At 36.6% G+C, this 72,089-nt stretch overlaps 2 long non-coding RNA genes across 4 annotated transcripts; one reads left to right on the plus strand and one right to left on the minus strand.

The window, feature by feature from the left end:
* Positions 1-18,005: 18,005 nt before the first annotated feature.
* On the minus strand, positions 18,006-31,608 carry LOC105373665 (uncharacterized). Of its 3 annotated transcripts, none has more exons than XR_923417.3 (5): positions 31,023-31,220; positions 28,738-28,886; positions 26,358-26,484; positions 18,637-18,843; positions 18,006-18,167 (listed from the first exon to the last, which is right to left on the minus strand). It is a non-coding gene; the product is annotated as an uncharacterized LOC105373665 (long non-coding RNA). The 3 variants fall into 3 exon arrangements; XR_923419.3 differs by lacking the exon at positions 18,006-18,167 and adding an exon at positions 18,268-18,474; XR_923418.2 differs by lacking the exons at positions 28,738-28,886; positions 31,023-31,220 and adding an exon at positions 31,357-31,608.
* A 2,393-nt stretch (positions 31,609-34,001) lies between these two features.
* Positions 34,002-43,387, plus strand: LOC105373666 (uncharacterized). The gene is made up of 3 exons (XR_923420.1): positions 34,002-34,036; positions 34,943-35,018; positions 43,331-43,387. It is a non-coding gene; the product is annotated as an uncharacterized LOC105373666 (long non-coding RNA).
* Positions 43,388-72,089: the final 28,702 nt, after the last annotated feature.

Consider the following 72,089-nt stretch of genomic DNA (forward strand, 5'->3'; position numbering starts at 1 on the left):
CCCCTATTATTTTTTATGTGTTAGTGAATGATAAAATTGCAACTTGATTTTTAGAATATATGACCAGATAAGATTGTGACTGAACTAGAAAAGAAATTGATATTGACCTGTGTAAAATATGACAGACAAGGGGACTTCATATCATCCATTTTTGGAAGAGGTGAGAACATTTCCATTTAGACAGTAGATAGTTTTAGCATACTAAGCAGAAGCAGAAACACTGATTATTTTGTGGTATGATAGTTAATTGTGCATAAAAGCATGAAGTGGACACTTCGAAGCATGTACCTTCTTATAGAAGGTATTACTTTAAGAATGCAGAAGCAAAATATCTTTCTATATTTTTGCTCTCATTTAGTGTGGCAGACACTTTAACTATTTGTATAGTTTTTCCTTCACACACACACACACACACACACACACAAATGGTGTCTAGAGTCAAGGGGGCAGTCAAGCAGTTGCTGACTCCAATGAAACAAACCTAAGGCAAATGAAATATAAAGAATGATGGTTCCAAAGAATGGAAAGATCCTGGGTTCTTTGATGAAAAAGTTGAGCAACTAGGCCAGACCTGGGAGAGTTTATTTCTAGACTTCTTAAGGGAGGTAATAAAGCTCAAATTATTTCTGTTATTTTGGGTTGAGAATTTTGTTTCTTGAATCCAAACCTACTCTAAGTTATACAAATAAGTATTCCCTACTCAAACTGGTTTCCACATTGCACTTCTAATTGATAATTACCTTGTTAACGAAACCTTCCCTGACAACCCAATGTATTTAGGAACCTTTATCTGACACTCTCCATAGAAGCTTTATTTATAAGAGCCAAAAACTAGAAAAAAAATCTTTCAAAAAATCGAATGTTTTGAATTACCCAAATTGCCCCTGCCAAAATCATTAACGCTCCTTAATTACAAAGGGAAAAGCAGTACTTTCACAGTGTCTAATGGGAACAGCCCCTTAATCAAGTGATCAAATCCTGGGACCAGTGAGTCTCACATGCTTCCTGGGAAGGGCACACTGTCATTCCTTTGGTGGTCCTGCCACAAATCATGATTAGAATGTAACAATGTGAAACATCAAAGGTATGTAAATTCAATTACAAAATAACCCTTCTGTTCTTCTCAAAAAGATCAAGGTCAAGATACAGACTGAAGGAAAGAGTCGGAAGAGATGGGGCAACAAGCTGCAACAAGTGATCCAGAGTAGACCTTGAGCTGTGGAAAAAACAAATGCAGCACATTTTTAGGATTATTGACACAATTTGAATACAGATTGTGGATTGGATCACAGAGCTATATGTTCCTGTGTGAAGGAATTAATACATTCAATGATATTAATGTAAACAGACACCACATCTCCAAGTTATTGTCAAATGTTTCAGAGCAAACTTTTTTGAAATTGTATGAAAATAAAAGTTAAAACACACACACACAAACACACACACACACAGACATGCCTTAGCTCAAACACCACTTGTCTTTATCTCTCAGTCTGACACAGATGTTTTGTCTCCCACAATGCTCTGTACATGCCACTACCTTAGCATCTTTCATGCTATATGATAATCATTGATTTGTCTCCTTTCCTATGGGAATCAAAACTATTCAAGGACAGAAACTGTCATATTTGATTTTTTTTTTTTTTTTTTTTTTTGAGACGGAGTCTTGCTCTGTCACTCAGGCCGGAGTGCAGTGGCCCAATCTCGGCTCACTGCAAGCTCCGCCTCCCAGGTTCACGCCATTCTCCTGCCTCAGCCTCCCGAGTAGCTGGGACTACAGGTGCCCGCCACCACGCCCAGCTAATTTTTTGTATTTTTAGTAGAGACAGGGTTTCACTGTGTTAGCCAGGATGGTCTTGATCTCCTGACCTTGTGATGTGCCCGCCTTGGCCTCTCAAAGTGCTGGGAATATAGGCGTGAGCCACCCCACCCGGCCCATATTTGATTTTGAATCTTAGGTTACAGCACACAGCTTGTATAGTTGTGAACCTAATAAGTGCTTACAGAGTAAGCACAAATAGATATATACATTTGCAGAAATATACATTCCATGTGGAGAAGGAACACTAATTATTATTAATAAATTAATTTGTAAATCTGCAATATTATGCATTTGTTAAATCATCTGTCTAACTATAATTGAAGGTGAACCTTTGACTAATTTTAGAAGACCCAATGGTCTAAGCTAAAACACTTTTAATATTCAGATTTTTATAAATCTGCACACCAGTGATTCCTTAGATGTATTTGAAAACAGAATAAATGTTATAAACAAAACAAAAAGATGGTGGACAAATCCTAGGACAGCCTACCACTCAAATGTCATTGCTTCAATATCAGTGCATCCCTTAGTAGGAAGAGAAAATAATTCCTTTACCTTTCTGCCTTTTTTAGTTTATATCTCATCGCATCTTTGTCTTGTTTTCTCTTGTCCAGCTTTAGGCACATTACACATAATTTTCTTGTCCCATTAACTAATTTCTGCCAGGTTTGTCTTGTGGGAAAAAATATACTGCGCTCAAATCTTAGTGGTTTTTTTAAATTTTTTACTTTAGGTTTTATAGTTTAGGTCTCTTACTACAAGAAGTAGTATGTTAGAAGAAAATTATGATTCCCCATTCCTGATTTTATCTTCCATGTAGAGGAAGACTTTCTCTCTATCCTTTTCCTCACTTTACCCCAGATGCAGGCACTTCATTTGAGGATTAAAGTCAGCCTACTCTAATAGGTTCCAAGCCTATTCCTCTTGGAAACTTTTTTTCCTTTAAGGAGAAACACAGACTATCTCTACCTCCTGTGGCTGACTTTTCTCTACCAACTTTATTCTGGCTGGGCCCAGGTGAGTAATTCAACCTAAATTCAATGGTGACTAGGTAGGTTCAAATAACTGACTCTAAATAAGGGGCTCTTATCTGATCTTCTAGTAAACAAGGTGTTACTTTGACTTCCTCTGCCATTCCTTTATTTCTCTATTAGCTTTAAGAACTCTGTTGCATGAGAGGGGTGATACTTATTGGATACATCCTTAGACTCCAACACAACAGAATGTGACTGATATTGTACATTTTTAGCTCTAATAAAGTTTGGTGACAGAACCATCCCAACTGATCTTCTATAACTCCTCTAAACAGTATATTGTGGGTTACTTGTTAAGAATGGGCTGCTTTACAGAAAAGGAAGATAAAGAGAAGGATGTCAGTGTCAAGACACATCCAAGTACTAGTGTGAAGCAAATCTACCCAGTTTCTAAATAAAACTAACTTTATTATGGCATTGTCAGATGTTCTTCTTCTTGGTATCTATAGCTGAGAAATTCTCATTATTATCAAGATGCAAATGAGATAAAAGTCCCTGAGGAGAAGCTGTACTTCCAGGCCTTCTTCAGGATTCCTAGAACTATAATATCCCACAAACAGAGTTTTCCATAGTATATTCCCAGAAAGTTTAATATGGATCACATGAAAGTAGTTGGAATACTGGGTTATACAGTATAAATCAGGCTTATCTTTTACAAACTATTATTATATAACTGAATGCTGTAAATCTCTGAGGGATGAAGATGGTATGCACTGTTCCTGTTCACTTTAGAAGTTTCCTCCTAAGAGATTTGTTTCACTTGTAATTACCAGGAATTAAGAGAGTGGCTAACTGACTTGCTGTTTCCAGCAGGAACACATGGCATATATATAACTTTCACTGGAGTGACTTCAGAGCCAGGGTGTCGATCTTGGCTTTACCTAGCTAGGAGTACTATTTTATCAGTTTTCCCAGGAATGGTCAGGCTCTAGAGGACTCATTAATGCTAAATAAGCTTACAGGAAACAGATTTATAAACCAGAATGCCAATTTATTCACTTACACAGAACAACACGCTGCACTATGTAACAGAATACTTGCATCAGCTGGCAAGTACATGCTCCTTGCCAGTTTAAAAAAAAAAAAAGTCTTCTTGGGAAATCAAAATAAGGTCAAATGGTTTTTGTGGTGAGTCAAGAGGTGAAACAAAGGGAGTTGGATGATATTAGGGAATATTGTGTTCATGTAGTGGTAGATGATGCCGCCTTCTGCATTTCAGGTTTATACCTGCCAAAAAGTGAAGAGCAGTATCACCAAACCGGCTGACTACCCTTTGAGTTATTGCTAAATAAGCATGGACAGATTTTAGTATTTACTTAAAAAAAGAAACAATGTTTCTTATCACTTAACATAAGATTCTGTTATTTCAATATAATGGTTATTTCACACAATTAATTACTTTCTAGCTTATCTATCATTACTTACATTCTTGATTACTGTCTCCCTTATAAAATGTTGGAAAGAAAATTTCATGGCTCTCTTGTTGAATTTTAGAAGACATATTCATCTTACGAAGACATGCAAAGTCACTTCTCAGGGAGGGTGCTTCTACAAATGGCTAATCTCATTTGTGTTGTGTTGAATGAGATCAGCTTCAATACTCAATGTAATGAGTATTGAAGGGTTCTTTCTACCTAAGAAGCATGATATCAAATACACACTACATAACTAAAATATTTTCTTTATTCCTGCTGTTGAGATTTTACACCACAAATGTTTTATTTCTTTTTAAAGGGAGCACAGCTGAGGTATACACAATTGCAAACTCAGGCCTGTTTGAAAGATGGTCATATTCAATATAGGACATACTTATAAGGTGTCTTATATGTCTTGGCATTGCGGTTGGCATGGTGACTTAAAGGCGAATACAATTCAGAATGCAATTTCAAGGCTACATTGAATGTATTAAGTATGGATCAGAACTTATTCTAAGGTCGAACAAATGACGATATAGTCTATTACCCACTCATTTCAGAGGGTACGAGAAATAAATTGGTTTACTTTAAAAAATTTTTCCTCGTGACTGGTTGATTCTTCACTTCCTACCATTAATATCTTATCACTTGATAGTACAGTGTACTTTATCTTGAATGCAACTTTTCCTGAAAGAATTTACCCTGCTATGGGCTATGTGAAAGCTGAAACCAAGATAATAGAAAGTGAGATCCTTAACTCCGCAGGACACTGGCTGGAAAAACACTGCACTAAAAGTCATGAAACAGAGTATTTTCTGAACCTAGCTCTCTGTCATGTCACCTTGGATGAGTCATTTATCCTGTGTGGATTTCAATTTCCTTATCTTATTAGGATGATTATAAACTCAAATGACCATTGCTGGAGGGTAGATATCCAAGTGATTGAACTGGGCTGAAGTTAAGAGATTAAAAAGTTATGGGGGGATCTCGCTTATTAAAGAAGCGAAGATAAACCTAGAGGCCTAACAAATTTGTCTGTGGTTGACTTAGTTGTAACACTGATCTGGTATCATATTTAGTAACATTTTCTATACTCCTGGGAGTAGGTTTGTAGATTAAGCATAATGATGGTGTGATGGTTAATTTTATGTACGAACTTGATTGGTCATAGTGTACCCAGATTAAACACTATTTCTGGATGTGTTTGGGAGAGTGTTTCTGGATAAGATTAACATGTGAATTTGTGTAGTGTACCCAGATTAAACATTTTTTCTGGGTATGTCTTGAAGAGTTTTTCTGGATAATATTAATGTTTAAATTTGTGGGCTCATTACAATAGATTGCCCTCCCCAATGTGGGTGGGCATCATCCAATCAATTGAGGGCCTGAATAGAATAAAAAGTGGAAGGAAGAACTTGATTGTTTTTTTCTGCCTCACTGGTTGAGGTGGGGTGTATCATCTCGTCTTCTCCAGCCCTCAGAGTGGAATTCACACCATCAAGTCACCTGGGTCTCAGACCTTCCAATTCCAACTGAATCATACAACTGGCTTTCCTGGTTCTCCATCTTGCAGGAAGCAGATTGTGAGACTTCTAGCCTCTGTAATCACAAAAACTAATTTCTCATAATAAATCTCTCTCTCTCTCTCTCTTTCTCTGTCTCCTGGTTCTGTTTCTCTGAAGAAACCTGACTAATAAAAATGAGTATTCTATATGTTTTAGGACCTTTTCCAATATTACATGGTAAAATTGTGAGAGAACTGAGAAAGGATCGGAGAACACAAAGCCAGAGAAGTTTAGATCTCAGGATGCTTTAGAGGTCAGAAAGTATTTTGCCTTACTTTGTAGAAGGGAGAACTAAGGCCTAGAGTAAATTACTCACTAATTTAGGTTTCTTAATTTTGGTCTGGGTGAAGACCAACAGCCTGGACTCCTACTGGGTCTCTTTTTCCAACACTCTGATGTCTCCTGTAAGACACAGATGTAGAGAATTTTAGGAAATCTAACGATTGTCTAGTTCAACCCCTTAATTTTTTTATGTTACAGCTGCCAATCACCCAGCAACAGAGCTGTAACTACAACCAAAGTCTACTCGGAAGCAGCAGGTATTTATATTTCACATATTTGATACATTTTTTTACTTTATGTAACAAATGATACAAATGAAAGCAATAGTCATGAAATCTAAATATTCTGAACTGTAATTTTAAACATGTTCCACATGTAATATAAACTCCCAATTATGAAATATTGTGTTTAGTATGTCCAAACATTCAAGATGTGGGATGAAGACTTTAATCTTGTTTCTTCTATTCAAATTCTGTTTCTGCCACTGAGAAGTAATCATTAGAAGAGAGCATGCTTGTGTTATTATACAATTTCATTTCTTAATAAACACACATTTATTTCTCTATATGTAAAAGCATATTATGTCAACCGTATACTTCTCTTAATTCTGCTGGTAGAATATACTTCAAAATTCTCATAAGTTTACTGGTTTTGAGAACAACACTAATTCTTGTATGCTGTGTAAGCCATTGCTATTTCAAGCTTTTTCCATTGGTGTCTCTATTTTTTGACAAGTGTGCAATTTTATTATTGTAAAATGTGTAAAATTATTTCATGAAATCTTGTATAACTGCAAGTTGTTCAGAATAGGAGATAATAAGCTTTTCTTCATCATAATGGAAAGGTTCTGAGATCATGGAGATAACTATCAATATTCATATTTATCATGGAATTGTTTACCTTTGAGAGGCTACCCATATTTTTTTCATAAGGATATAACTGCTAAAAATATAATAGAAAAGGACAGTGATTTGCTACTGGTGAGTACTTCTGAAAGGTAATATGAAGTCCAGATGGTCATGCACCTGTGGACATAAAACAACTAAGCAAACAAGCTCCCGAGTAGTCAATATAGTCATTTTACTTAAGTAAATAAACAAGTCCTATAAAGTCTATCTCAAAATGTAACATTTGCCTTTACTTGTGTATTTTCAGCCTAGATACAGGGGTTAAATTGTTAATGCTTTACTTTCACTTCCTTAAATTTTTTTTTTTAATCAAACTTTGCTTTTTCTCTCCCTGGGGAACAACAAATGGACAGCTTTCCTCTCTTGTACTCCTCCTTCCATTACCATCACAGCAGAATGCATCTGAGACTGTAATAATTCAGTGATGAAATACAAAATGTCGCAATGCCATCTCTCTTAAAGTGAACTGAGATTTTGTTATGCCATTTTAGGTGCACTAATAGCAACTCAAGTCCCATGGAGTATCCTAATGTGAATTTAATGAGCTGATAGCATATAAATGACAGTACTGTGAGGGTGAAGGTGACATAACCTTTTTCTTCCTATTTGATGTTTGTCTTTGAAAAACTACAGATCTGTTCAAAATGCACTGCATTATTACTAAGTGGCACATCACTCACCAAAGAAGCTACTATTGTTTTAGCATTTAAGAACATTTTTTTTCTCTTACTGGAACAAGCACCAAGAGCAATTTTTTAATCATTAGGATAATAAAAACATGAATAGTCTTTTCTCTGAACAAACACAAATTATGTAGCGTTCTGGTGTCTATTTCGCCATGGGCTGATGGTCTCCAGTGACAAATATTTACTCATATGCCCCATATCTTTGAACATCACAGTCAGCAATGTAGCACTACTAAATTGGACTTTAAAATAGCAAAACTATCCTTCCTTATATGAGGTATTATTTGAGGATGTTATCAACATAGTACTTAGGGAAACTTTGCCAATTACAATTGATTCCTCCGTTTAGTTCAGTCTTTCAGAATGGTGCATTGTTTGTGAAAATCCAGGTAACCAAGTTAAATTGAAAGTACCATGATTTATCCCAGGAACATACTGCAAATGGAACAAGGGGAAAGAGTTAGCAAATTTTTAAACATAGAAGAAAAGAAAAATAACTGAATATCTCTGATGGTGATCAGTAAGCATGAATATAGAAATACTTTGTAAAAGTTCAGTGGAATTTATATTCTAGAAGTACTTCATATATATCAGAGCATGCTGGAGGGTTTTGAGATAGAATGTGGGTCAAAGATTGACAAAACATGGGTACTAATGAAAGGCCTGTATACCCATGTGCCTCTAGACTGAGCATCTTTGATATTCCTCTCATTTAAAAAGAAAACATAAACCTCAAATTTTTTTACAACTCTTTGAAATTTTTAAGTGCATCTCCTTAATTTACCAATGAAGAAAATGGGATCAAAGGGATTTCATTATTTTCTGAAGTCTCAAGACTATTTTAAACAACAGAGCCAAGCAAGATTAGAACACTCATCCTTTGCTTCTCTGTTCATTTTTCATGGCTCCTTCAAGACATGATAAATACATGAAATATACGTGACTTTTAGTATTTGTCATTCATGCAGGTCTAAATAACTAACATGGAATCTGATATGAATTGAAGTTGACATGATAACTATGAGGTTAAACATCTTTTAGCAAAATCTATCACAACTCAAGAAGTCTTATGCAATTAGCTCTCCAAACAAAAATATACCATGGATTGTGTTTTATGAATATAAAAATTAAGCAGCTTAAGAGTCCCGAAAGTTTGGATTTTGGCAAAGTTCAAAAATCTTTTGGTTGCCAGGTGACAAAGCAAAACATATCACATATGCCTAACAACCAACATGTACATATTTTGTCTTTCCAAGGTTTCTAGGGCTGGTCAGGCATAGTAATGCATTACTGCTGAAGGAGCTTCCAGCACGGACAAATGTTTATCTGCTTCAAAAAGCATTTTCTTAATCCTTAACAAAAACAGCCCAATATTTCTCATCGTTTAATGATTGAGTAAAGGTTGATGCTACCCAATAGAGATTGCGTTCCACTTTATATTTGTACTGTCTCAAGAACAGTGTTTGTTAAATGAGAATCGCTAATGATAACATGGTTGCAAATAATTAAATATATGGAAGTATTTTTTTTTAATTCCCCCACCATGGACTGTAAAAGCATTGTAATGTTGGGTATATCTATTGCCATTAAAATGTCAAATTATTTCTGTTACTTTTAGGAATAATATTAAAGCCTGAGTATTATATTGCACTTTACATATATTTTAAATGTATTTTCTAAACTTAAAAAATCTCTTTGAGGCAAAAGACCAGTCAAAACATCTTTTATTATATTTAATGCTTGGCAAAAATAGAAAGGTAGAATGATGTATTATTCATAGACAAATTCCAAAGAGAATATTAATTACAAAATAAATCTATGCTTACTGAAGAACAATTATAACCTCTGCTCACTTAAAAGTCAACAGCTGATTTATTGGTTACTCACGGCAGTGCAATTTTAGGAAATGTGAAACAAAAGTTGTATTTGACTTTTTAAAAGCACCTATAGGTTTAAATTTCTATTTTTTAATATTTAGAGTAAAATGGAATTAAAATGTAGTAATACAAAGAAAAGAGTAACCATTATGAAAGATTTGAAAAAAGAGCAACACTGGCCTTTTCTTGAGTCTTTTCTTTTTCTTACAATCATTTTAAACTGTTTTCTGTAGACACAACATTTTTCTTATGGGCCCTAGCACATTTCTAGGTTCATTCTACACTCAATATGAAAAATTATCTTTAATAATTTTATAGGAAAATATCTAAACAACACTATGTTGATCTCAAAAAAGAGATTATTAAGTGTTAAACTTTGTAAGAGTAAGCATTCTGTTAATCCCTAATAGTAATGCTGAGTATTTTACAACAGATTAATGCCCTGGAAAGTATGAATCAAACTACTGGTATTCATTAAAATCCATGTAAAGTTGGTTCTCCAGGAGATTTTCCTGATAATTTGGACCAAATGGACTGTCATGGTGCTTTGTTAGATAGATTTTATTTAAATACTTTGAACAAATGCTTATTTTGTTTTCAGAATAAAACAAATAATATGTGCAAAATCCAAATAATAGAGACATATATTCTAAAAGATAAATGTCTACCATAAGTCTACCACATGAAAAGACCCTTTGTCAACAAGTGCATACATATTCTTTCAATTTTTATTTTTTCTGTATACGTTAATAATTTTCTAATTTTTATGTGAAATGAGACTATACTTTTCATATTGTTCTTCAATACACTTTTCTTCACATAGCAATGTATTCACTATATCTGGCTTATTTCTTAAGATAAGCTTAAGAAATTCATATATCTACATATATGCATGTATCATATATATATGATGAATTACTTTAATCAGCCTCATTGATGAACACGAGTATTTAAAAATTGGTAATATTGCACATAAAAATGCAATAAACTTTTATACATACATATATTGTGGAGGCATTTTTATAGAATAAATTCCTGGAAGTAGCAATGCTGGGTCAAAGGATATGTAGAGATTCAATTTTAGGATTTATTGTCAAGTTTCTCACCAAAAGAGTTGTAATCACTTGTTCTCCAAGTGACAATATATGAAAGCGACTACAATTACATCAACTCTGGATATTTTCAAACTTTAAAATATTGTTAATCTGAAGTTTGTTAAAAAAACAGCTTTTAAAAATGTTCAATTACTTGTTTATTACTGAAATGAGTTACTTTTCACCTGTGCCTTGTCTGTTTGTAATATTTTTCAGTGAATTCCTATTAGTATTATGCAAATTAGATTTTTTGTTGGTCTGTAGTAGTTCTTTATATAAAATGGCTGTATGAGTCTGGCAATTACATATAAAGCAAACATTTCATCCCAGTATATCATTTGCCTTGTAACTTATTTTATGAGTTGAAAATTTCCAAAATTTTTGTTTAGTCAAATGTATCAATTTTTTATCAGATTATATTTTTATTCTATTTGACATATCCTAACAATTTCTAAGTAACGGGGGTTTCAGCAAAAATTCAAGTGAGGACTATCATAGATCACGACCAAAATCTCAAGTGGCTGAGATGAGTATGTGTTATAGCTAACATTTCTTATATTTTAATGGGGTGGATCTCTGTTAATGTTGTACTTCTTTAACTTAAATTGTCACAAAAATAAAATAAACCTTTGTTTTCAAGAGTCTGACGGCAACACACTCAGTGAGGCTGGCTGACATTATTGATCACAGAGAAAATTTCTGTGAGGAACAAAGGCAGCCCCTTGTGCTTTTAACTGGATATGTATTCTGGGTACTGCAAGGTGGGGTTTTGTTTGTTTGTTTTAGTGTTAGCTAAGTGGAAATCCTAGTTATGATTTCACCAAATGGCCTGTGGACAGTCGTCTGATACCTGACCTAGTGCCGACGGCTATAGATTTATTTCTTAAAAACACCTGTGCTGTTCTGCAGGAAGATTCTGTTGCCTTTCCAAATCCCATAGAATCCCAGGCAACTTTCAAAGTAGCTCAGGACTCTGAGGAAGATAGGGAATAAAGCTTGGTGGTTCTCAATTCAAAAGAGATAGATTTTTATTTAATTTTAGAACCTGTGGTTGAAGCAGGGTACAAAGCCTAAGAAAAAAATAGTTTCCCTGTTTTAGACTGGAAATAGAATGTCAAGAAGTGCAAGAAAAGCCCTTTCCCACTGCAACGAAGTATAAAAATGTTTTACCTCTTTTCACATCTTCAAAACTATGTATTAAGTATCTACATTATTCAAGGGTTTATGTCAGGCATTGTATAAAATACAAAGAATGCAATAAGTAAGGATTATTACTATTAGTAGTATTTTTTCAAGGAGATTCTTATACAACTAAACAAATGGGCAAAAATAAAATAAAAAACCAAAAGGAGGAGGTCATATAAAAAGAAGAGAGATAAAGTTTGATAGAAGCTTTTAGGAAGAAAGGCTTATTCTTATTTGTAAACATCAAACTCTTGTGTGAAAGAAGTGACCATTTCACCAAGCCTTGATGAATAAGAGATTGTTAAGTGTGAAAATATATGAGAAACAGAATCTCACGGAGAAGAAAGGATTTGAGTTAAAATTAAAAAAAAAACAAAAACAAAAACTGCTCAGAGCCAAACTCCTTTGACCTCAGACAAAACAGCATCAATAGTTAAAAGTTTCTCACCATCAGAGTTGACACAATGTCCTAACATCATTGGATTGTTCTTATCTCTTCATTCATATATATATACACATATATATATTTTATATATATATAAAATTTATAAAAGTTTACATGAATATAGATAAATGTAGGTATATGTTTTTATAAATACATTGAGATAAATATTTATTTATGTAAATGTACATGTACTCATATTTTTTCAACTCTTGGCTACAACCATGTGTACAAAAGTATTTGAGTAAATTTCTGAAATATGAATGAGAGCTAAACCAGTTGACTTTTATCTGTGATGCCCAGAGTTTGAATTTTTCTTGTGTTAAGGGCTGTTCTTATCATGCAAATAAGATGTCTGATAAATGACAGGCTATAAGACTTTACATTTTTTCATATATGCTTTTATCATATATGCTATTAATTTAGAGGCTTTATGATCCCTTCTGATGCAAATGTTTGGATAAGGGTTGGATTAGATTATGAGGGTAAAAAGGATCCACAGCCCTTGATTTTCTGCTTGTAGATCTGGATGAAAGCATGTATAAAAATCAGCACTATTTTTGCTTCTGGGTTCTGATAGGCCTAATATAGCAGAATCCTCACAAGGATAGCCTGAAACACAGAAAAAAAATCAATCAAATATTTCCGCATATGTTCTTTAAAGTACTGTGTAGGAAAGATTGTCATTTTTATCTGATAGCTGCAAGCAGCGGCCCTTCCAAGGACTGTGACCTGGAGCCTAAACAGAGTATATGAAGCTGATTCTTCTGAACAACCAAGTGATGTGCACCATCAGTTTAACATTCACAAGGTGCACAGATTATCTCTGAGAAAAATGTGTGTATCAGAAAATGGGCATGGTTTGTCAGTATAAACCCCATGTGTACAATAGGAGTCAAGGTGACAGACATCAATGGAGAGTATGTTTTCTGTTTGCCTCCAATCAAGGCCTGTCCTTCTCTGTGGTCCAGTATCTGTGACCATGTCTTAGGCGCCGTGAATAAGTAGACAGCATCATCCTACTAAAATGACTCATTCTGATCGATTGTGTCAATGAAATAAATGGGAGACAACCTTATGAAGCTCACTTCTTTGTCCCAGAGGCCAGGTGCGTGTAGTCAGGGATATGGTTTAAATGACTTTTCAATGAGTTTTTAAGCCGGATTATTCTGTCTTTCAAATATGTAGCAATCACTATCCCACAAGAGCTAGATGGAAAGAATCTCATTCCTTAAAATCAGAATATGCCAAATATCATTGGCACTAACATGAATTAACATTCATTTTACCTTAAAAGGAGAAACGCTAAGAGGAATGCAAATGGCTTAGATAAAAAGAACAAATCTCATGTGGTTTTCTCAAGAGGGAGACAGATTGGGAAACCCTCAAGAAAACAAAACTTGAGCCATAGAAGCAAATGGTCACTGCAGCAAAACTCAATAAATTCAAGCATTGTGTATACAAGCGGATTGAGTGGCTTTGGAAACCACACCTCCATCAGTTTATACACATGGATCTGGTCCTGCTGTTACCAGTCAGATTTTAAGCTTTGATTTATGCAGCTTTTGGTATTTGAGGTTTTACTTGACTTTGGATCCATCTTTTTTTTCTTTTTTCTTTTTATTTGTTTGCAGTGACAGTATTGTGTCCAAAAATACACATCAGAATTTTATTTATATGTACATGTAATGTCATTTTATAAATCTTACATATTTAGTATAACCTGGACGTTCTGAACCAGTGTTAGGCAGAGCTTTGTAGCTGAAACAATATGTAAGTCTGTGTAACCTGCAATTATAAAAAATATATAGTTACAGGAAAGAAGTTTTTTTTTTTTTCAGTCTCTTCTGGGAACTCTATATAACTTGTTTATTTACCCCACATTTGATTTATAACACATTAAATGAATTGTCATCATTCCTCAAAATGAAATTATTTCCACAGGTCACAGATCTAAAATATGCCATAAGAAGTTCAAGTTATAAGGGACTAAGTCCTTCAGTATTGTCCAAGTCTTTCAGTTAACAGACGAAAGAATCAACATCAGAGAGGTTGGTTAAGTGGTTTGCAAAAAATAGTATAATTTGTTAATTCTCAAGCTGAATTTACTGACTCTTATCTTCTGGCCTCTAATCCAGGTTTCTTTTCTCTACAGTGTATGTCATGCCAAAGAACCTCAATGTTCTAAATTTAATACTTCCCTTACGTTGAGGATAATAAATTAATCATCAAGGAGCCTGGAGTACCTAATGAGCTGGTTTCTGTGGGACAGGATTGAATCTATTAATTCTACGTTATGTTTTTACCAGCCCCCTCACAATAGTCATTCATCTTAAACACCAAACCAAACAAAACAAGAGGGGGAAGAAGAAGAGGAGGGAGAGATAAAATTTTAGTTTTCCAATGGACCAGGTGCTTGAAAAGATCACAGTGGAAAATATATATCCCCTTGTGACATTATGAAATTAGGGCAATGGTTGATTTGGGATTTGGGACTGAAATAACGGTACTGAAAACATTTTTAAATTTATTATTTTAATTTTGCATTACAGTATACTGTATCACCTTAATAGGAGATGCTTTATATTTAGGTGACAGTTGGATAATAGCTACCTTTGTAATGGATGATATTGCAGGACCAATCAAGGTCACGGTTTGCCCAGGAACCAAGATCATATGCATATGATCAGTTAAGTTCTTGAATGTCAATGAATTTCTTTTTAGATGACATGGAAGATCTTTTAACATTTTTGAATTGTGACACTGGAAATATATTTTGATTTTGAAGTAAGATAATGATGTGTATGCATACATTCTGGTCTTCAAAGCAAATACATACTTAACTACTTAATATGTCTTTACAGGTATAATTTTCATTAAATTCCATTTTCTACATTATGGGATAAAATATTCAAATGCTGAGAGAAACAGGCTAAGTCTGTCACTGGTGGTTTTCAGTACTAGCTGCTTATTAGAATTGTTCTGGGAGCTTTAAAAAGTATTGATGCTTGGGGGCCACCCTCAAAGATTTTGAATTAATTAGTCTGGGGTGTTGCTTGGGTACTAGCAAATAATAATAATAAAAAAATCCCAGGAGATTGTAATTATAGACAAGGTTAAGAACTGCTGTCATAGATGTTATCATGGCCATGTCTTTAGTGTTATCTGTCCCCATCTGCTCCTGCCCAATTGACCTGGAGCTATGGAAGCATCTACAATCAGGTTCTGTGGGGGCGTCCTCTCCACCTTAAGAGAAACTCATGGGCCAGGAGCAGTGTCTCACACCTGTAATTACAACACTTTGGGAGGCTGAGGTGGGAGAATTGCTTGAGCCAAAGAGTTTGAGACCAGCCTGGGCAACATAGCAAGACTTTATCCATACAAAAATAATAAAATAATAAATAATAAATTTAGCTGGGCATGGTGGCCTGCACTTGTATTCCCAGCTACTCATCAGGAGGCTGAGGTGGGAGGATCACTTGAGCCTGGGAAGTCAAGGCTGCAGTGAGTCGTGGTCAAGCCACTGACTCCAGCCTGGGTGACAGAATGAGACCCTGTCTTGAGAAAAAAAAGAGAGAGAAAGAGAGAAACTGAAGGGCAGTTTACTAAAAAGGTAAGTGGGATCTTGTAAAGAGAGGGCTGAAATTCTTTCCTTTTCTGAATATTCCCAGAAGTAACAGAAATGTCAGAGGTGTTTGAACCAGAGTAACTCCATCTTGAATAGGGGGTGGGTAAAATAAGGCTGAGACCTGCTGGGCGGCATTCCCAGTAAGTTAGGCATTCTAAGTCACAGAATGAGATAGGAGGTCAGCAGAAGATACAGGTCATAAAGACCTTGCTGATAAAACAGGTTGCAGTAAAGAAGCTGGCCAAATCCCACCAAAACCAAGATGGCAAGGAGAGTGACCGCTGGTTGTGCTCACTGCTCATTATATGCTAATTATAATGCATTAGCATGCTAAGTGACACTCTTACCAGTGCCATGACAGTTTACAGATGTCATGGCAATGTCAGGAAGTTACCTTATATGGTCTAAAAAGGAGAGAAACCCTCAGTTCCAGGAATTGTCCACCCATTTCCTGGAAAACTCATGAATAATACACCCCTTATTTAGCATATAGTCAAGAAATAACCGTAAAAAAATGGACAATCAGCAGCCCTCCTGCTCTGCCTATGGAATAGCCATTCTTTTATTCTTTTATTCCTTTACTTTCTTTTTTCTTTTTTTTTTTTTGAGACAAAGTCTTGCTCTGTCTCCCAGGCTGGAGTGCAGTGGTGCGATCTTGGCTCACTGCAATCTCCACTTGCCAGTTTCAAGCAATTCTCCTGCCTCAGCCTCCCGAGTAGCTGGGACCACAGCACGTGCCACCACACCCAGCTAATTCTTTGTATTTTTAACATTAACGGGAATTTACCATGTTAGCCAGGATGGTCTTGATCTCCTGACCTCGTGATCTGCCTGCCTCAGCCTCCCAAAATGCTGGGATTACAGGAGTGAGCCACCGCGCCCAGCCTATTCCTTTACCTTTTAAATAAACTTGCTTTCACTTTATGGATTCCCCTCAAATTCTTTATTGTGTGAAACCCAAGAATCCTCTCTTGGGGTCTGGATCAGGACCCCTTTCCAATAACAGAAACACAGCAAAAGTATCCTCTCTCCAGAGGTCTAACAAAATTTAGATAAAAAAATTATTATGCAACCATCCTTGAGGTACAATGGCAAAGGAACAGTCAAGCTTTCCTAGCTTAAGATGCATAGTATATTCACCACCCTTCCAACCCCTTAAGCTTTATTTATTTTCTTGAATGGGCGTGATGGCCTCAGAGCTCCATTTGCTTCTATGTTCAGCATCCCAGCACTCTCAGGAGCTCTACTAAATACATTAAAAGTCAGCCACACCCCAGGCTAATTGATATCTCTTTTCCATGAAAGTTTCAGCTCCATTTCTTTGGTTTGGTGTCATATGGATCCTTTCATTTCCCATCTTTTAGGAGTCACTCACACTGGAATGAAGGTAGAGGAATTCAATGTCTTTCACTACTATTCATCTCCTCACTTGCTTTTCTTTGTCTTTTTCTCTCTTAGTCAAGGAGTTATTTTCATTTGGAAACTTCAATGTCTATTGTGTGTGCTGTGACCTTCTAAGGTACATTTCTTTATAGCCCTGTGTCAACATCACAAGATGCTCTTATTTATATTTTTCCCTTTGCAATTTCATATTCATGCACTGTCTTGGCCCTGAAAAGTTTAAGCCATATTTCTGACAATTCAGCAAAGTAACTTACTAATTGCATGGTGTGCTGGATACATTGTCTTTACCACTGGGCTTTTTGTTTGCTTTCAGCATCCTGATATCAGCTACTGATTCTCTGAGAGGGAGCACAGCCTGTTGCTGTGATTGGAAAAAAAAAAAAAACTGATTGGTTAGAGGAATAATCTGTAAAGCTTCTTAAAAATATAGTCTCACCTCAGACCCACTTGGGACCAGGGACCAGGAGCTCACATTGTACAAAGCCCCATGTTCAGTGGCCTAGTGAACAAGACAGTCTTTAGAGCCATGTAGTTCAAAACTCAGCTGATAACCTTGCTACGCCTCAGTTTCCTTTTCTTTTTTTTAATCTCAAAATAGAGATGAATATGAAGGAATTTGTAAAGATAAAATGAAATTGTCTATATAATGAGCACAGTACAAAGTAAGAAATCAACAATTATTTTCTTTCTCCTTTCCTTACAGCTTGTAATTAATCATGGTATTTATAGAGATGTATAAGCAAGAATAGTCCAGTTTGCAAACAACATTTTTTTTCTGTTACTTTTTATTCTTCCTTCTTCAGAGTATGTCTCCATTTTCCAAAACTGCAAGATAAAAAAAGAATCATTGAGCTTCCTGTACTAAGATTATAGTTCACATTCAATTTGTAGCCATCTAGTCAAAAAAGTGCAAAATCACCTCTTGGTCGTCTCTGCTTTGCCCTATCTTTCTCCAAATGGAAGGGAATGTGCTGTGCCCACCCATTTTGCTGAAATTGACCCAAGGGAGAGAAATTTGCCTTGCATTTGTCATTAGAAACCTGTTGCTTTTTTATTCTCTATAGATGCACTAGTTCCATGACTTCACTTTTACTAGGGTCAATTGGGTTTACATTCAGATTGCATTACAAAGCTGTGAATGGTAACACAGATAAGGGAGAAAACAATAGTCATTAGGCCCTTTTGAACTCAAATTTGCAAGAAGGAAAAAAAATAAGAAACAATATTTCTAGAGAGAAGATATCGTAGAGTGAGATGTAGAGACTATCTATGTCTATTTCACCCAAGAACTCACCTTTGGATTTGCACAACTATATCGATTGACCTCTTAATTGAGTGTTTTTGAAATATTTAACCAGGAGGACTATAACCAGTGTATCTAATAGTTTGGTGATCATATCTTGAGTAACCAGTTGATTCTCTGCCATGCCTGAAGACTTGGAATTCTGCTTTAAAACACAGTTACACTCATCACTGACAAGTTCAGCTGAGTAGAATTAATCTGGAAAAAAAAAATATATATATATAATCTTTTCTCTTTCCTTAACAAAGGATAAGCCAGAAAGCTCAAGAAATCAATGGGAAATGGGAGGCGTTTACAAAATAAAAACTAATTAGAGGCAAAATGTAACTCTGAGAAATAATAGAGCAATTGGAAAGTACTTGTTAAAGTAGGCAGGCTACTGTAGAATGGCAAATAAATATGAACCCCTACAAAACAAATGTTAACCACAGACAGAATAATTTCCATCCTTCTGAAAAAACAAAGGAGTTATTTTGAGATAACAATTCAGAGCGGGAAAGCAGAAGACCATTCCCGGGAAAAGGCAGGTATACAGCTAAAAATCTGACATGGTGACTAGCTTCCCCACTTTTCTATCCTCTGCCAAGTCCTTTTGACTATTTTTTTTTCTTTCTTGACATATTTTTCCTATCAAGTCTGCCTTGGACCTAGTTTTCTTTTTCCTTTCCCAATCAAGTGCTCTAACTGCATTTTGAAGTTTGATTATCTGTCTCAAGTTATGTCATAACTAGTAATAATCCAGTGTCAGGATGCATGTATAGGTTGTATTATTATATATCATTAACCATCTTAGGAAGTATATGTAATGACTCCTGGATTATAAAGATTTTGTATTTACCACCAGCCCAATGTGTCCATAGTTATCTTTTGGTTACAAAGTTCCTGACCGTCTCCAAGTCGCTGCCAACAGTGACTCTACTCTCTCAGTGAAGTCAGAGCTTCTGCCATTCTTCTTTTCAATCTCCATATAAACTTATTTTTAAATAGCTTTGGAATTAAGATATGATACTAGCTTATATCCTGCAATCTCATTTTGAATAAAGTCCCCAAATCTTTGGCATGTCCTTCCTGCCTTGGTTCTTTATAGTCTCCCCACTTACCCTCATTCCTCTTCAGCCACACTAGTCTACTTGCTCTTCCAGAAACACACCAAGTCAACTCCCTCCTCAGGCACTGGCACTTATTTTGCTCTATGCTTTGAAACTCTTCCCTAATACATTGTTCAGATCTCTCCTTAAACATCCTCTCTAAATGGCCTTCTCAGACCACCTTATCTAAAACAGCACCACAGCCACTTTTATCATTTCACTCTGTTCTAGTTTCCTTCTTGATTCCTATCTATCTGACATTAAATTTGTTTTATTCATTGACATTTTACTTTTACTCCCTCCATGATGAGCATGTAAGCTCTGTAAAAGTAGGGATCCTGACAGTTTTCTTCTTGTCTCTTTCTCTATATTTATAACAGTGCTTGGAATATGGTAGGGGTTCAGAAAATAGACTGAATGGATAAATGAATGAATAAATGAATGAAACACCTTCTACTGCACTCTGAAATGTTTGAGAGCGGTGAACAAACAGCACATAAAATAAACTACCTTGGCCATCACAGTGGCTTACGCCTGTAATCCCAGCACTTTGGAAGGTGGAGGCGGGTGGATCACGAGGTCAGGAGTTTGAGACCAGCCTGGCCAACATGGTGAAACCCCATCTCTACTAAAAATACAAAAATTGGCTGGGCGTGGTGGCACGCACCTGTAATCTCAGTTACTCAGGGGATTACTCAGGGGGCTGAGGCAGGAGAATCATTTGAACCCGGGAGGCGGAGGTTGTAGAGCCGAGATCGCACCATTGCACTCCAGCCTGGGCGACAGGGCGAGACTTTGTCTCAAGTAAATAAATAAATAAATAAATAAATAAACAAAAAAACTCCCTTATATATGATAGATATTTAACATAATTTTATAAAAGAGAATGTACGAACAAATGAATGAATACAATAGCTATTTGATTAACTAGAAATTCTTTTTTTTTTTTGGATGGAGTTTCGCTCTTGTTGCCTAGGCTGGAGTGCAATGGCACCATCTCAGCTCACCGCAACCTCCGCCTCCTGGGTTTAAGCAATTCTCCTGCCTCAACCTCCCAAGTAGCTGGGATTACAAGCATGTGCCACCATGCCTGGCTAAGTTTGTATTTTTAGTAGAGACGAGGTTTCTCCATGTTGGTCAGACTGGTCTCGAACTCCCAACTTCAGGTGATCCACCCGTCTCAGCCTCCCCAAGTGCTGGGATTATAGGCGTGAGCCACTGCACCGGCCTAACTAGAAATTCTTATTCTCTAACTGCAATTTAGTGTATTAGAGAGATTTTCTATGAGTGTTAGTAACATAGAGGAACAGTGAGGGAGTACCATTGCTGGGGTTTCTGGATTACAAATAAAATTTTTAATTTCTACATTATAATTTTTTTACAGAAAGGGCCAACGGATATTCATGTAGCAGCCTGAAGAATGACCAATACCGTTGCAAGTAAGGGGCAATGACAGCTGTGTTTCATGGGCCCTAGAATTTCTACTCAATTATGTGCTATTCTAGGGCTTTTCCATTTCTTTGGGGTGAAGTTAGTTGAATCCTGATCCAAGCTTACTTTTGGAAACTTTGTTATGTTTCATAGCCAGGCAAGCCATACATTATCTTATATACTAATAAGATATTCGTATATTCTATTATATTCTAAACATTTTAGAATTATAGGAGCCATTAGGGCATACAACATTTGCCATATTTCTTTATAATCTCAATCCGATTTATTGAAATAAAGTACGATTGCATATGTATTGCTAATGGGAGTTTGTCCTTATTGAAAAATAATGATACATTTAAACTTTTTGCTTGAAATTTTGTACTAAAGAAAAGTTTAAGGATATCTTGTTCGTTATTCTACAGAATAACTAATACCTAAAGACAAAAGAAAAAAATAACTTTGAGGGGAAGACATTTGGTATTACAAAAGCCTTTTGATATTTGATTCTGAAATCATTAGTTGTCCAAGCCAAAAAAAAAAAAAAATAGTGAGGGGGAAATCCAATCTTATATACTGAGATTCAGTTCAAAGCTAATAGCTTACTACTCTAAATTGGCTTTAAATTCACTAATATTCTTGAGACTGATGTTATGAGTGTGTTAGTTTGCAGTAATTCATATGGTGTTTATACTACCAATATGTAACCTACTTGATCTTTGACTGTTCCAGAAACTACCACCAATAGATTATCCATAAGTTACATATTCATGGTTATCAGTGCATCATTTGGGCTTGATGGATTTCTCTTTCTTAGCCATTTAAAATTGTAAGGCAGTGTTTATAGGCTCTGGACACTCTGAATGAGGAAACACATTCCATTAACTGTAATCATAATAATACTTTTTGTCAGGTGTTACTATTTGTCATTGACCTCATCTTTATAGGCCAGTTCATTGCATGGTCTGAATTTCAACTCCAGTGTCATGCTTGCTATTTGCAAAATGCTGTGCAGAACTTCTCTTCTTGCGTGTGGACAGCAAAGTTAAACTGAAATAAGAAACCTGACAAAGATTTCAAGAAGCAAGATAATGTGAGTATGTGTGTGTGCAAGTGTATGTATGTATTTTGAGATCTAAAGATAACCAGAACACTCCAAACATAAATCAAGGAGTGAATGATTTGCATGGCAAACCAACATTTAGGTTACAGAAAAGAAACATGTCAGTATTTTCTTTTGTCCCATTCAAATCTGATCTCTTAGGAGCTGTATTAGAGCACAATTTGTTCAAACAGATATATTTTATGATTTGTTGTATTTGCAAATTCTAGTTAAAATATTTAGTTTGTACCCATGTAGACTGCATGATTTCTATGAATTTGGGTTCCACTGATACGATTTTTCCTTTTTTGTGGGACAGTTAGCTGATTAGATTTCTAACATACCTTTTATTTTCATTTTCTCTTATCTCTTTGATTTATCTGCACCTCTTATATTTTAATGTATCAGGGAGAATAATTATTTAAGTTTAAAGTTCAAATAAATGTAAAGTTTAAATGTTTATCATGTTTTCTTTTATAAAGCTTCCTTTTCAAAATTTTTCAAATATCCCTGAAAGGTTAAAGGATTTGATTTAGGGTCACATGACTGGTTATTGATAAATATAGAACTACAGACCTGGAAGGATGTTTGAGGTTAAGCATAAGCTGCAACACTTGTTATTGAACTACTATATTTGATATATACTATTTTATTTAACACAAAAATATGATATTGATTTTATAGCTTTTTTATATGTATTTCTAAAACATCCACCAAGCAAACACTAAGGTCCAATTCTCAAACCACATATATGTTATTTTCAGCTGTGGTTAGAGATTCAAATATGAAAATGGGGCAGTAAGACCCACAGTAGATGTAGTAAAGAAATCTAATAGAATTAGCCTTAGCTATTCTGTCTTTTGTAATAACTTGGGATGGCAATTATGTTTGCCTTACATCAAGTTGCTACAATTCAAGTATTATTGAATTACAATATATGTTTAAATAAAAATGGTAAATCTTCAAGCTTATTACAAGGGCAATATATTATAGAATTGAACTAGATGCTAATATGTAACAGCTTTTGCTTTATATGCCATATGATTTATATTTACATCTCAGAAATGAATTCCACAATAATCTTATATTAATCAAGATTCAAAAAGTATCCTAAATCTCCCAATAATTTTCCTCTTTTTGAAAATGGATAGGTATATTGGGAAGATTGTATGGTTCACAGTCTTTTCTTGCTTTTTACAAAAATCTTGCTTTTCAATAAGCAAGGAAAGCTTAAAAGAGGGAAATATAACAAAAATTTTAAAAAGCCAGAAAAAGAACAAGGCAAGAAAAAAAGAAAAGCATAGTTGTTTGCCATATTTGGCACCTGATGATAAAGGCAAGTGATCCTAAAATGTTTTGAGGAAACAATTGTGCAATATTAGAATTTTAAAAATCAAAACAATCTTGAATAAGTACATAATCCATCTTGTGTTCTTTATTTTCCCCTGAAGAAATATGGTGAATGGGATTAGCTTTCCTAAATAAACTAATCCTATTTCAGGGAAATGTCATTTTCCATGTGAAAACACCTGTACACTTCTAACTCCTCTGCCTGAAAGTTTTCTCATTGTATGCTGTGTTTACTTGTTTCTCAGCGGGGTTTGCTGATGCTAATGGACTCACAGCAGTGCATCCTACTTCAGTTATTACAGGTCTAATTCAGTCATTAACATTTCATTAATGGACGGGCCTCCTAGCTGCCTGTGAGGCTGTGCAGATATTGATGAGCTCTCTGCTAAAAGAAACAAGTCTTTAAGGTGGACTGCTGCTTTAGACACAGAGTGTCTTAGTGAGGTTTTGCTGGGAGAAGCGTGAATTGTTTTAGCTAAGTCCCAGGTTTAGCTAAGTCCCAGGTTAAGACACAATGGAGAATGATAAGAGTTTTGTCCCTTACCTTCAGGGATTCCACAGCATTTAACAAATTGAGCACACATTTTATTTTAGAATGAGTGGTTAATTAATAATGTCATCCAAAACAAAGCACTGTGCATGTGCCCGAGGTAAGAAATCAGAAACCATTTTCTCACAACAATTTAAACGTTGCTGTTTTTTGTTACTGGAAGTACAAACTTGAAGAAGTAGCTTAATGAAGATGTCATTTAATGTCTAGTTTCCCAGCAGCTACTGTCACCATAGTAAAGCATCCTGAGCTTAATGCCTTCAGTCACTTTTTATACTTTCTCACCTCTATCGACTCCAATCAGGCTTCAAACCTCCATTGCCAGGGAAACTAGTGATTTCTATATTGCTAAACCAGATGGTCATTTAAGCTGGCATTGGTTACTTGATCTTTCAGCAGCATTTGATACGGAACCAGCCCTTATTTCTTTCGATGGGCTCCATCATCCCATACTCTCTTGACATTTTACCAGCTACTTTTGCAGCCTTCTTTGCTGGTTTTCTCTCTTCTGCTCAAAAACTACAGGTTGACATGCACCTCCTGTTCAATTCCTCAGTGACTCAGTCCAACCCAATGGCTTTAATACCATTTCTGTGCATAAGATTTTCAAGTCTAAGCCTTTTGCCCCAACTTCATTTTGCAGTCCTAAGAAAGTTAAAAAGTGGTTTCCATTCTAGCTCCTTCACCAGCTTTCTATGTTACATTAAGTCAAAGAACTTCCCTTAACTTCTACTTTCTTTTCTATAAAATAAAGTTGTTGAACTATATGATCTCTAAGGTCTCTTCAAGCTCTAAAATTCTATGACTAGGAATCTGAGCTTTGTATAAACAGGACAATCAGATCTAAGAGTATGAACTGTATCCCCAGTTCTCCTATTAAACAAATTGTTATCTTCCTGTGCAACTGAGAATTGAAATATATTGTATCATACCAATTTCTAATGCAAGTACTTTGTGAAAATTCCTAATTTGATACCACAATTATGCTTGCAATGTAAGATTATTAAGCACAGCCATATTGCTTATAACCGTACATGGAACTTATATTGTTGCAATAAAGTGTGTTTAAATTCCATTACATAACCTTATTGTATTCTTTGATAGCATCCACAATTTTAATAGGAAAAAAATAAGCAGGCAATCAAAAAAGAATGATTGTGAGTAACCGTAAACTCTATTCTGATGCTTAAAAGGAGTAACTAGTGAGTTTCCTGTAAGCACCTTTAAATTGTGTTTATGGTCAGTATATTCTAAGCATCACAATGAACATAAGTATGATTAGGTTTGGGTCACTTCAAAACACTTTAAATAAGATTATTCATCAAAATATATTCTATGAGAATGTAGATTCTGCTTCATAAATAAGACTTTCATATTTTTGTTTGTTTTGTATGATATTTTAAGACACTTTAAATTTTAGTCTTCTAGGATTATGCTGTTGAGTTATAGGAAAAATATAAAAGCTTGAAGAACTTAATTTATTTGATAAAACTAAACATGAGGAAAGTAAAGACTTTACAAAATTATACAAAGAAGTAATCCAGAGTAAATTGGTTAATGTGTTTCCCACAGAAAACTTTAACAGTGGATAAGTTGAGGATGTAGGTTGTGCTCATTTAACACAGGAGAAAATATGTATATAATTTCTAGGCCACATGGCCAAAGTTTTATTTAAACTTTTTAAAGTTTTTATAAACCTTTTAAAATTTAATAATAACAAAGATATAAATCACATATTGAAAAATGATGAGCAGAGTAAACAGAGCTAAAGAGTATGATGAAATATTATAACTGTCTTCTTTGCAGTTGCCCATCTGACCTCATTTTGATGTTCTCATCATTTAAAAGCTTTTATTCCTTTAAAATAACAGAATTCCAAATCCCCAGTCTCCAAAGATATAAATGTACCCCAATTCAAGAATGGGAATACCTCAGTGCCACTCAACTTTTAGTTTTATGCTGTATATAGAGAAACCCATGTAAAATAAAATTAATTAGAAATTATGTTAAATGCTGTTTATAATTAAAATCAAAGTCATCTCAGCAAAGAGAAAAATTATAGATTATTTCCTCAATAAAAATAACAATAGTAATATGAATCAATGCACAACACAAATCTGTAATATTTGATTTTTTCTGGCAACTTTTAATTTTAATTAATTTTTACTTATTTACTTGAACTATATAATACCTTCCATAGTTTTCTTCCCTCTGACAGGATCTTGTAATGAAACTTCAAATCAATCAAGAACACTCTGTCACGCATGTTTTGACAAGTAACGAAATCCAGTATGTGTCCAAGGCCTAGTTTACTAGTACTGTGAAGAGAGTATGAAAGTGAATCACAAGGAAATTTCAGTTGCCTAAATCAGTTCAATCTGATGCAATATGGTCAAGTCTCTCCTAGGATAATTTATTTACAACTCTCTTAATTTTCAGTACTTATATGAAGAACCATAATCCATCTCTCAGTTTCTTTTGCTCAAGAGCTGGTAGCCGTGTCTCCATCACACATTTAGCTTTTTGTGCAGATGCCCTAGATTTGTCTAGCTGCCTCAGATTCTCCTATTGTCAATGCCATTCTAAAATTCTGGAGAAGGGAACGCTACTGAGCTGTCACTTTGTAAGGCATTTCTTGCTATTTGTAGAAAATATGAGAAAAATTGTTGAATACACTTTCTCTTTTACTAACCTTTCTACTGCTGATCCTCTACTTTAGAAATGTATGATTTTATGTTCCACAGAAGCAATTGGTCTCACATTTGATCTCCAGCTACCTTTTCAGATAAATAACATCAGTTCCCTGTCATTCATGATATGATTCAGCCAGATTGTACTACTGGCCATGTCTGTCAAGAATGTGACATATTCTCTCCCTCTGCCTGGTTATGTAATGGCAGTTAACTCTGCAACTCTTCTTGAATACTTTTGTCTAGTTGACAAGCTCTTACTCATTACTTTTCCCTCTACCATCTTTTCTCTCTGTGATTCCAAAGCATTAGTTACACCCTCTCTTTATATTATGTAAAACATTGCATTAATATCATTTATTTGTATATGTACTATGTACCTCCCTGAACAAACTAAAAACACAATTTAAGATGAAGGATGAAGGAAGGATTTTTTTTTCCCTTTGTGCCTCTACTGCCAAGAATAATACCTGGTTTGTATTTGGAGTTTGGATATACAAATTGGTTGTCATGAGAATCTCCTTATTTATTGATTAGATTGTGGATTTAGTGACTATTTAGTGCTATAGATGGAATTGTGTACCCCCACCCCCGCCAACCTGAAAAACTCATATGTTTAAGACATGGTCACCAATGGGATGGTATTGGAGATGGGGGCTAATTAGGTTTAGATGAGGGTCATGAGGGTGGGAACCTGATGTTGGGATTAGTGACCTTTAAAAAGAGACATCAGAGAGCTGGCTCTTTTCCTCTCTTTTTGCACACTGTGGGAGGACACAAGAAAAAGGTGGCTGTCTGCAAGTCAGGAAGAAGGCCATCACCAGAGCCCGAATATGCTGCCACCCTGATCTCAAACTTCAACAGTTCAGAAATGTGAGAAAATACCTATATGTAGTTTAAGGCACCTAGTCTGTGGCATTTTATTATGGCAGTCTACCCCCAGATTTTCCTCTAAAAATCTTCTAGTATTTCAATAACTAAAGCTGTCTGTCAGGAAATATACCAAATTTTGGGTAGCCAATGAAACACTACTGTTTTTTTCAATTATATAATTGAAAGTATTAATATCTATCATTAATTTCTCTAATTTATTTCCCCAACTTTTATAGATTTTCCTGCTATAAACCTTTACTTGTGTATAAAATATAATAGAGATGCCAAGATAGATTCAACCATTAATGGTTTTGGCATCAATGTTATATGGGGGGGTGTTCACAATTGGAGAAATGATTAGTCTAAATTTCTCTCCTGTTACCTATAAGGAAGTCAGTGGGGGTTTATTGGGTGGTCCAGTGTTATTTCCACTTGGAAAGAAAATTATTCTTATCTTCTATGGACAATTAACTTATGTCTGAAGAATGTGAGTTGATTTACCTTCACCATATTCACTTTGTAGCACTGAAGATGTTATTAGTGGTCATAAAATTACTTAATTCTGTCTGTGCAGATTATTTAATTAAATGATCCTTGGAGCCAGAAATGCTGCAGGTTAACTATATGCTGTGTGAGAAAATATTTCTTTTTATTTGGTCTACATTTATTGCCCTTTAAATTCAATAAGGGTCCCTCTGCTCTCATATTTCACACTTGGGTGAGTAGGAGGGAGTGGTCAAACATCATTTGACTCTGAAGGTCGAACTCAGCTCTTCACATACAACTGGTCTCTTCCCAAAATACAAAGTTCATTCATTTTGTATTTTAAAATACAGACTTTCTCTCCTCCCTTCTCGCAGTTATTTTTAACATTTTCCTTACGTTTCCCTAGCGATATCACAGGTTTAAGTAAATGTCTTCCTAAAAACATTGGGAAATAATCATCCAGGAAGAGCAGCAATCCCTGGAGCTATGAAATAGATTCCACACAGGAAGTAGACATGATACCTTGTTAATCACCTCAGCTGTGCCTGGAGTGAGTTGGGGGAACAGGTGGAGTCATCAGGTGTTAGGATTTCCTGTTTGATTCCCACATGGGTGTTTCTCCAGATTTAGTCTGCGTGGCCTGTGAGTTCTGTCCAGTGAAAAATTCTTGCCTAGCATATAATACAATACTTGCCTTACCTTTGTTCTCAAAACTGATTAAACAAACAACAAAAAAATGAAGAGCAGAGGGAAAGAATGTTGATTAAATAGCCTTCCTGTTTAAGAAATAATTGAACATTTATGTTTGACATATAAGAAGTCATATTCATAGGATAGTAGAGCAGAAGTGTGGACTGTGTTCATTTAAAATTCTGACTAGTCTTTTGAAATTATATTTAAAGTCATATTCATAGCATACTAGAGCAGAAGTGTGGACTGTGTTCATTTGAAATTCTGACTAGTCTTTTGAAATTATATTTATTCATTTGTTAGGCTTTTTGAGATCTGAAGAAATAATCCATGAACGTATCTCAATGGATTATACAAAAACAGTAGACTAGAAAAGTGATCACATGGAAGAAAATTCCAATGAACAAAAGAAGCAACAGCCTGAACCTATCCCTGCAAAAGGCAATGCTTTACCAGAAGAGTGGTAGTCTTATTTAATATGGCTCAGTAGCTGAAAATCCCATATTCTGGAGCTAAATAGTGTGGGTTGAAAAGTCAAGCCCTACCTAATATATATTATTGGACAAATCACTTATCCTTTCTGTGTCTCAGTTTACTAATTTAAAGTGTTGATTTTACTATTACTTACTGTATAGGATTGTGAGGATGATAATGTTAATATTAATAATGTTCTTAATATGGTATCTGGCACAAACCAAAACCTATTCCCCCTTGACATTCCAAATGATGTTACTTTTAAAGATGAAGAGTATAAATCTTTGAGATGTTGTGTTAGTTATCTATTGCTGCTTAACAAACATCTCACATTTTTATACAAATGTTAACTGCTTTATATAACAATGACTTGTTTTTTCTTACATATGTATTAGTAGGTTGGGGATTCTGCTTATCTCTGCTGGGCTTCACTGGGACCTTCTGGACTCCCACATATATCTGTGATTAGCTGTTTTGCAGTATAGAGGCTGGGTGATCTAGGGGGTTGTTGGCATTGGTAAGTTGACACTGTCCTGCCTGGTCTCTCATCCTTCATATGCTACTTCAGGCATGATCTGATAGGGCAGGCTTCAAAGGGAGTAAGTAAAAATGTACAATACAAACAATTTTTTAGGCCTTTGCTTGTATGAAGCCTGCTAACATTCTTTTGACTAAAGCAAATCACATGTCTATGTGCAGTTGATGTGATAGGCAAATAGACACCAACCCTTTTAATAGGAATTGCAAAGATACAGAGCACAGGGTATGGATAAAGGAATAGGTAATGTATTCGGGTCATCAAGCCTATCCATTTGCCACAACTATATACTCAATACCTAGGATTATGTTAAAAAAGGCAAGTCACTGAACTAGTTCAATACTGTCCTTCAACAACTATCAAATTTCATTTTACTTCCCAGCCATGAACACGCATTTATACTCTATTAGGTTTGGAATCTTGAGAAGAAAGAGAAGTAGAGAACAAAAGAAAAGTGTATGAGGGATTGGTAGGAGTTGTAAAACAAAATAGTGTTTTAATCTTGTTCAGAAGTAAAGTGGTGGAATTATCTATGAAAAAACAATTTCTGTCATATCACTTTTACACACCACCCTAATAATATATATACCAGAAGCAGTAAACCTAATAAAAACATAACAGTCACTTAATCATTTACCAAGACTGCCTCTTTGCATTATCCCATCTCATTAAAATTTTCAATATTGCTTTTAATAGTACCTTTGTGATTTAAAAATGAGTCTAACTTCTGGTATCTCACATGGTCAGAAGGCCACAATACTGTTCTTGGTTTACCAATTACACTAATAAGTGAATAAATTGAAGTATGGATGAATGGTTTTGTGGGATTCTGGAATGGTTATTTAAGTCATTTATATTTGGGTTTATTCTGCTATAATATTTCTGATTTAAAACTCCAGGAGGCTCTGGTATTATTAGGACGGTTTAATTTAGTTTTGATCTTTTACACGAATTTTTACTCACAGTTTCTTGCTTTATTTTACTTTTATTTTTTAAGTTTTCTATTTATTCTATTATTATGGTTTCACTCTCTAATTACACCTTTTCCAGTTGTGCTCAAACTAACATTCTACCCTCCCTCTCTGTGGAGTGTGTCAGACTTTACCATATTGACTGTGAGGCGTCACCTACTTGCAAAGAAACAAGAAGGAATCCGTTGGATTCTCTTTGAGCTGCACCTACAAACATATTGAGCAAGGTCGTTTAGCAGCAGGTTTCAGCCTTTAACTCTCCCATTCAGAAGCAATAACACCACATTTTGAAGATAAAGGGTTTAATTTCCAAAGACTTTCATGATTCCCAGTCTTCTCGGCTACAGATTTACATGAAACCCCCCTCTTATGACTTAGAACATAACTTTCAGCAAAACTGAAGTGTAGAAGAATAAAACGTTAAAAGAAAAAATAGGCAAAGAAATATGTAGGTGAATGTACACATACCTTCACATATATGGTTTTAGGAGAAGAGAGGAGATGTTAGGATAACAGTGAAGTTTATTAAAATCCTCATTTTGAATTAGTGCCAAACTCCTTAGTTGAAATTACAATCACTGTTGTTACCTGTTTTAAGGGAAGAACAATCTGGAAAAAGTGAGGGTTCAGTCACTAAATTGGAATTTTGTCCCCTTGGCTTCCCAATACTTAAACTTAGAGAAGCAGGAGTCTGCTTTTAAAGCTATTGTTCCAAATAAAATCTTTTCTGTCCTCATAAGAGTGTCTATTTTTACTGTACTACTGTTTTTATTGTAATGCACTCACATTTTGTACTCTATAACATAGTATTTTTGCCCATTGAAAAATAAAAGAAAATATTCTCATTCTAGGCTCAGCTAGAATGTGTTTAGAGATTATATCCAAACCTGGCACACACTTAGCACTAACAGTTTCCTTTTTTCATCTGAATTCTCCTGGGAGAAATGTAAATGGCAATGGCTACAGCAGCAGTTGGAGCTAATGTACTGATGGCTGCGGGAACCGTTACAACAGAGAGCCCCTTAGCTAGAACATTCCACTCAAAGGCCATTTCTGGAGAAAAATGGGCATTTCAGGGAAGACAATTATTAGACACAAACTGGATTATAGCCACTGTAAAAACAAAGAAGAAAATATGCTAGTTAAATATGTTGTGTCTTTCCTTCAGAAAACTTGATACAGCTATATTAATTTGTGTGTGTGTGTCTGTATTTGTGTATGCATGTATACTTACAAAGAGCACACATAGACACACATTGAAAACGAATGCATTTCTATACATAGATAGTCCCTGTAAGTCTTTTTCCTCATCTGTAAAACAAAAGGAAATTTAAAGTATCTATCCAAAGTAATTGTGTAGAGTAAATGCATTAATACCTGAATCTGATAAACTAACTCTTGAACAGTACCTATCAGTGTCTGACATATAGTAAGTGCTCAATAAATATGTTGTTATATTTTTTATTGTTAATATCATTATATTTAAATATGTTTGGAATTAACAAAATTAACATCTGATTTATGATTTTATAATTAATTCAAATTTGCAGTCTCTTAAGCACTAATTTCACTTTATTTAAAACAGGATTTGGTAAAGTAAAACATACTAGAAAATAGATACACATCTTGAAAAATGTATAAAGGAAGTTTTTTTCCACCATGTAGCAATTAAAATAATAATATCTAGATCATTATGCTGTTTTTGTTCTGTTTTTTAAAATTCATAATTGTATTTAAGAGATAAAGGAAAAAAATCTTTTGACTAATTTTGAATGCTTTCACACCTGATACTATAAAGCCACAATCATTCTCACAAGCTCATTCAAAAATTAATTATAAAATTGACAACTTCATGATTGTTGTATTCATCCATTTTAAAAGCATTTCAATAATAACTCAGTAAAGAATACCAAAAGTTTTGACAGATGTCAGTTGAATACTAGTGACATCAACAGTAAAAGAAAAGAGAGCTCACTAATTACTGGGAATGAGAAGGGAGCTAAGAGGACTGTTATCCAGAAGAAATCGACCAGGAAATAATTGTGATTTATCATTTCATAGACTCATAATACAAAGGGAGCTGATCAGAAAGTAGGCTAGAAGAATTCTGTGGCAGATCTTTAAGAGATCAACATTTCCTCGGAGTAAACACCCTCCAGGGATCTGTATGAAAGATAATACCACGAAAAAAGGCTAACCTTCAAATTGTACAGTAACTATTTTTATTTACACAAACAACAAATTGTTAATAATCAAGGGATAATTTAATAAAATAAAATAAAACAAATTTGTATTTACCTGAAAATCTTTCCCTTGAAATGTATGCCTATAATTAGCCACGCATTTGTTAGTCTGAATTTCCGAAATACCTTCAATTTACCTGAACATTCTCCCAGAGGATGACAAAGTTTAAATTTTTCTGTCATACACAGACATAGTATTATCATACTCAAAATAATAGATGAGTTTGAAGAAAAAAAAAAACCTGTGGCTATAATATGTATATGTTCTTCCCTGTACTTAGAGCTCCCTTCAGTGTGTTTGGATTATCTTGCCCCTTTCCTCTACCATAACATTATAGAAACTATTTCTTTATGAGAGAAAAGGCTCATCTCTTACATATGAGTAGAAAATAAACAAAAATATTATTGTATTTTCTGCTAGATTTACTTGGAAGTATGTTCCAGTCACTATGGCTGCATAGTAAATTACCCTAAAACATGTGGTCTAAGACAACCACTTATAGTCTCGGTCCGAAATTATACAGGGCAGAGCACGAATGGCTTTTTCTCTCTACTGCATGATGTCTGAAGCCTTAGCAGGAAAACTGGGAGACTGGGTGCTGGAAGAGTCATCTGAAGGCTCACTCCCTCAGTCACATTGCTGATGGATGGTCCACGCTGGCTGTCAGTTAGGGTGCTCATTTCTTCTCTGTGCGGGAGTCTCTCCGTGTGTGCGAATTTGAGTTCCAAGGATGAGTATCCTAGAGAGAGGAAGAAAGGGAAAGGCCAGATTGCCCTTGAGGGCCTATCCTTGGAAGTCATGTGGCATAACTTGCGCGGCATTCTATTGTTGTGTCAACTGCAGAGCCCCGCCCATTTTCAAAGGGATGGGAAATACACTCGACTTTTTGAAGAGGAGTGGCAAGGTACTAGAAAAGCGTGTTGGACTGAAAATATTGTTGTGGTCACTTTTGAGAAATACTATCTGCCACCGAGAACTTAGGTATTTAGGAAGAATGTGACAGTGGATAATTCTTAATATGCAACGTCAGATTCTTACTGTTTATGAAGCTAGGGCCCAAACAAGCCCCATCTTCTGATATAGATATAATTCAACAAACACTAAGTACCTTTCAAGAACAAAACATTATGCTACATAATTTAGGAAATACAAGTAACTTATTTAAGAATGCAAAAAGTACAATACAAAATGTTGAATTTTGGTGAGGTTGGGAGAGAGAAAGATTATCGTCAGGGAATCTGGAAGTTTTACCTTGATATGAATCTTGACGTGTAAGTAGGATTGATTGAGTAGAGAGAAGAAAGAACATTTCTTCTAAAGAAAAGAGCTTGAGGAATGGTTGCAAGGTGAGGTAAAAAGGTATATTGAGATGATTCATTGGTCTAATATTAGAAGTGGGGAGGAAATGGTTACAAGGTGGCGTGGTAAGGGGAGTGAAAAAAAAACAACTAGAAGATTTGGATTGGATCATGGACGCTGTCACTGTCTAGGGGCAAGGGAGCAATTTAAAATTAGTTTTGAGCAGGAAAATTATAATCAGAATTATGCTTTAGGAAGGATTCTCTTCTAGAACTACATAGCTAGGGAAGACAAAGGAAGTGACAGGGAGGCAATCGGGAAAATATCTTCAAACATAAGGCAGCAAGCAGTAAGAGCCTGGGTTAGAATAGATCCAGAGGTTACCAAAAAACGTTTTGACATAAGGGCTTTCCCAAGGTAGAAATGACTGGACAGAATGCATAATAGAATTTCTGGGCAAATGATTGTGTATTAAATATAGTGAAGAGACAACTCTCTATTTTAAAACCAGGAACACCTGGAGGCTGATGAAGACAATAATAGTTAAAAGAACAGAAAACGTGAATGGATATGGAGGTCGTTTTTAGGTATGTGGTGGTTATAAGAAGTTTACAGTATATCAGTGCATAGTTTCCAGAAGATAGGTGGAAATCTAGAGCTTAGAAAAGCCTGAACTATAGGTGAAACAACATTAAGCAGTCAGTCATGAACTAAACTACATGGTAGAAGAGAAAGGAAACAGAGAAAGTGTTCACAGCTGAATCTTACCGGACTCATTGAGTGGCATGAAGGAAGAGAAATAGAAGTCAGTAAACAGGCAGCCAAGAGGGGATCCAGGAACAACATAGACAAAAATAAGGAAGAGCACCTTTTCAACATTGAAGGAATCCATGGTGTCAACTGTCGGAGATTACCGTCTGCAACAATGGAGAAGGACTCAAAAGATTTTATGCAGCACTTTAACAGCAGTGGTCCTTTCCCAGGAATGATTTTGCAACGCCCCCTGGGACATTTGGAAATCTCTGGAGACATTTTTAATTCTTATGACTGGAGGTGCCACTGACAGTGAGTGGATAGAGGTAAGCATCCACAAAGTATAGGATACATCCACAACAAAACATCATCTGCCCCAAGATTTTAATAGTGCCATGGTAGACAAATTCTACTCCAGCTCCTGTTGAGCACAGTTGACTGTAAAAGTAAGATTTCCATCTTTTCTCAAATTCTGTATCACTTTTCAAAATTAGAAAGGGCGGGTCCTCAGAATGCCACAATTTTTATGGTACCTCATAATTTCAAAAATGGGCCCAAGACTCATTTTTCCTTTTTAGACTAAGTAGCAGCAACAGATCCTATATGTTTCCAACAGTAAATGTCAAGTCTACTTAAGAGTCATGAACTGGCTCTATTTACCTTGTCTAATTCAATATGGATTTTTCAATGTGCAGCTTGAAAGCTGGCCTGCTGTAGGCTTGTATGTTACAGGTTAATGTTCATTTTAAATGCATTAAAAATTACTTAAATTAAATACATCTTAAAGCCTGTTTGCTAAGGTCTGTGAATGAAATATAAAGAATTCAGCAAAATGTGTATTTGTTTTCAACTTTGCTCTCTAAGACAGTTATATTTTTAGAGTAGCAAGAAAAAAAAAGATGTTTCTGGGAAAAAAATTCATTGTGGAATAACCTGACATTCTGATAACAGTGATATTTTTACTCAAATGCATACCTTAAAAATAATTTCAGGCAGGTGTGGTTCTTCTCTCAACAGTGACCAATTTTTAAAAGACTAAATATAACTTGTTGCATCTTCACATGAAGCAAACTTCTTAAATTTACTAACTACACAATCAAATATCTTTCAGAAGATGTTGATTTATTTATGTAAAAAGCAAGATAGTACAAAGTGGCATTGGGGAATTATTTCCCTTCTGCCCTGGGCCTTTGAATCATAGGCTACATCATGCTGCTCAGCTGTTGACTCTGGACAGAGTCCAGGACAGCACAGTACTGTGGAAGATGCCAGAAAGATGCACCTCCCTATAGCAAATGAAGTAAGAATTATCTTCTTTACAAACTCCAGAGGATAGCAGAATGATTTGCATTGCAGTTGATATGCAGAACATTTGTCTTTAATTTTTGGTGTCGGTCAGGGGGCACTTTTAGTTCACAAGATGGCATATTGCTCTCCTAGGAAGTAAAAGGAAGAAAAGCTCTTAGAGAATGCTTGTGCCCATCTTTGCTGACTGGATCCTAACATATTTAAGCACACAATGATGACTTCTTCAATCAGCATTGCTTAATTGTCCTTGCTGAGAGAGTCAAGGATGATAGCAAAAGAAAAACAAAATTAATTTCTTCTACCAAGGCACTTGGCATGCCAGAAATAAACCATTAGTCTGCCTGTCCTTTTAGGAGCATCTTGCTAGTTGAGACTACCCAGGTAATAAAATCAGTGTGTGCCTCGTTTTCTGTGGTGAGAGCAGCAGCGTGCTTCCATTTCCAGAACTTGCTCGCGGTTTTGACAGCCAGTGGAGTTGTTGTTTGCTGTATTCACATCCTAGGGCTAGGGAAGTTGCCAGGTATTGCAGCTGTGCAGAAGTATGGAGGCTCATTTTACAGAGGAGACTTCTCATGGAATTCCGTAGAAATTTCATAATGGAGAAATGCTTGGCACTTTGGGAAGAAGAATTTGTTTTAAATTTTCTTGGCAGAGCTCCTCCATGACAATAAAGTGCTCAGAAAGCAGTGCCTACTAGGGCTCAAGTAATTCCAGAGCCCAATCCTTTGAAAGGTAACCGTAACTATTTTATTAAGATGTGCACTTCTCCCCAATTTGGGTGATCTGACCAGGAATGGTGAATTTACTGTTCAGCTAATTTTAATGAAGTCCAATGAAGAGTAAAATATCCAATTACTGGTTTACAAGTAAATTCAAGTAGTTACTGGTTTACAAGTAAATTCAAGGAGTCCACCAACCATGGTTGAACCATGCTGGATTCATTTATGAAGGATGAATTATGCATTAAGTTTAGACCATAAAAATAAATAATATAAAGTCAAGTACAATATAAGGAGAGATATTTTGGGAGGTATTTATAAAAATTAGTTATGTAAACACTAAGTCAGAAAAGAATAATATTCTGATAAGCCAGTTTTATTGCTGGTGATTATGGGGTCATATGAAGATTGAAATTGAAGATAGTTTTGTGATAAGAAAAGCAACAATGTAGAATGAATCTCTCCTGGAGTTTTGGGATCTGGTTTACTTTTTGGGACTTAACCACTCTTTATGATCTTTGTTAGCTGTAACATGAGAAAAAAATATCCTAGTGTATGTGAAACATTTTTACACTTTCACTAAGATCTCAAGCTCACATCATACGAGGGAGTGGGTCTATAGAGTCATGTGGCATATGTGTTCAATAAATGGCAGTGATTCAAGCCCTTATTAATTTTTTGTCATAGAGCAAGAATAACATGAACAAGCTTGTGTTCAATAAAGCTTTTGCTATTAATGTTTATTACTAAATTAATTTCTACTCTAACTCCCATTCATGTACTCCTCCTCATTCCCCAATCTCAAGCAAATTTAAAAAAGGAATTTCTTTATTTGGGATGAAATTGATTATTCATACATGTATAAATTATACATCAGATAATATATATAGCCATAGTCTTACTTTCCTAATCTTTAAGAGACCTGTAAATTAAAGGACATTTGTAAAATTTGCTTTTTGTTTAAATAATTTGTAATATAAGAAATTAATGTGATTAGTGAATTGTATTCTAGGAACTACAAGTACCCACAATAAAGCCAGAAATTGAAAAGCTAGAGAAAGACGATGGATGGAAATTTGAAGCAAACCAATGACTATGAAAAAACAGCCTTTACCTCTTTCATTTCCCCTTAATCAAAATTCTTTCATAACTGCAGCTAAGTTCAAGATTCTCATTAGAGAGATCTCTAATGGGAAAAAATCTAGGAAAGACAGTATCACTGATAGATTCCTGAAGCCCACTTTAAACTCAGCAGCCTTCCTCTCTTCTACTGTAAAGTGCAGCATTCCCTAATGACCAAAAAGGTTAAGATCCAAAACTCCAAGTGGTGGCTTGGGATTTAAAAATCATTTTCTCCTTTATAATATTGATGCATTATTAGGATCTACTATCTTCTATGTACTGTGCCCAACATTGGGGATATAAGGGTAAGTTAGAAACAATTCTTGCTGTCAAGGAATTCATGATCATCTCAGGGAGATAGAAACATCAGCAGATGGATAATATTTTATTTAGCAGAATTCCCAGAGTGATAGGGAAGGCAGGCCAGCATGGCAGGACAACTTCCAGAAGAGAGGTCAGAGTGGTGAAATAACCTGTCCTTGTCCTCCAGTATCTATATGTTCACAAATTGGGTGGGACACATAGTAGGAAGGTAGGCTACAGAAGGAATTGAGGTAGAACAGCTCAGTATGATGTTGGAGACTGAGGGAGTCATAAAATGTGTTTCTCTTTGGAGCTCCTTATACCTTCAGAAAAGGTCCTAAACTTACAGGAAGCCGAGTATGCTTGAATTTCTATGGGAAGACATGGATCCGTGAGGCTACATTTGGAAGCTAGATGTGGAACACATGGAATGATACAGCCTGCAGGGGGCTGTGGAATGGAGCAGAACCTCTGGTAGGAGAACAGGATCCACTAGGGTATCATGTGCTCAGAACCCTGATAGAAGAAAATGCAAAATGCCATTGGAGTTCTATGAAGAACACCGTAAGTGGGGAGGGGATCAATCTCCGAGAAGGCTTTGCGGAATGAAAAAGGGATGAGATGAATCTTAAAGACGAGGAGCTTTTAAGAATAGATTAGGCATTCTAAGCAGAAAAGTAGAAAGAGGGAAATAAATAGCATGGGATGATTGGATAATTACCATTTGTTTTCAGCAGGGAGAATTTTGGAGATAAGATCTAGATTATAGGAAGCCTTGTCTACATTGTCAGGGAGCTTGAACTTTATCTCTCAGGCTGTATAAGACACTGGATGCTTTTAAACAAGGGATTGATTTGTTTTAATAGTGGGCTTAGGCTTGCAGTTCAGTCCACAAAACTTGTGTATGCCTCAATATGCCTGAAGCCTAGGACTGGTGATGGTACATCAATCAAGTGCAGCAAACAAACATCATGATTCCAACAAATCTCATCATCCCCCAAAGGCCTCAATAAGTTCCTGTCATCAAAGTCATTCCAGCAGCTGTGTTGTGTAAACAATGTGTCTATGGCAAAATAATTGGGAGTTCAACAGTAATCCTTCCCACTCTGTAGTAGGATGGAAGTATTCAATGCACTGTTCTCCTCTACCCCAGCACATTTTTGGTAGTAGAAATAGGAGTAGTTCCAACAGCTTAAGACATGGCTACAGTCAGTCAGAGGCTGGTGGATTTGGATGGTTCTTAATAAGGATCTTGAAAGTGAGTTGCAAGATGCAGGCTTTTCTGCCAGTGGTTCCCTGTGCATTCAAAAAAAAAAGTGTGTGAAAATCAAAAGAATTGGAGTATATTCTCTTCTATATATTAGCACTGCTTGAAGCACAACCATTGGTTTATTCCTGGGGTTATATATGTTCCTGTGAATATTCTTGTGCACTTCTATTTTTCTTATTAATATTAAAAAAACTGATAACTAAAAGTCACATTATTTTGTGATATCTTTCCTCACCCATCCTAAGGGTCATGACAGCACTCGTATAGCAAAATACAGATTAACAAGAGAAAAGCACAACACATTTATTTAATCAAAGTTTTATGTCACACAAGTGGCTTCAGAAACGTGTCTATTTTTGTGTTTACATTCCATAAAGAATGAACAGCTGTGTAGAAATGTGATTGGACCAAAGAATATGATCTAATGGTAATAGATTAAGGGAGGGTTCTTAGCCAACACCTGACTTCAGATGCTTCTTGGACTCTCGGTGTAGCATTCCTTCCCACTAGATGTGGGGCAGGACCCCTTTGAAAAAAGTGTCTTATAAACTACTTTCAGGAAGGGTAGGTCAGAGAAGTTCTTTACAGCCAGCTCTGATGCAGAAAAGCAAGGGAAGGTCAGAGTAATCATCTTGCTTCTGATGATTCAGTCCTTCAGTTCAAAGTACTTTGCGGTAGCATTTTCTGAGCCCCAACACTCACATTTTACTTATAATTGGCTTCCTTAACATTAAAGTGTTATATTCTGAGAGCTAAAAAAAAAAAAAAGTGTGTGTGTGTGTGTGTGTAGTTTAACTTTTCTAAAGAATAGCAAGGCAGGGCCCATGGAAAGAAATGGGTTTTGCACAGAGAAAGCTGCTAAGAAGACGACTGGCTACAGAGTGGACCGATAGGGAGGAGTCAAGATGAAGGAGGAGGAGTCAAGACGAAGGAGGAGTAGTGGCTGTCTTGGTGTGCCTTCCATTCAAACACCCTTTTCATGCTCATTGTCATGATGCTGTATTCCAGCGTTCAAGGATTTGATCTAGCGTGTATTCTCAGTTCTACTATAGAGCTTACTGTATAGCTACACTTAATAAATTTTAAAACAAAAATAAATAGATCGACCTTGCTTTGAAATGAAAGCCAAAGGGAGGATGGGAGGGCAGATGGATGGAATTTACAGGCAAGAGTTGATTTAAGACCAATAAGAGGGCAGATGAGCTGGTTATTCTCCATTTGCTCCCCCAGATTCCTTTTTGGCCTTCCTTTGCCCTGCTCTGTGACTGGAAGTTGCTTTTATGGACTACCCACAGGTTTTTGTTGTTTTAGTTGTTGTTATTGTTGTTCTGGGCTTTCAGTTAATTGGGGTGAATGGTAGGTATACAGGCAGAATATGAGGGACTGGAAGAGAAATGCAGGTTATTTATTTTTTGCTGGTGTCAGGGCGAGTGTTCTTTCATGGCTCCTTCTGTCTTAAGACTCCAGTAACACCATCCCCTCCCTTTTCTCCTCCAGGCTTAGAAGTAATAATGGCATCCTATAGTTCAAATGTATCAGGTGCCTCAAACATCTCTAGCTGGTTGCCTTCATTCCAGACTTTCTATTAAACTGCTCTGAGTGTACTATATTGCATTACTCTGTTTATGGGCTGCAATAACAAAATATTTCAGACCGGGTAATTTATTAAGAATAGAAATTCATTTTCTCACAGTTCTGGAGCCTGGGAAGTCTGCTATCAAGGTGGTGGCAACTTCAGTTGTCTGATGAGGGCTGATCTCTGCTTCCAAGATGGCGCCTTATGGCTGCATCTTCTGGAGGGAAAAACACAGTACCCTCACAGGGCAGAACCTGGAAAAGCAGCTTGTCTCATTCTGTGGGAAGCTTGTTTTATAACTGCTTTAAGTCCATTTACAAAGGGAGGATCTCTCATGACCCAATAACCTTGGAAAGTACCCACCACTCAATACTATTGTGTCCGGAATTGGTGGGTTCTTGGTCTCACTGACTTCAAGAATGAAGCCGCAGACCCTCGCGGTGAGTGTTACAGCTCTTAAGGTAGCGCGTCTGGAGTTTGTTCCTTCTGATGTTCGGATGTGTTCGGAGTTTCTTCCTTCTGGTGGATTCGTGGTCTCGCTGGCTCAGGAGTGAAGCTGCAGACCTTCGCGGTGAGTGTTAGGGCTCTTAAGGCAGCGCGTCTGGAGTTGTTCGTTCCTCCTGGTGGGCTCGTGGTCTCGCTGGCTTCAGGAGTGAAGCTGCAGACCTTCGCGGTGAGTGTTACAGCTCATAAAGGCAGTGTGGACCCAAAGAGTGAGCAGTAGCAAGATTTATTGCAAAGAGCGAAAGAACAAAGCTTCCACAGTGTGGAAAGGGACCCGAGCGGGTTGCCACTGCTGGCTCAGGCAGCCTGCTTTTATTCTCTTATCTGGCCCCGCCCACGTCCTGCTGTTTGGTAAAGCCCAGTGGTCTGTTTTGACAGGGCGCTGATTGGTGCATTTACAATCCCTGAGCTAGACACAAAGGTTCTCCACGTCCCCCACCAGATTAGTTACAGAGTAGGGACACAAAGGTTCTCCAAGGCCCCACCAGAGTAGCTAGATACAGAGTGTAGATTGGTGCATTCACAAACCCTGAGCTAGATACCGAGTGCTGATTGATGTATTTACAATCCCTGGGCTAGACATAAAGGTTCTCCACGTCCCCACCAGACTCAGGAGCCCAGCTGGCTTCACCCAGTGGATCCCGCACTGGGGCTGCAGGTGGAGCTGCCTGCCAGTCCCGCGCCCTGCGCCCACACTCCTCAGCCCTTGGGTGGTCAATGGGACTGGGCGCCCTGGAGCAGGGGGTGGCACCAGGGAGGCTCGGACCCCACGGGAGCCCATGGAGGGGGTGGGAGGCTCAGGCATGGCGGGCTGCAGGTCCCGAGCCCTGCCCCGCAGGAAGGCAGCTAAGGCCCGGTGAGAAATCGAGCGCAGCGCCAGGTGGGCTGGCACTGCTGGGGGACCAAGTACACCCTCCGCAGCCGCTGGCCAGACTGCTAAGCCCCTCATTCCCCGGGCCGGCGGGGCCGGCAGAGCCGGCAGGCTGCTCCGAGTGAGGGGCCCGCCAAGCCCATGCCCACCCTGAACTCCAGCTGGCCCTCAAGCGCCGCACCCGCAGCCCCTGTTCCCGCTCACGCTTCTCCCTCCACACCTCCCTGCAAGCTGAGGGAGCTGGCTCTGGCCTTGGCCAGCCCAGAAAGGGGCTCCCACAGTGCAGGGGCGGGCTGAAGGGCTCCTCAAGTGCCGCCAAAGTGGGAGCCCAGGCAGAGGAGGCACCGAGAGCGAGCGAGGGCTGTGAGGACTGCCAGCACGCTGTCACCTCTCACTATCACATTGGCAACACCTGAAATTGTTGTGGAGTGGGGTGGTCACACTCAAATTAAAGCACATCTGTTTCTTGCTAGGAACCTCACTGATAGAGCAGAGATTTCTGAACCATGAGGAAATGGAGGAGGAACATGTGACAGAGCTTCAGAAAAGAACTTCACACTTGGGTAGAAAACACTTCAATATGTCTACAGTAAAAAAAATAAAAATAAAAATTATATATATATATTTTTTTTTAATATATGAACTGCTCTCCTAATGCATACAAGCAGCACATATCCCCAAGTCTGTCCATTAATATAAAATGAACAGGAGTATTTTTCCAGCTGTCTGAAATTATCTCTTTATTTTTAATTCCATAAGCCTAAGGAAGGGCAAAGAGAGCACACTGGGGGAAGATGGAGTCACCGCAGCCACCTCCAAAACTAATCCTGAAAGCTTGGTATGCAGCACGGGACCTGGGGAAATACAATCAATACATGGGCCAGTGCTTTCTGTTGATTCACAGACTTGAAAAGAAAAAAGGAGAAAATAAAAAGCTTTAATAGCTCAAAAGTGGCTTAATGCAAAATATTAACATACCACAAAATGCATGCTCTGATAGAATTAAGGCGATCTTTTCAAGCTTTCTGTACTTGGCTGTCAGAGTCAGCATCCAGACCTCCCTGAAATATGAGGAGAAATCATTAACATCAGAAGCACATTTAAGGCTTGATGTTCCCTTTATTTTTGAAGCACAGGTCCTAAGCTCAGAACGTGGGAATCAGAAATGTTTTCCATTCACTTTGGCTATAAACAAAGCAGATTAACTTGGTGAATAATGTATACTCTTAATTCAGTATTTATTTCTTACATATTTAGACTCTCAAAAACATTGCTATTTTTATTTTGAAATAGTTACATAGAGATTGCCATTACTAATATCTGTCAGAAAACAAACTAAAGAACTCTCTAGCCTCATATATTAAAGACATTCACCTGTAACCTTGTCATTGTTCATATACACAAAGTAGGGGGTTATATTTTACGTAAAGCTATATTATGGTAATTTGTAAGAGTGCAATATAAAATATTAATGAATTCTCAGTTTTCATAAAAAATTTGAAATAATAAAATTTTATGTTTATTCCTATAGGAAAATTAGTTTTAAATGACATGAATTTCAAATTATGTGACATCTTCAAAGAAGCATTCTTTGCATAAAATATGACTGTACTTAAGTGTCTTGCTTTGCAGGACTAACTTATCTTTTATTAGGCATATTGATAGTCAAGTTGTGTAAGTTCAGAAACTATTCACCAGTAGATTCCAAAGTAGAAAGCATCACAAGAAATGTAGAAGCTGCCCACATTCAAAGTAATAAATCACCAGGATTCAAACTCACTTAGTAAGCTTACTTAAGCCATGTTAACTGGCTAGAATAAATTAGATTGATAATTTGGAGTAAACTTCTTCAAAAACTATTGGAAAGATCCTGTTCTGGATGAATGGGACTTATTTGCTTAATTGTTTGGACTGTAGGGCTACTTCGATGAGACAGTTAAAATGCTATGCCATAGGATAGGACTGTCAGCTTTCTCAAGGTCAACAATTTCTTTCCAGCCAGACATCTCCAAACTATGTGCCACCGGGGGTCGAAAGTCACTATTTGAGGGGTTGAGTAGAAAGACAATCACCAATCCAAGCAAGTTCTTAACATACAAATCAGTTGTATTCCAAAATCACATTTGTCAATTTTTGTCTGTAGAACTTAATTCTCATTTCCCCCCAAAAAATTGCTATATATTTTGAGAAGCTTTCACAGTGGTTCAGTTATTTGACCTACAACAGGTCCAATATTAATTATACTGTAACTGACATTCCCAATGCCTCACTATGGAAAACAAGTAAGTCCTATTAAAGTCCAATGAAGAAAAGTACCTTAATATTCTGCACTTTGTATCTCTGCCTACGTAATGCATGCAACAGGATGTTAAAATGGGAGTTTCTGCTGTGGCACCAAGCCTCCATACTGTATTACAAAGGAGATGTTAGACCATATGCAGAATTTCAAAATAGAAAGCCTTTCACTGACTTGGAGCTCCTTCCCATCCAATGAGAGATGAAAGGGTCAAGTAAATGGATATTAGGGAAAGGTGTGTATGAGCATTTTTTTAGAGAACAGCTGATGGGGTGTGAGCTCTGTTGCATACTCATATAGCTTGGATATTTGTCCCCACTCAAATCTCATTTTGAATTGCAGTCCCCAGTGCTGGAGATGAGGCCTGGTGGGTGGTGTTTGGGTCATGGGGATGGATCCTGCATAGCTTGCTGCTGTTTCCCTGATAGTGAGTTCTTGCGAGATCTAGTTGTCTAAAAGTGTGTGGCACCCTCCAGCCACCCCACCCCCTCTCTCTTGCTCCTGCTTTTGCCATGTGACATGCCTGTTCCCCTGTCACTTTCTGCCATAAGTAAAAGCTTCCTGATGTCTTCCCAGAAGCAGGTTGTGGCACTATGCTTCCTGTACAGCCTGCAGAACTATAAGCCAATTAAATTTCTTTCCTTACAAGATACTCAATCTCACGTATTTCTTTGTAGCAATGCAAGGGCAGCCTAACACACAGACCTTCCCTCTAGTGGTTTCAGGGGACAGTTCCTGCATCTCTCTGAGTGCTCATTGAGAGGGCATCAGTAACACCACCCAAAGAACAAAGACTGTGGTCCCTCAGTTAGGGACCTAGCAGATAAGTTCCTGAGTCCTGTCTAGAAAAGTAAAGTATCCTGCGGCAAAGAGGAGAGTGATGCATCAGTGAGGAACTGCACTCTCATCCAAAAAGCAGACAAAGTACATGAAGCTTAATTAAAATTAAATAAAATGGAAAATGTAGTTCCTCAGTCACACTAGCACATTTGAAATGCTCAACAGCCACATGTGTGTTAGACAGCATGGACATTGAACATACCCATCATCATAGAAATTTCTATTGAATATCCCTGCTCTAGACCCTGAGAAGCAATATTTTTAGGAACAGAAAGTAAAGATTCCCTATGAGAAATTCTGGGGATGATGTTGGGTTGGGCCAGCCTCTAACTTCCATTCCTTGTTTTCTAAATTCATGGAAATTATCTACTTGAAACAACTTAGAGCATATAACATTCTGGAAGATTGCGTACCATCCTAAACATGCAACAGCTTCAAGTAGACTCCTCAATTGTACCTTCAAAAGATTGATTAGCAGATTTTGGGTGGTGTGGGGTATGCTCAGGCCATAGTCATATGCCCATTGCTATAAAGTGGATCTCTTTTACAATGCAGTGTTCTGTACGTTTCTGTGTTAGTAGGATCAGTCACTGTCTAAACTCTTGGTTAGTGGTGCTGGCTGAGACAGGAAATGAAAACCTGTACCCAGAATACATGCAGTCCATGTCAAGATTAAGTATTGGCCTTCCTGCAGTAGAAAGAGTTAAAAATAAATCATTTACCACTAAATAGCAAGTTAGACTCCTCAAAGGATGATACTATAATGGGAGCTCAGAGTCTGTCTCTGGTGCTGGAACCTACTTATTGTCCAGAGATCAGCCTTGGTGAGTTGGAGCCCAAGATTTGAGCCCGTGAACATCCTCCATTGCTACCACCATGGTTACTCTGTTTATGAGCACATTTTGCCAGCTAGGGATAGAAGCTGGCTGAGTTATTCTGTCTAGGTGGTTACTTTTTAGCATTTTTCTTTGGAATCCCTTCTACTGAGCATTAATATGTAATGCAATAATTTTTACATTCATGTTTATTTCATAGGTCCATCTATCTGCTGCTTCCTCAGATCTTGCCACCAATCTTCCAATATTTTTCTTTCTGAGTGTCTTACCAACTAAACAAAACATTTGTTACTCACCGGTGATTTTATATGTAGTCTTATCACGAACCACTTCCCCTTCTACACAAAACAAATGATTAGGTATGCCAGCCAAACTCTGTAGTTTGGGAAGAGTTTTTCTCACCACTTTGTTCCAGGGATGCTCCTGTGCAAGGAAGTAATGCCCCAGCAATCCATATTCAATTTATATTAACATATGAAGCCGATCCATCCTGGGATTACTTTGTCCTCTGTCAGCCAGTCAAAAGGGTGGCTTGTCATACAGTCATAGGCATGAGCTGAAGGACAGAACAATTGGCACAGGGGAGCTTGATGTGGGGTATTCCAGGCCACCTGCTCATGCTGCTGATTTCTGCCTCTGGCCCCTCTTATGCTTTATCCTCCCTATTACACTGACATCTTATGATGGATTGTTGCTGAGCCCACCCAGTCTTATCATCTTTTGGTTGGACAAAACCCAGCTCATGATGTATAACCACACGGCCATGTGATCCCTCAGGAACAGCCTCTCAATCCCAGCCAAGACTCAATATAGGCTGGGACCTATTTTTTGAATGATATGTAGTACTTCCTTACAGATGACATGTTTCTTCTCAAGAAACCTGGGTCTTAAAGTTGAGGACCTCTTACTGGGACTTGCTATAAACACTACACTGTAATTTTCATAGTTCCTCCAGGACCATGACGTTTGCCAGATTATGTGGCCCAAGCAGCAAGATGGCTTGCACTTTGGCATAGACTTGTTCAAGGGCTCTTTCCTGTTCTGGACCCAATTCAAATTTGGCCGCCCTCCAAGTCACCAGGTAAAAGGGTAAAATGAGTATTTCCAGCTGTCAATTATACTGCTGTCAAAACCCAAAAAAGCCTACCAAGCCTTGTGCTTACTTCCTAGTGACTGTGTAAGATACAGTCTTTTGTCCTTCACTTATAGAGAGTAGGTCCGGGCATAACCCACTCCATGGAATTCCTGCAGCTTTAATCTTACCCCATGGAATGCATGTGCCACACCAAGGTCTCCAATGTATTCTCTGCTTCTTGGTTATCCAGTCTAATTAATCTGATACCACTGATACAGTGGACTAGGCATAGAGTTAAATTAGGCCTGAAGAAAAGCTGAAATGCATACTGCTGCCTGCCATGTAAATATGAACTGCTTTTTATCCTCCTTTCTCATAGTGATGAAAACAAATGCATATGCCAGATCAGTGGTCACACATCTTGTAGTGCAGTCAATTGGCTCTAGCAAACACGTTATAGTCAGTGCAGCAGCTCCAGTTGGGGCTACAACTTGGTTATGTTTGCAGTAGTTGACTTTCCTCTCCTAGTTTTCGCTTGTTTGTGTAAAACAGAGTTTTAAGTTATATAGTGATGTGATTGGAACTACCAGGCCTGCATCCTTTAAGTCATTAGAAGTGGTTTTAATCTCGGCCATTCTACCCAAGATTCAATATTGCTCGTGTTTTACTATATTGATTAAAGTTGGGTGTCAGTTTCAGAGGCTTTCACTGTGCCTTGCCCACTATGATGGCTCTTATCTTATAGGTCAGGAAGCAATATGGAGGTTTTCCTAACTATCCGGTGTGTACATTCCAATTGTACATTTGGACCATAGTAGGAAGTATTGAGTAGGTTGATGGACACAGTAGGCCCATTGTGAGCTGAGCATGGGTTTATTGCCTGAACGTTGTATGCCTCTACAAAACATAGAAACTATGGAATGCTTTGGGTCCCTATGTATTATTGTCAACTTAGACCCTGTGTCCAATAGTGCTTGAAATGTCTGATTTAGATAATGTACTTGGGATTAGGTGGCAATCTCTTCTTGCTTTGGTGGCCAAAGAGCAGTCCAAGTGGATGAAAGTGACTGTTCCCTCCTCTCCAGCCTCCTGCCCACCCACTGGTCAAGGTGCTAACTAGCAGGGACATGACATATGATGGGAGCTGCGTGCCAGGTGCTTGGGGTATGTTCTTTATCCCTCAGCCCTCCAGAGTCCAGTTGGCCTCTTGTGTGTTCCTGCTCTCCCCGTTTTCCTCCTCTCCACCACAGTGAGGCAGGGGTCTAAGGTGGGTCCTGGCCCTCCTCTTATGAACAGGCATGCTGAGGAGGTGAGCCTGTGGAGGGGGAGCTCCTATACACACCCCTGCCCTCCCACCTGCCTGACCCCTCTACTCCAGGCAGCAGAGGAAGCACATTTGTTGGTTTCAAATGCACTGTTCTGTTTGCAATGTCTTGTCTGTGTATTTCCTTCATCCTGGTCTTGGTTTTATTGAACATCATGCTTTTAGCATGTTTTTTGGCATGTTAAACTGATAACATCTCAAAAGCAGCAAATAAAGAAAAAAGAGTTATTACTATACAGACTTGCTATGGGATAGCAAGATCTTCCTCACGTGGCACCTGACCTCTTCTTTAGTCAGTCAGTTAGCTTGTGAGCTTCTGACCTTACATGATATATCCACTTTAGCATTCACACTTCTCTGAATTTTTTGATTTCCAACCCCCACCACCTTGTTCTGCCGTGGTAGTCAGCATTTGTGTTTCACTGTGTATGGGCCATTGATTTTTCCAAGTGTCTGAAAAACATCCAAGTAACATATTAGTATTATCTCTCTGAGTCCTTGCCAGGATGTTAAATGCTATATCATGGAAGAGTGCTCTTATATGGATAAACTCTCCCTTATCCAACTTTGTATTTCATCCCGTTTAATCCAGCATCCTCAATATCCAGTCTCACACATACTCTCTAGGCTGTTGTCAATATATGTTGGCTAAGACCCACAGCTGCAGCTGTCAGCATTTCTCAGCATTTCCCTGGACAGTATATTATTTGTGGTCTGTTGTTCAGGAGAAAAGGTGGTGGTAGATGCTAAAAAAAAAAAAAAAAAGAGGACACATTATAATGCAAAGCACAGGTCTCTACATTGTCTTCATCAAGAGAGTAGGGCTAGCTTTTAATAGGGAGAGTGAGCTACTTCTGCAGATTTAGAATGTACAAGAAGAGCAAAGGTTTCAAAATACTTGAGTGCATTAACCCAGATGTAACAATCCCAAATCTCAGAATCCCACTCCTTTAAACCACTACTTGAATTGTGGTGTAGCAGACGTTCTGTGGTTGAAAATTTCACCTTCTCTGGAGATCTGCTACCTATATTAGTAAGTGTTGGGCCTGATGCTTGGCTTGTTCTATCATCTGGCTATCAGGAATAACTCTATTTTTATATGATGCCAAAGTGTTTTGACATTCACCTTTTGTTTTACATTGTCAATAATCATTCTCAGACTATTTGTTGACTTACAGTAGAAGGAAACCATGGGAAAATAATACAATTTATTTAAAAATGCTTATGTGCAATTTGCATGTGTATTTAAATAGATTTCTTAATCTTAGCACTAAAGACACATTTATTCCTTGTTGTGGGGCTGCCTGAATTTTCTGGGATGTTTAGCAGTATTCCTTGCACCTATTCAGTAGATGCCAGTGGCACTCCCCTCCTCCTTGTAAGAACCAAAAATGTCCCTAGATATGTCTCTGGTTGAGTGTCACTGATTTAAAGTCATGTTCAGGTGTGGGTTTAGTTTAAGATGATTATACAAAGAAATTATTTCTAAAGTAGGCCAATCTTGTGTGCATGACATTTGAGGATGTAATTTATTTTATTTAATTGAAAATTAAATACTGAAAGAATGAGGAGTTAAGAGAGATCACATTAAAAAGAGAAAGCCTAGATGATTTCTCTAATGGGGAAAATTAATCATAGTATTAAGTATGTGTTAATCATATTTTTTTCTTGTTTCCTGTACCTTGTCCATGAGAGAAGAAAAAATAGAAAATTTTATGATGAATAAAAAATTAGAATCAAAAATTTTAATCTTAGGAAAGAAGATTAAGACTTCTGAGGAAAAAAGCCCTGAAATCTTTGAGAATTACAGAAACTTGATTCTCTCAAAACTTGGAATACTTTTCCGAGTATAACTGCACGACTGGGTCTTTGCTGTTGGATAATATCCAGTAACATGTGTTTGAAAATTTATTACAGGCAGGCACAGTGTTGAGCAAACATAAGGGTAAATAAGCCATGCCCCCTACCCTCAATAATAGTACAGTCCACAGCAGTGATTCTCAACTTGGCCATCCATTAGAATAAAGTGGAAAGTTTCCCAAAGTACTGTTGCTCAGATGGTACCTCAGACTAATTAAATAATAATCTCAGCTTAAACCAGAGTGTAGGCATCAGTAGTTTAAAAGCTTCTCAGGTGGTTTTAATTTGTAGCCAAGATTGAAAGAGAAATTTATAAACACACAAGTAAGATAAAACATGATAACTATTATAAAATAGAAGTAAATATCTGATGATATTGAGGCACTGAGAAATCAATACCAAGAAGCAAATTTATAGAAGTTTCATAAATTTGAATATTATCCCTATTGCAAAAGATATAGAAATAGAAGATATAATTTTTATTAAGGTATACAAAAAATGCCGGATGAGTAAATTTTAAGACCATGTTAAAGTACCACCCTTGACAGATGAGAAAAAATGAATAAAATAGTCTTTGGTACCAATCTGCTGTGAGTCCATAGAGCCATTTATACTATCCAAGAAGATTTTATCTTTATATTGAAAATTCCAGATGAGTTGTTCTAAATGAGAAAGGAGAAAATAAAAGTTCAATTGAATGATGTTTGATTATAATTACTATATACTGTAGGTCATTCAAATTATTAGCCTGGGGGTACATATTCATTAAATCATTATAAAACCATGCAAATACCAGGTATTCCAATGTGCAGTAGTGATTAATTTTATGGCCAAAGTGGGTAATCATACCTGCTCTCGATTTTTCCTGGTCAAAATAATCTAGTATGTGCTTTGTGGTGTGGAAATCTAGCTTCCCAAATAATAATTTATTCATAAAATTCAGCAGATCCAGTTTGGGAAATATTTGGGTCAGTTTTGAATGAATTTTGCAATTTACTCCCATACATTATGCAAAAAAATTCCCACTCTTTTGAATAAAATATAATTATGTCTACTGAATTGTCATGTACAGAGTAAATACTATGACTATCACACACAGTATGCAGAGAGTTGGGATATTGTTAGTCCACAACACAACATTTGTCTTCAGACATTTACTATAGCTCAGTCTTGAACTACAGCAATGCTCCTGTTGAAAGAATAGCTTACAGAATCTATATTTAAGGCAGGATGACCGAGACACTCACTATTTATTTCACTTTTAATTTATAAGCTGTATAAAAAACCATTTTAGAAGCAGAAATCCATATGCCTGGACATATTAGCCTACTTCCCAAGAATAAAACATTCAAATAAAATGGTCACATAGAATACATCCTTGTCTATTCCGAAAAAAACACCATCAAAGGAATTTTCCATTATGTTGTTCAATGTTGCTCACGTAAAGATCATTCATAAGTAACTTTCAGAATTAAGTTTTTGAAAAATAAAATTTCTATTGTCACAGACAACTGTATATTTTACTATCAGACAAGGACAAGATTATAAATGTTAAATTACTCATCTCCTTTCATTCCAATACTGTAACCATTTATAACATTCTATGTTTGTGACATTTTGGGCTTCCTTTTACATTTTTAAAAAATATTTTTATTTCTAGAAAATGTTAAGCTAAATTTATGGCTCAATTACAATAACTATATAATGCTAAGTTCTTGAGATATTTAATTTTTCCAACATCTTGTGGTTTTAAATTTTCTTTTTCTATTTGTACACTGATATTTTATGTATATTTTATTTTAAGTTGCATCAAATAATTTGTCAAAGTGGGCAAGATAGAGACCCTGTTAAAAGGAAGCATTTTTCAGAATTAGATATTAATGAGAAACTAAATATATATATAGTTATATATATGTAGTTATATAGATAGTTATATATATATATAGATAGGTATATATATAGTTATATATATAGTTATATATATAGTTATATATATAGTTATATATATAGTTATATGTATAGTTATATGTATAGTTATATATATAGTTATATATATAGTTATATATAGTTATATATATATAATTTGGATTTACTCGTTATACTTTGTTTTGTCTTTTAAAATATAATATTTAAAAATAATTCCAATTTCAGGCTGGGCATCGTGGCTCATGCCTGTGATCCCAGCACTTTGGGAGGCCAAGGTGGGCAGATTGCGAGGTCACGAGATCAAGACCATCCTTGCCAATATTGTGAAATCCCGTCTCTACTAAAAATACAAAAATTAGCTGGGCATGGTGGCACGCACCTGTAGTCCCAGCTACTCAGGAGACTGAGGCAGGAGAACTGCTTGAATCTGGGAAGCAGAGGTTGCAGTGAGCCAAGATCGCACCACTATACTCCAGCCTGGACACAGGAACTCCATGTCAAAATAATAATAATAATAATCATCATCATCATCATCATCATCATCCCACTTTCATTCAACAGTACATTGTTAAGTGGTAAAGTATGCCATTTGTTTTGTTTAAATTATATACATTCATGAGGAGTATGTCTGTTTGGGACAAAAATTAAAATCTAGAATCTTAGAGGTTGTCTATCCTATCAAAAGACAAAACACCTAGAAGTATATACCCAGATGCAATATAAGATAAATTAGAAATGCCCATTAATCTATGTCCCCATTCAAAATATGTATTCTATAACATATATCTAACACAGAATCTCTAGAACAGTACTGTTCAATATGCTAATCACTAGCACCCTACAGTTATTTAAATTAAGTTAAAATTAAATAAAATTGAAGTATTCAGTTCCTCAGTTGCACTAACCATATTTCAAGTGCTCAATAGCCCCTATGGCTGGTGGCTGCTCTATTTGACCATAAAGAATATTTCCTTCACAGTATACATTTTTGCATTGTACGTTGATAACTTAGAACTCCTTGTCACCAATTCCATTCCAATTAAACAGCACTATTCTACATAGCTAATGGAAACTTTGCACAAATGAAGACGATTTTCATAGCCCTACTGAAATGTACTTTTTCTAGTATCACAAAAAATTGTGTTTAACATAACATAAAACTTTGTCATTAAGAAATAGGACAAATCTCATACTTGGATTTTAAAAATTATTCAAACACGGTAGTACAAAATTAAGAAATCTCCTGGAAGATACCTTTGGAAATTGATAGATTGCAACTTGATGACCCCTTTAAATCAAACTATAATTGTGGCTATTTACAAATTGAGGAAAATACTACGCTATTGGAAAACTTCAAGCAGAAGAGGATGTGGTCGCTATTTTTAGAAGTCAGTTCTGATTATAGTGTTAAAGAAAAAATTACTCGTGAAGCTTGTTAAAGAGGGTGAGGCAAATTTTATTCAAAAGGCAATGCATTGTAACAGGTATAGGGAACACTGGAATGGGGTCTTGCAGTGGGAGACCAAGATTGGACTCAACTCTGACTCTAACAAGGATACACAGGGTTTAATAGCCAAGCAGTAGGGTTGGGGAGAGAGGATGGAGAATTACTGAGAGCAAACTCAGGTGTAAGGGAGAGTCTTGCCAGACTGACTCCACAAAATCCTTGCTAAAGGGAAACCAGGCTGGTAAGGTAGAGGTGTCAGATACCAAGGGTAGAGGATTTTTGCTAAACTGACCTAGCAGGATTTTTGCTTAAAGTGGGTTCTACAAGGACAGAGAGGAAAGGCTAAACTCCAGCCTAGTCAAACATAGGACTAAGAAGAGCCTGCTTAAAGTTTTGGTCAAAGGACTGTCTTTGCCAGTAGAAAATGAATGTATAGAGATTAAGACTGCAGAGCAGGCCGGGCGCAGTGGCTCACGCCTGTAATCCCACCACTTTGGGAGGCCGAGGAGGGCGGATCACGAGGTCAGGAGGTCGAGACCATCCTGGTTAACACGGTAAAACCCCGTCTCTACTAAAAAAAAATACAAAAAAATAGCCAGGCGTGGTGGCGGGCGCCCGTAGTCCCAGCTACTCGGGAGGCTGAAGCGGGAGAATGGCGTGAACCCGGGAGGCAGAGCTTGCAGTGAGCCAAGATCGTGCCACTGCACTCCAGCCTGGACGACAGAGCGAGACTCTGCCTCAAAAAAAAAAAAAAAAAAAAAAAAGACTGTAGAACAGAAGAAGAATTAGGCGGCTGTTCAGTTTAGTAAACTAAACTAAAAATGTTGATGTCTGAATTAGGGTAGTTGAAAGTGGGAAAGAGAACAGGAGATATTAGAGAAGTTGAAGAGGCTATACTGATTTTAAAAAAAAACCCACAGATATTTATTTAGCACCTAAAATGTAGTAATGTGGTAGGCACTGCTCTGGGTATTTGAGATGCATTGATGAATGAAACTGCCAGTCATCTCTCCTTAGCAAGAGGAAGAAACACTAACAAACACTAACATCAATCAACAAATAAGCAAAATATGCAGTGTTTTAGAGTTATAGATCTTAAGTGAAAAATAAGAGAAGAGTCTGGGGTCATAGAGGTGAAAGTGGTGAGAAGAGGGCAAAAACAGTAGGATTGTTTGGAGAGAGATATATATATGTCTCCAAGCAGTTTGGGGTATCTACTGAATATCCAAAAAGACAGAGATATATGTATTTGGAGTTTAGAAAGATACCTGGGTTACAGGCATAAATGTCATGGTAGTCATCATAAAGACAATCTCTAAAGCTATGTATGGATGAGGTAACCAAATAAGTGGATATAGTAAAGGTAAGAAGAGGGCTGAGGAGTGAACTGTGGTTAACTCCAGCATTAGGCATTCAAGAGAAGCAGAGGGAACAACATGGGAGATTGAGAAGAAGTGCTTAGTAAATGGAAAGAAAAAGAAAGAGAGTGTAATGTTCTAAAAGGTATTGAGGCTTTGGGAGGTCAAAGCAGGTGGATCACCTGAGGTCAGGAGTTCGAGACAAGCCTGACCAACATGGAGAAACCCCATCTGTACTAAAAATATAAAATTAGCCAGGCATGGTAGTGCATGCCTGTAATCCCAGCTACTCAGGAGACTGAGGCAGGAGAATCACTTGAACCCGGGAGGCGGAGGCTGTGGTGAGCCAAGATCGTGCCATTGCACTCCACCCCCCTCCAAAAAAAAAGTTATTGAGGAAGGATATTTATATATTAGATATGCTCAATTGTGTCAAATGCTTCTGACCATTTGAGTAATATGGAAGCTAAGAAAATTTAGATATTGATAGACAAGATGCACAAGAGAGAAGAGTTAAAGAAATGCCTGGATTTCAGGTTTGGGCAACTGAATACATGATGTTTCAGCTCAATTAGATAAATAGTTGAGGAGAAAAGGACTGTGGGAGAAGCTAATGTTTTAAGCAATTGACTTGGATCCTGGGGTGCAAGTGGATGCCCAGGGTAGTCCATGACTGCCCCAAGGTGTTGGCCAGATGGAGACCATGATCCAAACTGGCAGTGGCAAGAGTGTGAACAGCAGCCACCGTAATCACAGAAGTCTGGCAGGGGCTGCCCTTCCTTGAAAGAGGGGGCTTGGATTGAGGAGTGCCACCACCTGGAGTCTGGATCGGAAGCATCTGCACAAATACTCTCCACCCTGAGCAGCAGTACAGGAGCTGTTAGTGTTCACGCACTATACCTTGCCAGTGAATTCATACAAAATAAAAGTGTACATGTAGACATTAAAATAAAAAATATCACAGAAATATTGAAATTCTTCAAAGAGTTTATAATATCTGGTTTTAAAAACTGCCACAATTTCAAAGCACATATCCACAGACTTAATAGAAGTTAAATTTAAGATAGTTGCAATCTACAGGAAAGGACACTATTTTCATATGAAGCTTTGAGTGAATTAATTATTAATGACAAAGGCAATTTTAAAATTATTTTTCCTGTAATAGAAGCTACAGCTATAAAAAACATGCATGGGTGTTTTGAATTTTTGAATTATATACAACTCTTAAATCCACATTTGGTTTCCTGTACAATCTCCACAAGTTATAGGAAAAATTAAAATGCTGTTGTATAAATTTCATTTAAATGCATATATTTATATATTAATTACATTACATTTATATATTAAAGTTGTAACAGACTTACACAGAACAGATTTGTATAAATAACTCTAGAAAAACTATTCCTTAAGAATCACTAGCTATAGATGGTACTAAAATTTATATTTCAAAATAATTTATCAGAAGTTCATTACAATGTCATCACAGCCTATAAAATACACTGAACTGTTCTAGTAACAGTTGTATCAGCAGAAATATCCTTCTCAAAATTAAAAATTATCAAAAAATTTTGCAATCTTTATTTGCCAAGAATGAATGACATCATTTTCAGTTTTGTCAATTTAAAATGAGTTGTTAAACATATAAACATATAAACTTTGATGACTTAAAATATGAATTTTCAGAAAAGCAAGCCAGGAAAATCTTATGATTAATCAAGATATCACATAAATAAAATATTATTTATTGCATGTTATAAAGTTATACTAAAATATTACTTTTTGCAATTTGTAAGTTTGTTTTTACTCATGTATCCTATTACCTTTAATGTGATATATATGATTGAACCACTATATTCCATCCTTGGCTTGTCTCTTAAATATATATGTATATATATCATATATGGTGATATACATAATATGTCATATATGTCATGATATATAAGATATGTGATATATGAGATATATCACATATCTCATATTTATCTCATATATCATATATCTCATATTTATCACCATATATGATATATATGATATGAGATATATATATATCACCATATATATATATATATTTATTTATTTAAGAGACAAGCCCAGGATGGAGTACAGTGGTGCAATCATAGCTCAAGTTTGCTGTAACCTCAAACCCCTGGGTTCAAGTGATCCTCCAGTTTCAGCCTCCTGAGTAGTTAGGACTACAGGCACATGCCACTGCACTGCCTAATTATTATTTTTTTTAATTTTTGTTGAGATGCAGGTCTCCTTATGTTGCCCAGGCTGATCTTGAACTCCTGGCTTCAAGCAATTCTCCTGCATTGGCTTCCCCAAGTGCTGGGATTACAGGTATGAGTTATCATACCTGGTCTCCCCACTGTGTTTTATAGTTAATAAAATATTTTAAAAGAAAAAGGCTTTATATTTTAGTGCCTTTAGCTTTACATTTTTTCCTGCTTTCTAAGCTAGTGCCCTCATTTTTGTTTGACATAGGCCTTTCTTCCCCAGATTATGTAGCCAGCTCTGCTGAGAAGTTGATTTGCTCTGGTGTAGTATTTTAGAGGCTAGGAAGGTTTTGAAAAAAGAAACGGAGAACAAACTACCAAAGGAGAGAAATCACAAGGAAAATAAGGAAGAAGTTAGATGAGCAGGTATGGGAGTATGCATCTTAGGCAGTGACCAGAAATGCTCAGGATGTGGGTAAGGTTGGAGTTGACTAGTTGAAAAGTAGCCAACAGGGTGAATGCAACAGATCCCTAGTTGATGAAGTGAGGCGAAGAGAGAGAAAGGGGGAATGGGAAGTCAGACCTCTCTCATTTCTGTTTTCTGAATAATAAATGACAGTTAAAGTCTGGCTAGTTGCCCTCTTGCCCTATGTTTCTTAACTAGCTGACATTTGAGTTCTTCAGAGGAATCATTAACATTATTTTTTACATTAATAAAAATTTACTCCTTCTGTAGTATCAACATAATGTTTTCCATATAAGAAGCAGCTCTACAGTAGATAAGCAGCTTCATTCCTTGTGACTGTTGTTTTGGGGCTCATATTTGAAATCAATCTTTCAGTTGTCTTTCCTGGTTTACTAGTAAATAAGGCATATCTGTTCTTTGCCTGCACTTCAGACTCTTTGAAAGGGCAATGGTCCAAACTTTTTTTTTTCTTTTGGTGTCTTTAAGAACCCTCAAAGATGCTTATAAAGCATATCATATCCTAAATGTTAAATTATGCCATCTCATTACATGAAGAACAAAATCGTAATTCTTCATATTTGTGAAAAGATATTCAGTTCTTTCAGTGTGATACTGACCGTATTAGTTTGCTACAGCTGACATAACAAAATACTACAGACGGGCTTAAACTATACAAATTTTATTTTCTCACAGTTCTGGAGTCCGGAAGTCCAAGATCAAGGTGTCAGTGGGTTTGGTTGCACTGAGGCCACATTCCTTGGCTTCCAGATGACTGCCCATTTGCTGCCTCTTCACGTGGTCGTCCCTCTGAACACCCACCCTTGGTATCTCTCTGTGTATCCAAAATTCCCTTCAGAGGAACATCCGTCAGGTCGAATTAGAACCCTCCCTACAACCTCATTTACCTTAATCATCTGTTTAAAGGCCCATCTTCAAATGCAGTCACATTCTGAAGTACTGGGATTTAAGGCTTCAACATTTGAATTTCGGGGGGGACACAATTCCAGCTATAGGACCGCCAAACAAGTAATTGGTTTATATAGAACACGATGACAAACTGAAATGCTTCTAGAAGTCAGAAAGAAACACTCATGAGTAAAGAAGGCGAGGTGCACGAAACCGCAAAGCACAAGCCCTAGCTGAAGGTTGTAGTTGCCACAGGAGGCAGGAAACTTTTCTCAAAGAACTGTGGGCCTTCTGACTACGATCAAGAGAAAACAAAAATTTGGGAGGTTCTGTTACATCTCTCGGTTTATAAATTTCGATAGATAAATATGTGTAGTATTTATATGTTCAGAATACACACACACACAGACACACACACACACATACCCACACACTCACTTCAGCCCAAATAGCCCAGGGTGCAAGCTCTGATATGGAGAGTGAGTAGAGAGTTCTGGGCTTACGCATTTCTAAAAAGTGGCAAGACATTCAGCAACTGGTAATGAGACAACATTTTCTTTCCATAAACAACCCAGAAATTTAAATTATTTTCAGGTAGAAACTATGCCAATGTCAACAATTTCTAAGGACATTTAGAGAAGACGGGTTGAAGAAAGAAGTTGCATGCTGGAGACCAATTAACAGGTAAAACAAACAAAAATTAAAGAAGTATTTAGTAGAACTAACATGACTATGAAATATATATCTGTACTTTCTTCTTTTCTCTGTAAAGATGTCCTTAATATGGTAATGCATGTTAAAGGGTGGGGAGACGGCAATCACATTCAATATAAGATAAGAGGATTCCATCTTTTCTGCATATAAAGCTTTAGACCTGCATTTTATTTCAAGTTTGGTGAACAGCAATCAGTTCCCATTTGTGATTAGTCTCTGTCTTCTCACTAAAGAGGGGGTTGAGACAGTTTTAAAGGTTATTTTACACCAGACAAAAGGAGTACATGAAAAATAGAAAGCTTTTCAAATGATCTAAAGTGCACTTGAATCTGCCGCTTTGATATCATTAGCAAATTGTGATTGATTAAGTATCACAGTTAAATCTCTTATAAACTTTTTTGTAGAAAAGGGGTATAGAAAGTGGATATTCCCAGTATGTGGCATTATTTTCTAAATGTGGAAGTGATTTTTTTTAAGATTGAATAATCCTATCTTTTACTCTTGAAATTATAAAGTTAGACAGAATCCTGAGAGCAGTTGTTTTTCAATCAGTGTTTAAGCAGGTGATTGTCTTGGCATTTCCAACTGGGGATTCATAATAACAGGCTTAGAATGATGCTTAAGTTTCACTCCATAGACAATGCAGCGTATGATTCAAACATGGTTTCTTTTATTGTTTTTATAAATTATACTTTTAATTAAAAGTCTTTATTTGTCATAAGTTTGATTCATCTCAATTAAACAGGTTGAGCAAACTGCTTTCTTTCTAGGGGCAGGAGGACACTGTTTTTCTTTTTTTCTCTTTCTTTTTTCTTTTTTTTTCCTTCCTTTCTTCCTTCTTTCCTTCCTTCCTCCCTTCCTTCCTTCCTTCCAGATAGGGCCCCTCACTCTGTTGCCCAGGCTACAGTGTCATGGCTTGATCATAGCTCACTGCAGCCTCTAACTCCTGGCCTCAAGTGATCCTTCCTCCTCGGCCTCATGCGTTGCTGGGACTATAGGTGTGTGTCACCACGCCTGGCTAATTTTTTATTTTTTGTAGAGAGGGGGTCTCATTATATTGTTGTCTAGGCTGGTCTCAATCTCCTGGCCTCAAGTGATCATCCTGCCTTGGCCTTCCAAAGTGCTGGAATTACAGGCATGAGCCACCATGCCCAGCCGTTTTTTCTTTAATATTGAAAAAAATATATACCCCAAAGGTCACTAGAGGTCACCAAAATTCTCTTAAATACAGTGATAACAATATACCTATAAAACCAAGATAGCTTGTTGTACAAGATACCCTTTAATATATCCCTTTATTTTGACAACTTTCTCAAAGAGGAGAGAATTAAAAGAGACAAAGCAAAGGTCAGCATGTTACAGATTGCCACAGAAATATGAATGTACAGATCCTTTTATAAAGTCTGTGAAAGAGGAGGAAGTAGGTTATACTACTTAAAAATGATATATACTACAAAAGGAAGATTCAGACATTGAAACTCAGTTGTAGCTCTGCCAATTGCTAGTTGTTCACATTGGTATCTCATTCCACTTCTCAGTGACTAAGTTTTCTTCCTTGCCCTATCTTCTTAGCGCCATTTTATTAAATAAAAGGCTCAGAATAGGAATTTTCACTATCTTACTTGCTGTTACCCATTCAAAGTTATCTTTAGGGCCATTCAAATATTCTAGTTGTTTCTTTATGCAGGCATTTAGTAGAATCTCACTTGTCCTTGCCTTTTGAGATTGGGCATGAGTACACAATTTGTTCTAGCCCATGAAATTCAGGTGGCAGTGGCATTGGTTATTTCTAGGGAAAGCTTTGAGAACCAGTGCATGACGACCATCCCTGCCATCGTGATCATGAAAGATCTGTCAAGATAGAGCTTTTGTAGTATGGGTACCTGAGTACGTAGGATGAATTTGCATTCTCTACTGATAATGGAAATGTAACAGAAATCAATGAATATACTTTTAATATATAGGTCACTGAGATTTGGGGACTATTTGTAAATGCAATATAACATAACCTATCCTAATTTATATAACATGTTTTATCCCCAAAATAATTTGCTTCAAAAAATAATACAACCATGTTTCTAGCTTATGATATCATAACTAGAACTTTTAGGGGATATTCAAAGAGTCAAAATTTAATTAAAATTATTAACAAAAAAGAATATTTAACCTTAATACAGTAATTGGTATATGAAACTAGATAATCATTCCCTGGCTAATTTTTTACATCTATGTTGCTAAATTTCTGGGTTTATGAGTTTCTTTTACCTCCTTTGTCCTGATTACAGATGAGGCAATTCCTTCCACTTGAGTTCAATATGATTGTGATGCACCTTCCCAATAGTTATTCAAAAATCTCTATAACTCTAACTCTCCACAGGCCATTCTTTATTCTTGGAAACCTCCATTAATCCCTTCTTTATGAAATTCTACTCAGCTTGCTTTCAAAAACATTCACACCAACTCTGTGCAGTTCAATAAGGGAAGAGGATCTTGTTTTGCTTTTCTCATCATCACTACTTTTTCCGTCTTTCCCCCACCCACCCCTTCCTTAGATGCCTTCCTTTGTTACTTCGGAGCATAACTTGGATTGCCTAGCAAGGTTGTTTCCCATCCAAGAATTCACTGATATACCCTCTCCCACCTTTCCAATGATTTCTCTGACACTATTACTTCACTCTGTTGACTTCTCAGTTTTTTTTTTTTCTTCACATTTACAACTCCATCCTGCTGAAAGCCCACTATAACTATCTGTGGAGTAAAGAGTTACAGAATTTCAAAGAGGGTGATATGCTTTGGCTGTGTCCCCACCCAAATCTCACCTTAAATTGTAATAAACCCCAAATATCAAGGGCAGGGCCAGGTGGAGATAATTGAGTCGTGGGGGCAGTTTCCCCCACACTGTTCTCATGGTAGTGAGCAAGTCTCACAAGATCTGACGGTTTTGTAAGTGGGAGTTCCACTGCATAAGTTATCTCTTGCTTGCCACCGTGTAAGACAGGACTTTCTTCTCCTTTGCCTTCCACCATGATTGTGAGGCCTCCCCAGCCGTGTGGAACTGTGGGTCACTTAAAACTCTTTCCTTTATAAATTACCCAGTTTTGGGTATGTCTTTATTAACAGCATGAAAACAGACTAATGCAGACTAAATTGGTACCAAGGTAGTGGGGTGCTGCAGTAAAGATACCCAAAAATGTGGCAATATCTTTGGAACTGGGAAACAGGCAGAGGTTGAAACAGTTTAGAGGGCTCAGAAGAAGACAGGAAAATGTTGGAAAGTTTGGAACTTCCTAGAGACTTGTAGGGCTCAGAAGACAGGAATATGTGGGAAAGTTTGAAACTTCCTAGACTTGTTGAAAGGCTTTGACCAAAATGCTGATAGTAATATGAATAATAAAGTCCAGGCCGAGGTGGTCTCAGATGGAGATGAGGAATTTTTAGGAAACTGGAGCACAGTTTACTCTTGCTATATGAAGAGACTGGTGGCATGTTGCCCCTGCCCTAGAGATCTGTGGAACTTTGACCTTGAGAGAGATTATTTAGTGTATCTGGCAGAAGACATTTCTAAGCAGCAAAAGCATTCAAGAGGAAGCAGAGCAGAAAACTTTGGAAAATTTGCAGCCTGATAATGCAGTAATACCCGTTTTCTGACAAGAAATTCAAGCCTGCTCCAGAAATTTGTCTAAATAACAAGGAGCTAAATGTTAATCACCAAGGCAATGGGAAAATGTCTCCAGGCCATGTCAGACACCTTTGTGGCAGACCCTCCCATCACAGGACCAGATGCCTAGGAGGAAAAAATGGTTTCGTGGGCTGGACCCAGGGCCCCTCTGCTGTGTGCAGCCAAGGGACTTGGTGCCGTAAGTCCCAGCCACTCTAGCCATGGCTAAAATGGTCCAAGATACAGCTCAGCTGTGGTTTCAGAGGGTGCAAGCCCCAAATCTTGGCAGCTTCCATGTGGTGTTGGGCTTGTGGGTGCACAGAAGTCAATAATCAAGGTTGGGAAACCTCCACCTAGATTTCAGAGGATGTATGGAAATGTCTGGATGTCCAGGCAGAAGTTTGCTGCAGGGGCAGGGCCCTCATGGAGAACCTCTGTTAGGGCAGTGCAGAAGGGAAATGTGGGGTTGAAACCCCCACACCAAGTCCCCCTGGGGCACTACCTAGTGGAACTGAGAGAAGAAGGCCACTGTCCTCCAGACCCCAAAATGGTAGATCCAATGACAGCTTGCACTGTGCACCTAGAAAAGCCACAGACACTCAATGCCAGCCCATGAAAGCAGCTAGGAGAAGGGCTGTACCCTGCAAAGCCACAGGGGTGGAGCTGCCCAAGACCATGGAAACCCACCTCTTGCATCAGTGCCACCTGGAAGTGAGATATGGAGTCAAAGGAGATCATTTTGGAAGTTTAAGATTTGACTGCCCCACCGGATTTTTGACTTGCATGGAGACTGTAGCTCCTTTGTTTTGGCCAATTTCTTCCTTTTTGAATGAGTGTATTTACGCAATGTCTGTACCTGCATTGTATTTAGGAAGTAACTAACTTGTTTTTGATTTTATTATATCAATTTTGATGAGACATGAGAGTGGTCTTAATTAGGTAATGACAGGATAGAGAAAAAAAGTAGATGATGTAACAGATTAGGAGGTAAGATGAAAATGATTTGTGGTGGTTTGAAGAGAGATAATGAAACTGCCTTTCAAAAATTATAGTAGTAAAAGAAATTTGACATAACTGACTCCATCTTGCACCTACCAGGCTAAATTGCTTTTGCTCATTATTGTGTGGAGGCCATCATAGTCCTTTTCTTGAGCTGATTTCCTCCTTGTTGAAAGATAAAAACTATATTTGTAAAAAGTAGTAAAAGGCCACAAGTTTAGAATCATGGTAGGGGCCTGAACTTTGCTAAGGAATAGGTATGGTTAAATGATAGCCATCCATTGCCTGCTTAGCTTGTTTAGTGTCCCAGAGTCATGTAACTGAGGTTACAAGATGTATAACTCCCCCAACTGCTCCTATAGATAACATCACTATTATGAGACCTAAAGGATTAATCTTTGAGATATTTTTCAGATGTAGCATTTTGATAGACTGAGAGATGCCACTTGAACCTGTGTTCCATACTAAGGACTGACTCAACTGGTCCTGCACCCTCAGCTGGGTACGGACTCACCAGCAGCTTTGTCATCCTTGTGATTTCATTCCCAGCCAACCCATTGTTTCAGTTCCCCAGCCCCCTCCCCACCAAAGTACACTTTAAAACCCTAGCCTCTGAATTCTCAGAGAGGCAGATTAGAGAAATATCTCCTGTCTCCTTGCTTGGCTGGCCCTATGACCATTAAACTCTTTTTTTTCTGGTTCACCTCCTGCTGTTCTCAATGTATTGACTTTTCTGAGCAGCAAGTGAGAAGAACCTGTAGGGCTGCGGTGGTAAAGGATGAGGGAAGAGATAAGAATGATACAGAGGTTAGAAGATAGAACGTCTGGGGATACAGACATTCACTGGAATACGTATAAGAGGAACCAGAAGCAGGCAGCCCAAATTGTGTACAAAGAGATCAGTTTTAGATAAAATGGGTTTAGCAGGACTATGGAGTCAGCCTTTAAGTGGAAATGCCCTATACTCAATTGTATAAACTGAATTGAAATCTCTCAAAAGACTGGTCAATTTTACCTTCTCCATTTTGCTTTCTAAGTATCTTCTTCAACAAAACTGAAATTCTTCTTACTATTTTATTTATGCCCAAGCACATCATGATATTGTTTCAATAACATTAATTAACTACCTTAAATTGTATTTGTTTTAAATGTTGTAACACTTTCCATGTCAACTTCAAATACTACCACTGATATGATTTCTATTGAAGCTGGTATTTTAATTTACATTTTACAGATGAGAAAATTGATGCCAAATTGTTAAGTGATGCACTACATTTTATAGTCAGTATACAGAAGATTCTTGAGACATTTCTAATTGCCTGATTTCTAATCACCTGTATTTTTCTCAGTTGTGTATTTTTGATAAAGGGTATGGATAACATAATACTTCAAAAATATTACTGGCTCTTTTCTCTACACATTTTCTTGTCATTAGCAAGTAGTTGTGATATAGGTTTTGAGTAAAAGTAGGTCCATTTTGACTACCAATATTTTAATTGGCCATTGTATAAATACCACTAAAATACATAAATCTTAAATGTCTAGCTTAATAAATCTTACACAGTGAAGTACTCAGAAGCCTCCATCATGTTCATTCTCAGAAACTAAATACCCAAACTTAAACTAATATTCTGAATTTTGTTATAGAAACTGTTGTATATTTTGCTTTTTTCAAACAAATGGAATTATACGAACTTTACTTTTTATGGTCTGACTTCTTTTGCTCAACATTTTGTCTAACATGTTGTATGCGACAGTAATTATTTTTGAAAAAAATAGCTCTATGGTATTTCTGTATGTAAATATACTACAGGTTGTTTGCTTATGTTTCTGTTGATGGGCATTTTGGTTGTTTCCTGTTTTTGTCTGAGATGAACAAAACTGCTATGAATTCTGCTGCATGTATTTCGGTGCATGTATGTGCATATGTTAACTGGCATGGAATTGCTGGGTTTACAGAATTGTGTGCATGGTCACTTTTAACAGGTAGTACCAAATATTTTTACAAAATGACTGAACTAACTTATACTACCAGGTATAGTATATAAAAATTCCAGTTGCAACACACTTCTGCCATCATTTGATATTTCCAACTTTTCTTTTTTTTTCATTTTGGTCATTCTGGTGGGTGTGTAGTAATCTCATTTTGATTTTAATTTTAATTTCCTTGATGAATAATGAAGTTGGGGAACTTTTCATATGCTTATTGACCATTCTGACAATCTCTTTTGTAAAGTGTTGTTCAAGTCTTTTGACAATTTTTCAATTGGGTCGTCTGTCTTTTTAATCTCAATTTGTAAGAGTCCTTTATACATTCTAGATAAGAGTCCATTGTTAAATATATGCATTGCAAATTTCTTCTCCCACTCTGTGGATTGCCTTTTCACTCTTAATATTGTCTTATGATGAACAGAAGTTTTAAATTTTAATTTAGTAGAAATTACAAATCTTTGTCTTAATACTTTTTTTGTTCTGCTTGAGAAATTTTTACCTGTCTCAAGTTCATGAAAACCTTTTACTGTTATCTGTGGTGTATTAACTTTCAAATTTAGATTATGAGTCATCTAGAATTGGTCTTTGACTATGCTGTGAAGTACTGGTCAAAGTTCCTTTTCTTTATATTTGAATATAAAATTGATTCAACATTATTTAAGATTCTTTTTCATTAAATTGCAGTACCACCTTTATCATATAATAGCTGACTGTATATTTGTGACTTCTCTTTTGTTTTGTTAATTTTCTAACCTATTCGTTTCAGTTTCTCTAGATTTATTAAGTCTTCATGTATACTTAATATACATTCTCCAATTTTATTCATTTCCTCATAGTTGTCTATGCTATTCTTCATCTATTGAACAGATGAATCAGTTCAGAAATAAAACTTTTGAAATTGTGACAAAAAGTAACAATTAGAGGACAACAATTGCTTTTATTGTATTGGCAGCTAATTCACATTAGCTTATTCTGACCATGTTTTGAAAGATTTAAGGAAATTACCGAAACTAACACAAACAGAACGTTACTGCTATCTTGACACTTGTCAAAATATCCAGTTTCTGATTCCTCTTTTTCCTTTATGTAAATAATGTATGGGCTGTTTCCTATTTATGGTATAAAACTGCTTGTGACTGAAATACTGTTTTCAATTAAAGTTTTGCATACTCAGCAGCATCAGATCTATTCTTATCTCACCAACCTCTTATTCCCCATATTCTTTTATTTCTACCATTCCCACAGCAAACTGTTATAATATGGTTTTTATCAACTTCTGAAAAAAAATAGTCTTTTATATGCTAAAATACATTTTGTGGTACATCTCATCTGGATAAAATGATGTAGACTTACATCACCCTCCTCCTCTCCACTAAGTACAATGACAAACTGGAAATAATGCAGTAGGAGATCAAATGGGGAATGGTGAAAGGTGGAAAGAAGGAAAACTGGTTAGAGACTCTGGGATTGCAGGAAAAAAAAAAGGGACAGGGTGTCTTGTGACCTACACCCAACAGAAGACGATGACTCAGTCCTGCATTTCCTGACTATCAACCTAACCACAGAAGGTGGCCTAGGTGGGTGCATTCCTTCTCTGGACTGACCTCAACAACCTCAGGAAAGTAGGTCAGCACAGCAAGGCCAATTACTCAGGAACCAGGCTGACAGCAAGAGTGTTCCCTTTTCCTTCTCCTACTAGGCCTGAGATTTCCCTTCTCCACTCAGAAACATATATGGGTACATACAATAGGCTGTCCTTCTCATTAGTTTTATAAGCCGTATTTTAAGATTGATTAAAATATAACACTATCTGATATGCAAGACGATATTTAAAAGTAGGAAAGGAAAAAGGACATAAATGAAGTTAAGGTTTCTGCAATTCACTGAAAGTGGTAAAATGTTGATATCATTAGACTGTGATAAGCCACATATGTATATTATAATAACTAGAGCAACCACTGTGAAAACTAAACAAAGAGATATGCTCAAAATAAATCAAGATGTAAACCTAAAAAATAAAAAATCCAAGTAATCTATAGGAAGTCAAGAACAACAAAACAGAGACCCAAGAAATAGAGACAACAAACAGAAAATGGATAATAAAAAGGCAGATTTAAGGTCTAATGTATCAATAAGTACAACAAATGTAAATAATCTAAACACACCAATTAAAAGGTAGAGATCAATATAGTTGATAAGAAAATATGACCCAATTATATGGCATTTAAAAGAAAAGTATTTCAAATTTAACAATATACGTAGGTTAAAAATAAAAGGATCGAGAAAGACATACCTGTGTAAATGCTACCAAAACAAAAAGCAGGAGTGGTTGTATTATTATCAGATAAAGCAGACCTCAGAGCAAAGACAATTACTAGAGATAAAAAGGGGAATTATGAAATAATAAAAGATCAATCTGCCAGGAAAACATAATAATGATTTGAAATGTATATGCACCAAAGAAGATACTCTGGATATAGATGAAACAAAATCTGATAAAACTTAAAGGAGAAATAAAGAAACCATCAATTATAATTAACAATTTAAAACTCCCCCCACCCCCCCAGCAAATGAAAGAATGACTACACAGAAAATCAGCAAGGATATAGATCTAAACAATGCAATTAGCCAACAGGATCTCATTGGCATATATACAATAAGCCAACCCATAGCAGTAGAATATACTTTCTTTTTTTAAGCACCCCTGTCCTGGGCCATAAAGCAAGCCTTAACACATTTAAAAGAATTAACTCATACAGAGTATGCTCTCTGAACATAATGGATTCAAACAAGAAATCAAAGATACAGAGACAACAGGAACATCTTTAGATACTTGGCATAATATCCAAAAACTAGAAACAAAACAAAACCCCGATGTCCTTCAGTAGATGAATGATTAAACAAATGGTGATACATTGATACCATGGAATATACTTTGCAATAAAAAGAAATAAACTATGGATATCACACAAGTAGAGACAAATCTCCAGTGAATTCTGTCGAGTGAAAAGAAGCCAATATCAAGTTTATATACTGTATGATTCCATTAATATAACATTTTTGAAATGACAAAATTGTAGAAAGTGGGGACAGGTTAGTGACTATCAGGGTGTGGATGGGGGGAGAGTGGAAGAGGAGGTGGGTGTTACTATAAAAGAGCCACATGAGAGATAAGAGAAGTGAGGGAACTGTTCAGTATCCTTCCCATGGTAGTGGGTATATAAGCTTACGTATATAACCAAATTTTATGAAACTAAACACACACACATATACACAGACACACACATGAGTACAAGTGAAACTGGGAAAAATTGAGTATGATCAGTGCATTGTATCAGTGTAAACATCCTGCTTGGTGATTTTGTATTATGGTTATGCAAGCTATTACTACTAGGGAAAACTGGGTAAATGGTACTCTGGAATTTTTATTTCTCACAACTGCATGCAAATCTACAATTATCTCAATATAAAAAGCTTACTTAAGTAATACACAATGTACTTTAATGTATTATTTATCCCTTGATATAAACACCGTTAATAATATTAGCCGCTTTTGAACATAGTTCAATTTATACATAAAATATTTTAAGGTATAATTTTTCACTGAATTAAACACAAAGGCTTTAAAAGAATTCACTAATGAGGAAGTCGAAAAACAACAAATGCTTATGGTCCTTTCGTTTTTCCATATTCAATGATTTTCTCCTGATACCCCTTCTTCCACAATACGTGTTCCTTTTTTAACATTACGAAAATAAACTTACTTCTCTGAAAAAGCTGTTACTTGCTTTACTGTAATGTAACTTTTAAATGTAATTTCTGTAAGAAATGTTGTCTTCTTTCTTATTCAAGCCCCACGGACAAGATGGCAAATAATAAGAAGAACCTATTGTAATGAGAGTAATAATAATAGCCTCTAATTATGTTTTAAGGTACTGGTTTGAAATTTATATTTAATTTTAAGGTATTGGTTTGAAATTTATACTTTATTTCAACATTAAAATATCATTTGATTATAGCTTGGTAATTAGGCAACTCACCATAAATTTTATAACTTTGGTATATATAAATTTAACAGATACACACACACACATGCACACACACACACATTTAGTTAGGTACATTAAAAGTTAGCTTTCTCTCCATTCTCAAATTTATAAGCAGGAGGCAGAATGGGTCTTTCAGTTTTTGAGAACCAGCAAAAGAGTGTTGTTGTAGCAATATTGAAATTTTGTTTTAAAATTCTTTGCTAGTAGAATGAAGGTGTAAGAATTGGCAGCTTCAATTCTTGCAGTATGTTATCACCGTACTGTCAGAAGAGCTCATTTATGCCAATTCTGATGAAACTGGCTGTGTTATAAATCAAGCATGAGCCAGGGGTTTCTTATGTCAACAATGCATTTCAACTCTTACCTTATTACCACATTTTTTGGACTCTACAGGATAATATCTTTTAAGCTTTTTATTGCTTGCGTGTGAAATCTCAAATAATGTTGCCAAATGCAGCAAAAGTTCAGGGCTGTTTCTTGACATTGGTTTACTGAATGCTGATCTGTGAAAGTTTGAATGCCTAAATCCTTATCTATCAATGAGATCGATTAAACCTCACCCATTGCCTTGATGAAACCTTTCTTCATTGTGTAGATTGTGCTAAAAGATTCACTAAAGTATGTGATGTCGCACAAAAATTGCTTTTTCTCAAATATCCTCTGTAAATTCTGAGTACATGTGAACTATTCGGCATGGAATGTGTAATCATTATGCAGTAGAAAAGAAACATTATATCTGAATTTTGCAAGTTATGTTGCCTTTGAAGAAAGCCATCTAAACAGAAGCTAAATTTAGAGTTAATTTATTGGAAAAATGATAAAGTATATTGACAACACAAGTTTCCACAAGATCCTAGTCTAAATAGAAAACCACACTGAAAATTTCTGGGGGTAGTAGAAAGGTGAATCATTTTATAAGAATGAGACAGTGTATGACAAGAGAAACATACATCAAAACATGCTTTATTTACCTTCCATTAGAATGTCTTCCTATGAGAAGGTTAAATACTTCAGGAGAGGGATAGGATTTTTCTCATGTTAACTAATCCAGACAAAAGTGAATAGAGATTTGCTTTCTTCAGCATTTATTGATATTAATTGCTTTATTGAACTAGCTGTGGGAACAGGGATTTCCCAATGCCAGCATAAAGGATCATTATTTATAAGCTAACTGATCCCACAAATTCTACACTTAGCTCAACATTTCCGTTGGAAATACTGAAAGAATCTTTTTAAAAATGTTATATTTCAGCCTTCATACTGTATGCTA

The sequence above is a fragment of the Homo sapiens genome, chromosome 2 (assembly GCF_000001405.40).
Source record: "Homo sapiens chromosome 2, GRCh38.p14 Primary Assembly".
Taxonomy (NCBI): Eukaryota; Metazoa; Chordata; class Mammalia; order Primates; family Hominidae; genus Homo; species Homo sapiens.